General features: G+C 33.6%; 4 protein-coding genes and 1 pseudogene across 4 annotated transcripts in view; 4 read left to right on the top strand and 1 right to left on the bottom strand.

Moving 5' to 3' along the window:
• LOC142635866 (TMV resistance protein N-like) overlaps positions 1-3,460 on the top strand; it is an 11,358-nt gene extending 7,898 nt beyond the window's left edge. The window contains exons 5-10 of the mRNA XM_075809927.1: positions 1-346; positions 465-1,052; positions 1,171-1,760; positions 1,865-2,033; positions 3,045-3,335; positions 3,449-3,460. The exon at positions 1-346 is cut by the window's left edge and continues 209 nt beyond it. Of these exons, the coding sequence (XP_075666042.1) occupies positions 1-346; positions 465-1,052; positions 1,171-1,760; positions 1,865-2,033; positions 3,045-3,335; positions 3,449-3,460 (1,996 nt within the window). The remainder of the gene's footprint in view (positions 347-464; positions 1,053-1,170; positions 1,761-1,864; positions 2,034-3,044; positions 3,336-3,448) is intronic.
• Positions 3,461-3,518: 58 nt separating this feature from the next.
• LOC142636245 (uncharacterized) lies at positions 3,519-8,613 on the top strand. The gene is made up of 5 exons (XM_075810397.1): positions 3,519-3,770; positions 5,722-6,330; positions 6,414-6,998; positions 7,104-7,715; positions 7,820-8,613. Exons 1-5 carry the CDS (start codon positions 3,534-3,536, stop codon positions 8,516-8,518), a joined length of 2,742 nt encoding a protein of 913 aa, XP_075666512.1. The 5' UTR covers positions 3,519-3,533; the 3' UTR covers positions 8,519-8,613.
• Positions 8,614-27,293: 18,680 nt separating this feature from the next.
• On the top strand, positions 27,294-46,975 carry LOC142633270 (uncharacterized). The gene is given in 12 exon segments (XM_075807486.1): positions 27,294-28,055; positions 32,121-33,222; positions 33,322-33,633; positions 33,737-34,723; positions 34,804-35,400; positions 35,502-36,091; positions 36,194-36,365; positions 37,219-37,914; positions 44,121-44,735; positions 44,819-45,409; positions 45,519-46,097; positions 46,208-46,975. Coding segments are annotated over 12 exon segments (7,356 nt in total). The 5' UTR covers positions 27,294-27,537; the 3' UTR covers positions 46,805-46,975.
• Positions 46,976-56,194: 9,219 nt separating this feature from the next.
• Positions 56,195-56,767, bottom strand: LOC142635865 (late embryogenesis abundant protein At1g64065-like). Its single transcript, XM_075809926.1, has one exon. It carries the CDS (start codon positions 56,765-56,767, stop codon positions 56,195-56,197), a length of 573 nt encoding a protein of 190 aa, XP_075666041.1.
• Positions 56,768-64,793: 8,026 nt separating this feature from the next.
• LOC142635864 (putative disease resistance protein At5g66900) lies at positions 64,794-68,935 on the top strand (annotated as a pseudogene).
• The last annotated feature ends 3,154 nt before the right edge of the window (positions 68,936-72,089 follow it).

The raw sequence follows: 72,089 nt of genomic DNA, 5'->3' as shown, positions 1-72,089 counted from the left end.
TATTTCTATCGACTTTAATTGTAGATCAGACATAATTGAAGTTCCACGTATAAATTGTCCCTTAAAAGGATTGCAATTGCGTTTGCATGCTACCAGTTTCCGTGCTAGCTCATTTGGATTGAAGGTAATTATTCCAGCTGGAAAACTTATAGACCATTTAGAGGATTGCAATTGCATTATTGCTTCTATTAGGAGAAAGTGCACTAATATCGAGATCGAAACGTGTGGTGCGCGTGTACTGTACAAGCAAGATTTGGTGAAGTTTCTACGAGTTAGAGGTAGCGGCAAGATGAAGCAAATATTCAAATGTGACCTTGATAAGGTGGAAACTTCTAGATTGTGTCAGGTCTCCCCCTATTCCTTCACTTAACTTCATATTTCTATATCTCTTTTTATTTCTCTCACACACAACCCAAACATGTGCGTTGAACATCATTGTAATTATGTATTTTAATATTTTACAGGATTTAATTCATCAAAATGAAACCTTTTGCGAGTTTTCAAGTCCAACTGGAATTCCAGAGTTGTTCAGCCATCAGAACTTTGGGTCATCTATAAGGATACCACTACCTTTGGATCTGCATGATGATAGTAATTGGATTGGGATTGCTCTGTTTGCTGTTGTTATATTCCATAAAAAATTGAACAGACAAGAATGGAAATTTTCTATCAAATTTAATTGTAGGTCAGACATGGTTGACGGTCCTGTAGATAGATGTCTCTCGATTGTCCTTAACATATGTAACATTCAATATGAACCCTTTTGCCATACTCGTTCACAAAGTTGTAAGTTACTTGTTAAAGCTGGGGAACTTAGAGACTGTCTAAAGGAATGCAGTTCGATTAGCACTTCGCTTACGAGTGACAGCCCTTATATCCAGATCAAGATGTGTGGTGCCCGTGTAGTTTACATGCAAGATCTGGAAAAGTTTGTACAAGCTAAAGGCAAGATCAAGCAAAGATCCAAATGCCAGATGGATAAGGTGGAATCTAATCAGTCCAATGACCAGCTTAAAGCAGAGCTAATGTCATTGCTTTTAAGAGTGTATCAGGTCTCCCCTATTCTTCACTGAACACTATATTCCTATATGTCTCTCTCTCTCTCTCTCTCTCTCTCTCTCTATATATATATATATATATATTTGTCACATAATTCATTTTATTTTACAGGGAGACTTGGCTCGAAACCATAAATATGATTATGTCTTTCCTCATATGACAGTTCCAGACTGGTTCAGTAATCGAAGTTTTTGTTCCGACATAAGAATTAAACTACCCACCAATTTGCAGCGTTATGGGAGATGGATGGGAATCGCTGTGTGTGCTTATTATACTGTCCAAGGGCGACTAGCAATTTCTGGTGACAATAAGGATTTAACAAGTTTTCTCAACTTCTATAATCCTTTAGTTAGTCATCGAGTTTGCCTCACTCGTCACAGGGTCGTTCAAGAATCTAAAGACATTTTTGTTGAGTCATCCCATCGAATTTTGGTATTTTATATACCACAGGTGTTACTTCGACTGGAAGAGTGTCGACACATTGGGGCTTCATTTGAACACAATAAACCAGATGTGCGGGTTAAAGAGTGTGGACTCCGCCTTGTATTCGAGCAAGACGTTGAAACTTTTGTGCAAACATTAGCCCAGTGTATGTTAGAAAGTCCAGATGCCTATCATGAGTGTTTTCATCAAAATTTGTTACATCAAGTTGAGGAAAGGGTGGCGAGCAAAGATTTTGGTTTCTCCTCTTCACTTCAAAGGTATTTCAACTGGAAACAATTTTTAATCAACCTGAATGAGACATTTATCAAAATTTTTATGTCAGTATGTTGAATTTCTAAGATATGTTCTTTGATACCTGCAGGATGCCTCAACCCATGCCCGTCCTTCAACCAAGAAACGAAAATATAGCAGAGGGTTGTACCTTTTCGGCAACAAGTCTGAGCTCTTTTACTGGTTTTCTTGCAACAGCTAGGAAAGAGCAATATGCAAGTATTATGTCAAGTGAATCTTTGATCAAAGCACGTTTAGAGGTTCTCTCTCTCTCTCTCAAGAAAGTTAACCTTAGTATCATAGCATACATTCAGAGGATAAACGAGACACAATTTATGGCCTGTTTGGATGTTTAAAAAAGGAGGGAGAGTAGAGTAGAGGGAAGGGGAGTAATTCAATTACCTTGTTTGGGAGTTTTTTAAGGAAGGAGGGGGAGGGGTTTGGAGGGGTTTGAAGGGATTTCAACTACCTCCAACCCCCTCATTTTTAATTCCCCCAAATTGGAGAGATTTGGAGGGAGAGTAGAGCACATAAAATTATTGATAAAGTAAATTACCTAATTTATCATTATTATATTTATAAAATTACAATGTTAAAAACAAGGGGAAGGGCTAATTACTCCCTTCCCCCTTACTAATTATAAAAACATCCAAACAAGGTGGAGGGTAATCATTCTCCTCTACTCTCCTCCCCACTACTCCCCTCTCCTCTACTCCCCTCTACTCTCCTCCCTCTCTAAACTTCCAAACAGGCCATTAGTCTTTTCTACTTACAACTAAAATTATTATAGTTGCTAATAGTAAAATACATAATAAGCTTAGAATTCATAGATACTTTTAAAACATCGATTGGATAAACTAGTTAAGGTTAATTGTCACCCCCACATGCAGTATATTTCTAGAACCAATTTTTTCTGTCAGCATACTTATAGGATATACAGTACAGTACAAGTTGTATTATTCTCTCTCTAAAATTCTATTATTTTAGAATATCTTATTAGCAAAACGGGAGTTTCAGACTAACAATTAAGTATTATTATAAATAATAAAGACTTTACAATTTGTACACTCATTGAATCAAATTGGTCACAAATATTCTTTTCAATATTTTTCACAATTATTGATATGTTAAGTTGTGATTGAAATAACATCACTGATCATAACATTTCATCTATCAGTCGTGAAAATGATTTTAAGAATTTGTGTTTTTAGACTTTTTGTTAAAATTACCTATATATTAGCAAATTTTAACATTTCCGCCATGTTTTTCAGAAAACCTTTGATGAGGGTGAAATCTTCAATTGCTGTTTTACTGAGCGTGAAATCCCACAGTGGTTTTGTTACGAAGATAAGAAGTCAATGGAAATCCCGCTATCTCCAGAATTTGTTAATGATCCTGATTGGATGGGATTTGCACTATGTGGTCTTTTCTCATTCAATATGAATCCAACTGCTGTTCGTCAGAGCCTGAGTTCAAAAAAAATTGGAATATACCAATTCCGCTCTATTGGAATGGTACAATTCCATTGTCTTTTGCAGACAAGCTCTTCTAATCGGCGTTCAGTATGCTATGGAATATTGACTATCGACAATGAATTAGTTACGTTAAATCAACGTTCATTCATTTGGGTAATGTTCATCCCACGTAATACACATGCACATTTATGGAGTCAAAGCACTTGGGCTGAATTCCAGCTCCGAAGTGCAATGCCACATTTGTTTGCACATAGTTTTGGGATCAACGTTGTATACCGGCAAAACATGGCAGAGTTAACGCAAATACTGGTGCAATGCTCTACCCCATTTGATAGCATTCTTGACTCCGTCGGTCCCCGAGAATTTTGTGAAATATGGGATAATTATCCTGAGTTCTTCATTGGAAGAAAGAACTCTTATGAGTACCTGCACCCCCAAAGGTTATTCATTTCTCAGGAGGAGACTAGTGTAACTGCCCAATATTCTTACGAGGAGGACTCATACCCTCACAATCGTTTCCGGGTAAGAATTCTTACCTATTTGTGCAAATTTAATTAATTCTATGAAATATATATATATATAGTCGACTGTGTTGGAAGTTGGTGGACCTTCACAGATTCTCACTTCCAAACACTAAAGTCAAGGATCCTAGATTTTAAATTTCTATTAAGCATTATATTACTATATATTAATTTATCAAATTTGAAGCTTTTTGTTTAAAAAAAAAAAAAAATCATGCATGGCCTCCCTCCAAAATTGGAAATGAGCTCTTAAACCAAAAAACTCAAAAATTAAAATGATCACCTAAGAGATTAGGTAACATCCTAAAACAAAACAACGACAAAATCCATTTTTACCAACCCAAAAAAATAATAATAAATCTCATATATATATATATATATTTATATATCCACTAAGGAAAAAGTAAATAACTTCACTACAAGAAAAAAAAAAAGAAGCTATTTTGCAACAAAGCTATTGTAACAAAGAAACATTATAGTGGCAATAGACATATATGTGGGTATATTACTTTCTAGTTGCAATAGAGATTTAAAAATACTAATATATTGCAACAAATTTTAATTTGTTGCATTAGAATAATTATCTCCCGTACTTTATATTGAACGAAGTTTAGCTACAAAATTGATTGTAGCTTAAGACTATAAACTTATTTAATAAAATCAATATTATAATATATTTTGAAAATATAATTGTTAAATTGCATGTTCTTTACGCTCTTAATACACATGTCAAATTTTGTGTTAATCAAATATTATTTACTATATAATCTATAAGTTTATATTTTGTGCATAATTTTAAATTACAAAAACTTGTAATTTAAAAAAAAAATTATTGATAACATAGCTATTGATCTTTAATTTTCTTAAAATTTTACAAGTATGGATGCTATAAGAAGAAGATATAATCCAATAGTGAATTTATCAAAATTCAACTCCAATAGAGACATATTGAGTGAGTTTGTAGACTTAAACTACAACTAATTTTGTAACTGAATCTTATCCTTTTATTTTCCCTAGATTTTCAATTACCCACTAGTACATACCCATTTTCCTTCTATCTCACAAAATCCAAAGAATCAAAATTTGAGTTTGCACACTGTGGTTTTCTAAAGGTGGATTGGATTTTGAGGGTTAAAGCTAGGTTTTGCTACTCCGTAGTCCAGGTATTATCTCAATCTATCTCTGCTTCTTTCTCAATCTAATTCTCTTTCTTTTCCAATTGAAAACCCTAATCCCAAATGGCAGTGGCCTCCATGGCTAAGAGCTATAAGCTCTGTCACCATGGCCGAACCTAAGATCTCTTCCTTCTCTCTTAATCTCGCATTATCTCTCAATCTCTCTTTAGCTTAGACCCGAAACTCCATGGCTATAGACCACTACTCCACAGTGGTGATTCTCTCTTGTTTCCCTTCTCTTGGCTCATAACTCCCCTCTCTATCTCGCTTTCTCTCTTTAATCATAGTGGTGAGGTTTTGGGTATGGTTATTTGCAAATTCAAGGTTTGGTTATACACTAATAATTCTTGATTCTGCGTGGAAGTGTATAGTTCCACATTGACAAGATGTGTATATTCTCAATTACATTTATTATATAAACTCCCCACATTTATAAGTATTAGGATCCTCTTCATTTTACAATCAATTTCTTGTTATAATTAAATATTACAAATATAGAGCTAGGTATATCCAATACTACATTTAGGATTTTGCATGACATAATTAACATTTTGTACACTATTGTATTGTATCCAAGAAATAAAATTTTAACTTGAAAATCAACTCTTTGTTCCCATTTATAAACTCTCTCCACGTAACATCAACAAACTTCTCACATGAATTCACTATAATATTGTCAAATATTAATAAGCTTAATTAAACAATTTTAACTTCTAACAGTCTTCTCTCTCTCCCTCTAATTGGACATTGTATTTTTGTTTTGTATCTATTTTGTAGTACTTTCATCCATCCACTTTATATAATTCTTGTTTCCCAACAAGAAGAACTCCAAGGTGGTTTAATCATTATTGTCGTCTTGGGCACTCGGTGACAATTGAGATACCCCCAAATTTGTACGAAGACAACAATTGGTTGGGGCTCTCTCTATATGCTTCTATTTTAATCCCCAGGGGTCAAGAAAATGCAGTTCCAACAAATTCATCCCACTTTCTATATTGTCAATTCCAAACGAGTAAAGCTAGTCTAGACAATCAAATCCTTGTTTGCCGCACCACTAATGAAGAGGACGACTGGTTACGTCAATTCTCGGGACTCATCTGGATATCCTACATACCTGGTGAGGCCTTGAAGGATATGCTGCATCAATGTGGCCACATTAAGGCTTCGTTTGTTAGTGATTGGCCAATCGTGATGGTGCAAAAATGTGGGCTTCGTCTTTTGTACCAGCATGATCTGTCACAGTTTGAGCAACAACTAAAACATTGCAATGCTTCCATTTCTGCAAATCGGGATGGCAAATGTGAATGTAGCCATAGTGGCGGGATACCAATGAAATTACGTTTGCATATTTATAACGAAATCGTGTCTCCACCACCCAATAATTACGTAAGAAATTATGAGTACTTTCTTTGTTTCAAATACACCATTAACTTCCCTCTCTATGTCCTATAATTTTATTTATTTTGCAGGGTGGGCGCGTTGAATATTCATTTTGTTTTCCCCCAGTAGAAATTTTACATTGTTTCTACTACCAGAGTAATGAACCCTCAGTGAAAATTAATATATCCAATTATTTTTTCAATGACAACAAATGGATGGGACTTGTTTTATGTGCTTATTTTTCAAGCGATAAGCATCAAACTGCAATTATTGAAAATCCCAATTCATCGATTTCTCACCACCTTATATGTGTTTTGGAAACGGACGGAGCTGCTCCAGAGCCAGAAATCCATGTCCATCGCACCATTCAAAAAGAATTTACGTGGCTAGATATTGAGGGTGGATTTCTTTGGCTGTGCTATATTCCATGTTGTCCATTTCTAGGTGAGTTCAGTTGCATCAAGGCTTCAATTATAAGCGATTGGCCAGGTATCATTGTGCAAAAATGGGGGCTTAGTTTCTACCATATTCGTGAAGAATGGTTTCATGAAATATCATTTGATCTCATTGCGGGAGAGAAACATGGGTTTGGAGTATTGAACGATCAATTAACAGCTCGTTATAAAGTGAAAATTAGTAGAGCTAAGAATCAGCTCTCCCAAAGCCACTTGCCGGTAATTAATAGATTATGACTTTGCCTTACCTCAAACATAATATTTCCTCTCCCTCTCTTTAACTTCTCACTCTCACTTATTAAACACAATATTTCTGTTTTACAGGGCTTTGATGGATCCTGTGACTATAATTCTTGTCACCCTCCAATTGAAATTCCGCATTGGTTCCGCATTCAAAGTGACATGTCCCACGTGACATTCAGACTAACTCGAAAATTGCTTAATGAAAGTACTTGGCTGGGAGTTGCTCTATGTGCAGTTTTTTTTGTTACAAAGGATGTGGCTAGTCTCATTGACATTATGGATTCAATCTCTTCTTACGAACTTATTTGCCACTTCGAAGCAAGTAATGGGCCTAATGATCTGAGTGTGAAACCTCGCCATATCTATTCTCCAACTAAAGAAGATCTCATGATTTCACTGCTAGGTGGACTCACTTGGCTGACCTATATACCACGTGGGTCGTTTCCTGATTGGCTATATGATTGTGACTACATTAAGGTTTCATTTGAGACAAATTGCTCTTACTTGAAGGTGCAGAATTGTGGCCTTCGTCTATTGTACCAGCGTTCGGTGGAAGAGTTCAAGAACTGCGTGAAGAACTGCATGAAGTCCGAGTCTTATTTTTTGGGCATCCATGATCAAAAGAAAACTGAGAATATAAATAAAAAAACGAGGTCTTGGATTCAGAATGAACTCGGCAAAAATGACCCATTGGTAAGTAATAACTAGGTCTTTTTTCTGTCTCAATCAAGATATTCCATCTCCCTCTCTTTAATTTCTCTCCTCTCAACCATAAACACAATTTTTCTGTTTCACAGGGCTTTGATCGATGCATTTACAATAATCTCCGTTTGCCTCCAAGTGAAATTTTGGACTGGTTCAGTAAACTTAGCGATGAGCCCTGGGTGGCAATCGATCTACCTCCAAATTTGTACAGTGATAGTTCTTGGATGGGTTTGGTTCTATGCGCTTATTTTGCTATAGATGTGAATCGAATTGTCCACTTTGACATTCTGGATTCAGATACTCCTTATGAACTTATTTGTCATTTGGAAACCAATGTTGGTCATGTGATACCTCTTCATGGTTATAGCCTGGCTGAAGAAAATCTCATCCCCAATGATTTTCTTCAGCGAGGTGGATGCATTTTGCTATCCTATAGAGGGCGAAATTGTTTGAATCAAGCCAACTGCGTTAAGGCTTCATTTACGACTGACTGCCCAGGTTTGAAGGTGGAGAAATGTGGCCTTCGTCTCTTGTACCATTATGAGTTGGAAGAGTTTGAGCAAACAATATTAAGCCATAGCATGAACTCCAGCTCGTCTGATGATTGGGATCTCATCCATCAATTGCCCACTGAAGATGGAAATAGGGATACGCAAGAGCATGATTATGGGGAAGGAACCTCCAGCTCTAGGAAGGAGTCTAATTTTGGAAGCCTGAGGAGTCCCATTGATCCAAAAGACAAGGGCAAGCGAGTTCTGGAAGAATTTTCCCTCTTATGGACCCATGACTAAAGAGAAAGTCCATGGACAAAAAAAAAAAAAAACCTTAAAAGCTTACTAACTCATTCTCAACCCATGAATTGCTTGGACTGTTCAACAACTGTGTTTTTTTTACTTATTTCCTTTTTGATTTTGTAATTATGTGAAGATATAATTTTACCATGTTTTAAGTTGGGCTTACCTCAATCTTATCTTTTTTCTTTTCTTTTTTTTTTTTAAATTATATTTCAAACCCTATTGTGTAGGAGTAATTTTATACTAATTCTACACTTTTTCAAAAATTTCAATTTAAACTATGCTTGTTCAAAAGGTTTCAAATAACCCTTCCACTATTTTCATAACACTACAACAAAATGTATTTTCAGTGACGAAAAAATTCGTCACTAAAAGTCCAGTTTTTCGTCACTAAGAACCTTTAGTGACGAAATCAGACTTTTAGTGACGAAATTCATTTCGTCGCTGAAACCCCGTCACTAAAAGTCCCGGTGACGAAAAATTTCGTCGCTAAAAGTCCGATTTGATTTAAAAAAAAAAAAACTTTTAGAGACGAAAACGTTTCGTCACTAAATGTTTTCCTCACTAAAAACACCATTCAGTGACGAAAATATTTCGTCACTAAAAACACTTTAGTTTATTAAATTATATTTAGTGACGAATAATTTCGTCACTAAAACTATTTTCGGGTACATATAGTGACGAAAAAATTCGTCACTAAAACTATTTTTAAGAAAATCCATGCACATATAGTGACGAAAATTTTCGTCACTAAAACCATTTCTTACAAAATTTTGCTACATTTAGTGACGAAATATTTCGTCACTAAAACTTATTTTCTGTTTTTATTTTTTTCATGACTTTGATATTAACCTGTAACCTGTTATTACATTACTAAAACCTCACATTTCAATAATACATTTATTTCAACAACACATTTATAAAAAAAAGATCCATACATTCCACAAGTAAAAAATAAAACAAATATCCAATTCAAACTCCTTCCATCCAATAATTGTTTGCAATACATACAATAACTCAAGATATTTTATAACAATACAAAAATGGTAGCATAATATAATTAAAACTAACGGAAGATGTCTTTATATGTCTTCAAGTAATGCCAAAAGTAAATCCCCTAAAAGCCACCAATAAGAAATCTGCACAAATATAAAAACAATACTACATTAAAATCGTAAAGTAAAAACATTAACAATGTTATAAGAAACATTTCTAACAATGCATTAAGAGTAGCCACACCAATAAATTAAAATCACAACTCCTAATGTATAAGTTGTAGAAAGCAAATATAAACTTTTCAATCAAGATGGAAAGGTCAAATTACACCTATTATGCATCAATTTTAAACTTTTATGTTAAGTACATATATACCAAAATCCTTAGACTTCTACCTTAAAGTGCATTGGCAATATTTAAAATAACATTAAAGTGCTTCTGTTTAAACTAACCAGTGCCATCATGATCCTCATCAATACTAGTGTTAAAGTCTAATTCCACAAAACCATTCACTTCACCTGTAATGTCATTCATATATCTCTATAGTCTATATCCTCATTCTATGCTAATCCCAAAAAATTGAACACTCATTTTGTCATCAAAATGGATGATAGAAAAAACTAGCAATTAGGGAAAAAAATCTTATCATTTGTCTTGCAAGAAATATTAATAGAGTAGCACAACGTATCTAAAACATAATCTAAAGAACAATCCCCCATTAAATCAAGTAAATTAACAATCAGAGAACACAATCTCATTGTGAAATCAGAGTATCATTACCTAAGCAATAATCAACACAAGAAAATTTAGAAGATGGGTAATCTCATTTTGAGTTCATACATTACACCTAATGTACAGGTACTTGTACACTACATATATCTAACAGTGGTATCAATGTGGAAACCAAACCAAGAGAGTGAGGATCCAAAACTAGAATCATCCAAACAATAAGAACCATAGAAATAAAAAAGAATTACAATAATTGATAAGTACGTATATAAGAAACTTTCTTCACAACCATTACACAGTAAATATCAAATACCCAAACTAAACAAAAATGCATATACCCATTACTGTATCAAACAAAGAAAAAACCAAAGGAACTAGAATCATTAAACAAAAAAATTAGCAAGAATTTAGAATCATTAAACAAAAATACCCAAAGGAACTAGAATCATTAAACAAAAATTAACAAAAAAATTAACTCAAAAGGAAAAAAAAAATACCCAGGCTTGTTGGTGGGAGGCGAAGGGTCGCCGGAAGCGTCGCAAAGTGAAGCGTCGTCGGATGAAGCGTCGCCGGATGAAGGATGAAGTGTAGCGAACTGAAGCGTCGCCGGCGAGCTTGAAGCATCGCCAACGATCGGCGACCTGAAGCGTCGCGATCTGCGAGCTGAAGCGTCGCCGATCGCGACCTGAGCGTCGCCGATCGCGGGACCGAAGCGTCGCCGATGGTTGGCGACGCTGAAGCGTCGCGATCTGCGACCTGAAGTGTCGCAGATCGCGACCTGAAGCGTCGCCGATCGCGAACTGAAGCGTCGCCGATCGTTGGCGACGCTGAAGCGTCGCGATCTGCGACCTGAAGTGTCGCAGATCGCGACGCTTTAGGTCACCGATCGCGACGCTTCAGGTCGCCGATTGTTGGCGACGCTGAAGCGTCACGATCTGCGACCTGAAGCGTCGCAGATCGCGACCTGAAGCGTCGCCGATCGCGACCTGAAGCGTCGCCGATCGCGACGCTTCAGCGTCGCCGATCGCGTCGCTGAAGCATCGCCAATCGCCGGCGACCTGAAGCGAAGTGGCTCTGGGTTTTTTTTTTTTTTTTTTGACCGAAATGGCTCTTGGGTATTGAAAATGGTTTGTGGTTTAGCTGAGTTTTGAAATTAGGCTTTTAAGATGTTAGTGACGAATTTCAGTTTCGTCACTAAAGACCGGGCTTTATTAAGATTTTTAGAGACGAAATTCATATTTCGTCACTAAATCATATTTTTAGTGATGAATTGTGATTTCGTCACTAAAAACATATAAGTGCAAAACTATTATTATTTTTAGCGACGAATATTTTTCGTCGCTAATTTTTCTTTATAGCGACGAAAAGATTTTCGTCACTAATACTATCCACAGCAATACCTACAGTGACGAAATGTTTCGTCACTAAAAATTTCAATTTTTAGCGACGAAATATTTCGTCACTATAGACTAATTAAACTCGCGCCAAAGTTTCCCTCCACTGGCGCCCATTTTTCAGATCACAATAGCGAGGAAATTCATTTTTCGTTGCTAAATGTTATAATTTTTTTCATTATTAGTGAGGAAATTTATATTTCGTCACTAAAGCTATATTTTTAGCGACGAAAAATATTTCCTCACTAATTTTCGTCACTAAAAATACATTTTGTTGTAGTGTAACATCATCGATGAAAATGACGTTTTGATATGTAAGTCAGTGAAATGGTGTCGTTTCCTATCAACAGCGTTAGTAGGAAAATAAAGGATGGGCTTATTTGAAACCTTTTAAAAATGATAGAGTTTAATTTTGTCTACTTGTACAGGGTTGAGCTTGGTGTGGAAGGGATTGTCCTAAGGTTAATCTAAACGATCCATCTAACCCGAAGCATGGAGGATTGTTTTCAATGAATGGGTCAGTATCGGGTATGAAGGTTCAAAAAAAATATCTGGGTGGTTTACAGGTGGCGAGTTTAATAGATTTCACTATAAGAAAAATGCCTATTAGTGACCAAGAATTTTTTACGGACCCAAAAAGCCCTCTCAAAAAATCTTACTTGATGGCAAAATAAAGCCCTCGCAAATACTTGGTAAAATGTGAAATATTTGTGACCAACAAAAAAAGTTATTGCAATTATGTGTTATATCTGTCATAAATACTAATATTTTGAAGGGAAATTTTCCCTCCATATTATTTGAGAGGGACAATTAAAAATCTCTCGCAAAAAGTGTATTATTTGTGATGGTAAAAAAAACCGTCACTAATACTAAATTATTTGCGATGGCTAGGATCGACCTTCACAAATAATTATTAAAATGTCAAAAATTTTGGAGGGAAATGTTCCCACCAAATTATTTTTTTCCCTCCAAATTATTTTCTCGAGACAATAAAAATCCCTTGCAAAAAGTTTATTTTTTGTGTGGGTTAAATACTAACACTAAATTATTTGCGAGGGTCATGATTGACCTTCGCAAAAAATCATTAAAATATTAATTTTTTTTGGAGATAACAATTATTCTAAAATTCAAAAAAAAAAAACGTATAAACATATAGCACTTTGTATTCTTTAGATGAACATTTTGTTTACAGTAAAAAAAAAAAAAAAAAAAAAAAAAAAAAAAAAAAAACCTTTTATACACATCCTATATAAAAAAGGTTTGTCCTTATTTTTCTAAACAATTGTACCCATAAAAAAAATGATAGCACTTTCAATTTCAAAATAATAGCCTAAAATTCAAGAATTTCAGCCTTTTGTACTCTCTCTCTCTCAAAAGTGAATAAAAAAAATTTCCATTAAAATAATGCATAAAAGATGAGTTTATAGATCAAATGGTAAATTATATCTGATTGGCATGAAAATTGACATGCATGTTTTATAGAACATGTAATCCAATGGTTGGATTTTCAAAATATGAATTCAATAATAAGTTATTGGATGATGTAACATTTTTTTAGAGTTACATTACATGTAACTTGAACCTAACTTTATATTTCTTAATTCGATGTGAATTTTAACAAATCTACCGTTAGATTACATTATCTTCATAGATTTTTCATGCTTATAAAATTTAAAGGTGATCAAATATTAATTACCACATCATCAATCTATTGTTTAAATTCAAACTTTTGTAATTTAAAATAATGCATAAAAGATGAGATCTATTTTATACAAAATAAAAAAAACCAACATTTGTATATGATGAAGTTAAATTTGTTAGGACATATGTAATTCAATGATTAGGAACATATGTCACTATTTTATGTAATTGGCTAATCCTTTGACAAAACATATTTTACTTATATTTGGGTAGATCTAAGGTGTGTTTAATACTCCAAAGAACAAGAGTTCAAGTCTAGTATTGAAGCCATGCAAATCTATCCAAGAAACAAGTGAAGAAGCGCTAATTCATTAAAGCTCGACAGTTGCTCAACAGATAATTATCTATCGAGGTCTTGACAACTAGCTCGATAGTTGTATCTATTGAGCTTTACCAAATTCAGATTTTCAGATCTAATTTTCGGCCCATGCTAACATGTATGTGTAGGGTTTCTTTCTCACAACCTTAGACATATATAAGACTTATTTTAAAAACCGTCACATAAAAAAATACAAAAAGAACATATGCAAAAGGTGATCGAAACCTTATTCTCTCTAAAAGAAGCTACTGCGTCTTTGCGCCCTAGGATTTTGTAACCAAGTGCTTCTTGATCTTCATTGTTAATGAAGTGAAGAATTTTGCAGCCAACATTCTTCTTTCTCAAGTTGATAAATGAGTCACGTATTGGGATTCGTGCAAAAGAGTAAGTCACGTACTGGGATCCATGCATCAAAAGGTTGGCATTCATATATTGAAGAGTTTAGAGCTTCTGAAGTGGTAGAATGTTTCTACTGTAAGTTCATTTATGGGGATTGTAGAGTTTAGGGACAAAAGTTTTGTACTTGATCTAAAAATTCTCTTTGCTATAGTGGATTGCTTTTCGGGAATGTTTCCCTCCCAGGTTTTTTACTGTGAAACTAGTTTGTTTCATTGGTTTCTCTAGGTAATCATATCTTGTCTTATTTACTTTTCTGCTGTACTTTTATTTGACATGATATTGGTGTTTGTTTGTTTTAACAAGTTTTATTCATAATAAATCTAATTAATAATTTAGGTTTAAAACTTGTTAATTCTATCAACCAGAGTCTAAATTTTCCAACAAGTGGTATCAAAGCGTGTACACTCTGATTGGATTAATTTTCTAAGTGTGATCCTTGACCCCCGTTGTTATGGATTATGGACAATCTCTTTTGATTCCTCCTTTATTTGATGACACTAATTATGCGTACTGAAAAGTTCATATGAAAGTTTTTTTGCAAGCTCTAGGTGAATAGATATGGCAAGTTGTTGAAGTTAGCTGGATTAAGCCAAAGAAAGCGCCAGTGGATTAGGATGATGCAACAATTACAGTAGCAAATTTTAACAGTAGGGCTTTGAATGCTTTGTTTTGTGGGGTGACCAATGAGGAATTCAAAAAAATATCATTCACGGAAGTTGCCAAGGAAGCATGGATCATTCTTGAGACCACCTATGAAGGTACCAAAGCAGTAAAAACTGTGAAATTTCAAAAACTCACTAGTAGTTTTGAAGAAATATGGATGGAGGAGGATGAGACCTTTGATGAGTTCTATGTTAAACTCAAGGATATTGTGAATTTTTCCTTCAACCTTGGAAAATCTATAGCAAAATCTAAAATTGTTAGGAAACTCCTTAGGTCCTTACTTGAAAGATTACATGCCAAAATCACTGTCATTGAAGAAGTGAAGGATATTGATAAACTTCCTTTGACTGAGCTTGTAAGGAACCTTCAAATCTATGAGATGGGATTAGGCTCAATGGGAAAAGGTGGAAAGAGTAAAAGCTTGGCTCTTAAAGGTATAGAGGAAGAGATTGAGGAGTCTGAAGATGAAGATGAAGGTGATGATGAGGATGAGGATGAGGATCTAACCTTCGTAACTGATGAGATTATCAAACTTTTTCAATTAAGGAAAAATGATAAGGGTAAACCTCCTAGGAAATCTAAATCCTCTAGGAATGATAAGAATGAAAAACCCATCATCCAATACCATGAGGGCAAGGGTTTTGGTCATATGAGGATAGAGTGCCCAAACTACCTTATGAGGGAAAAGGTCAAGAAGTCAGAAGATAAAGAGTTGGTTGCTACTTGGAGTGACATTGAGAATGACTCTTCTGATGAGTATGTGGATGAATGTGATCACGTTATGGCCTTTGCTGCCTCAACCGATAAAGTGATTGTGAAGAGTGCTAGTGATAGTGAGGATTCTTTTGATGAGAAAGCACCCAAGAAGTTGACCCTTCAGGAAGCCTATGATAAGCTATGCACTGAATTCATAAAATCTGAAAAGACTTCTCATCTTTGTAGAAAAGAGCTTAATGAGGTAAAATTTGAAAAAGCTGATCTATTAGTCAAACTAGATGAGACTATAAGATTAGTTGAGACTCTTGTTGTAGAGAGCACCTCATTAGAAGAGAATGTCAAGAATCTTGAGATAGAGCTTAGTCAAGTTAGAACTCAAATAGAGAGGATGTCTAGTGCAAAGCTTGATGAGGTATTGAGTGCAAAAAGCCTAGTTCTAATAAGACTGGCTTAGAATATGTTGTTTCCTCCGGCCCCTCATCTTCCACGACTTCTGGATCAAGGACTGTCATTGTGCCTCAATTTAAGAAAGGTAATAAAGGTATGAAATCCAAAACTGATTTGGCTAATTCTAAATCCTTTGTTAGACCTCATGTTTGTCACCATTGTGGTGTTTCTAGACGCATTCGTCCTAATTGCTTTAAGTTGTATGCTAAAAAACAAGTGTCGAAACGGTCACAGATTTTCTCTCAAGGACCTACACCTTTGTTTGGAGAGTTTTTAAAAGTTTTGAGTTTTTTAACTTAATTTCAGGAGAATTTTAATTCTTCTATTTCCTTTAGTAGACATACTAAGACATGTGTCTTTTCATCTTCACGGCCAAAGACTTATGCTGCGTGGATGAGAAAGAAGCCTAAGACTTAATTGTCTTTTCTGTTTGTCCTCTACTTTAAAACTTTCTATCTAAAGTAAGACTTTCTTGCTTAATTTCTTATCTGTTTTTGGAATCATGCTTTCATGCATTTACATTTTTCTATCATGCTTTCATGCATCTGCATCTTTCTTTCATGTCTTCGTGTTATTTGTCTGTTTTTGTTTGGTTGTTTAGTTTTTATTTTGTTTGTTTTCAAAATAAAAATAAAAAAGAAATATCATAAAAATACAAAAATAGTGTATTTGTGTACATTGGTTCTTGTGAACCTTAAAATGGCCATTGAAATAAAGTTCTCTAAATTTTGTATCTCTTGTACCTTAAATGAGCATCTCTGTGCACAACTAAGCAAGTGAGTTTTATGGCTCTTTGTTTGTGATGAATAAGGTTAAGTGATCTCTTGTACTTAACACTTATTTCACTCTTTTTGATAGGAAGGACTAGAAAATCCTAAGAGAAATGCATAAATAACCATCTCACCACTGGTACCTACCTATCATGACATGACATGACATCTGTATGCTTCGGTATAGGAAAAGTACAATGTCAATGACATCTGTGTGCTTCAGCATAGTAAAAGTGTAATGTCAAAAAACTTAACATAATTGGATATTTCTTTTCTCTCTTTTATATACTCATGTATTATATACTTAATAAAAAGGAAAAATATGCAAAAAAAAATAAAAGCAAAAAAAAAAAAAAAAAGCTTTAAAACATGATTGCAAACGTGTATTCTAAGAGATGTGGGAGTTATAGGATATACCTCGAATGTGATAGTCCACATCAAATAGTTATGATCGTGTGTGAGTTAAATTGATTTACTCATACCTCAAATCGTCATAACATAGAGACCTTTATGCAATTTTGCGATGTTTTCACACACACAAAATGCAAAATTCTTTGCAATTTTTGATACATGTGCAGGTACAATGTGATTTGGCCGTCACAAGGTTTACATGCGTTAATGTATGCTCACTAAACTGTCTTGACTTGTTGTTGAAATATAAAATTGTTTAGACTTGTTTAGTGTGTGTGTGTGTGTGTGTGTGTTTTGGATCAAAATGCATGACATTTTTTTTGTTGAGAGATGTTTTTGAGGGCTCAATATGTTGATTGGATCATTGGTTGAGTTGCATGTTTGATTGCATTCATGTCTGTGTTTTTCTCTTCTTTGAAAAACTGTTTTTAAGTAATCTTAACAGCTCCTCGACACCTCTCGACAGCTAGGTTATCTAGCGAGCTCTTTTGTTTTTTCTTATCACAATCTCGATAGCTCCTCGACAGCTTTTCGATCTATCGAGAAAGTTTCTGTCTGCTCAATAGATCCTCGACACCTTCTCAATCCATCGAGGTTGGCTCGATAGTTGTTCGATACCTCTCGATCGATCAAGATTTTCTTGCATGCATTGTTTTTCACATGTTTTGTATATTTCTTGTCACCCAAAGCATCTTGTTTCATTACATTCATGCATTTTTATAGATTCCTTATGCCCCATTGATCATTTTTTATCATTTTTATGTTTCTCGGGTGAGGCTTTATAGCTTCTTATACCATTTGTCAATCATGATAAAAAGGGGGAGAAATTGTGGAGATTTTGTGGTTTCTTCTTAAAATTCTACATGTTAAGGGGTGAAATACATGCCCTTGTAAGGGGGAGATGTGTTTCATCTTGTTAGAAGGAGTGCTTACTTCCTTCTTCTTATACATGGGTCTTGTGACTATTTTTACATACATTTATGCTTGTCTTTGATATATATGTGATGTTGTATGTTTTCTTCATTTACCACTACATGTGTTGTTTCTTTTCTATTTTTATAAACATGTTTCTTATTTGTTATATGTAATCTTTTATTTCTGTCTCACACTAAAATACCTTGATGAGTTTTATTTAAGTGTTTTAGAAATACAAGTTGTCAAAGTCTACTTGCCATGAACTCTCTTTTTGTAAAGTTTTTCAAGAGTTTGTGTTATGATAGATTTTATTGTATTCAACAAGTGAATATGAGTTGAGTGATTTATGACTTCTCTTGTATGTTCATTTGTTTGTTGTGGTTTTGTTATGGATTGCCAAAGGGAGAGATTGTTAGGACATATGTGATTCAATGATTAGGAACATATGTCACTATTTTATGTAATTGGTTAATCCTTTGACAAAACGCACTTTACTTGTATTTGGGTAGATCTAGGATGTGTTTAATACTCTAAAGAACAAGAGTTCAAGTCTATTATTAAGCCATGCAAATCTATCCAAGAAACAAGTGAAGAAGTGTTGATTCATTAAAGCTCAACAGCCGTATCTATTGAGCTTTACGAAATTCAAATTTTCAAATCTGATTTTCGGCCCATGCTAACATGTATGTGTAAGGTTTCCTTTCTCACAACCCTAAACATATATAAGGCTTATTTTAAAGGCCGTCACATAAGAGAATACAAGGAGAACATATGCAAAAGGTGACCGAAACCTTATTCTCTCTAAAAGAAGTTACTGCGTCTTTGCGGCTTAGGATTTTGTAACCAAGTGTTTTTTGATCTTCATTATTAATGAAGTGAATAACTTTGCAGCCAACATTCTTCTTCCTCAAGTTGATGAGTGAGTCATGTACTAGGATTCGTGCAAAGGAGTAAGTCACGTACTGGGATCTGTGCATCAAAAGGGTGGCATTCATATATTGAAGAGTTCTGAAGTGGTAGAAGGTTTCTACTGTAAGTTCATTTACGGGGATTATAGAGTTTAGGGATAAAAGTTTGTACTAGATCTAAAACTTCTCTTCACTATAGTGGATTGCTTTTCAGGAAGGTTTTCCCTCAGATTTTTTACTATGAAATTAGTTTGTTTCATTAGTTTTTTTATGTCATCATTTCTTGTCTTATTTACTTTTCCGCTGCACTTATATTTGACATGATATTGATGTTTGTATGTTTTAACAAGTTTTATTCATAATAAATTTAATTAATAACTTAAGTTTAAAACTTGTTAATTCTATCAACCGGGATCTAAATTTCTTAATAAAATTAATCACAAGAATTGAATATTACATTACACAAGTTAGGGCTAGAATGATAGACCAAAAATCTTTTAATTCAATGACATTATTTGATCTCTTTTAAGAAAATCAAGGATCAAATTTCTTTGTCCAAATGATTGTAAACAATTAATAAAAAAATTAAAAAGAAAAAACGAAAGAATCTCTGGTCTAGAAGACATGACCAGTTAAAACAACACTAAACATACCCTATTCAAGGTCCACTTTTGCAGGAATGGGCTGCATCATACGCTTCTGTAGAGGCCCAAATAAACGGCAGTGAGAGATTCTCTGGTAATATCTGTAGCAACTATAAACAACTGGTCTCCGAGCATAGCTTCATTGAAGTAACGACTAATGGGAAAATCAATTTTCTTTCTTCTTCAATAGCAAAGACTGTAGTAAAAAGAGGCATAAAAAATGGTTCAGAAAATGTTTGTGCATTGATAGTGCTTGGATGGGACTGTTTCTAAGTGCTTCTTTTGCTGTCGACGTGAATCTGATTGCTCACCTTGACATTCTGTATTTGGAATATTCTTATCACCTTGCTTATCGATTGGAAACCAATGTTGCTACTGCATCCCCTCTCGATGGCTATCACCTGACTAAAGAAAATCACAAAAACTGATAATGGAAAAAAATTCTTTGTCATGAATCTCATGATATAGGACTTTTTATTTTTATTGGACATGATATAAGACTTCAATTGGGTGATGAGACTATGAGTTCCTTGGACTGCCAATTATAGCGTAATTTATTTATTTCTTATTGGTTATGTGATTATAATAGCTTAACTTGGACATACCTCAAACTTTAAAAAAAAAAAAAAAAATGATAACAATAAATCGTGTTTTAAACGGTATGGAATAGTAGTAGTTATAAACTAATCATACTCATTTTAAAAATTTCAATTAAAATCCTATATCTTTTCAAAAGGTTTTGAGTAGAACCTTTCAATAATTTCCCTAACATCGTTGACAAAAATGACGTCCGTTTAAATTTGTAGTTCAGCAAAATGGTGCCGTACGTTTTCTATCAACGGCATTACTTCATATCATACAGGAGTTTTCTCCTTTGAATTTTATAATAGGCCAAATATGCAAAAGTGGCATATATTTTCCTTTTTTTTTTTTAATATACTTTTTCGAGTATTGAAATTAATGCAAAAGAGTTGAGGTCAACTGCTGCATTCAATTTTGTGCTTGTAGCCTTGTAAAGTTTTTTATGTTAATATTGTTGTTGTTCATTAAGCCTAGGCACACAAATATACTTGAAACTATCCGACTTGAAGCATGGAGGATGGCTTTGAAAGAGTGGAGAGTTAAATTCCTCTACTCCATTGTAATTATTGAATTATCAAAAAAAAGAAAATATATATAAAACTTAAAAAAAAAATCTAGGTGGTTGAGCTGGTTGTGGGTTTAATAGAATTTCATTTCACTCTTTGTATATGTGAAAGCTCCCTTAATTTTTAAAAAATTTATTTTGGCTGAATGTGTAAGATACCTATTATTTCCTATCAAAAAAAAAAAAAAGATACCTACTATTATCTTTGTGTTCCAGTAGCACCTCATCTATCATCTTTATTAGTTATTTCTCCCCTTTCTCTCACTTCGTAGCTTTGAGTGGCTGAGGATAGGGATGCCATTATCTTGGAGGACCTCAACAATGAAGTCGACTCATGGAGAACGAGATGGAGCTTTCTTCTAGCGCTTGTAGGCAACAATGACAAGATTGACCTCCTCAATTCATCGATAATATGATGATGTCTCATCATGGTTTTCAAACAACCTCAGCAAGGACGACATTGAGCAGACAAGGCATTGAGATTTGTGTAAATTTGTGCATGTTAGTAGATGTGTAAAATTGGTAGTAGATTTGTACTTTTCAGTTGTTGATGTAAAATTGTGTAATTTTTTTTTTTTTTTTTGAGATTTATAAATTTAGATGTCCATTAAAATTTAGGCACTTTCACATTTCCTTAATCCTTCTGTATAGTTGGCAAAATTTTAAACATAAATAAATACCTCTCATCCTACTGTTTAAACTTCAAAAAAAAACAAAAACCTCTCTCTTTCTCTCTAAGAAAGAGTAGTCCTTCCTTTCAAAGTAATTCTCTTAATTCTCTATCTCCTCTTCTTTTTTCTTTTTCTTTTTTTCTCATTTATTGCTCATATGATTTTGATAGTTGTATGAGATTTTGATTTATTTGTTAAGAAAATTGTAGGAAAAATATTTGGAATAAAATGATCAAGGGATGACACCATTTTCTTATCCTATTTCGTTTTGTTTTTATCCTTTTAATTGCCATTAGAAGTTATTATTTGTTGTTTTTATCCATTTTATGAGTAAAGGCACATATGTCAAATCGTTTTTTTTTTTTTTTTTAAATTTCTTTGGCATTCTTTTTATAATTTTTTAACTGTGACCAATAGAATTTCAACTAAAAATAGTGTAATTATTTACTTTATTTTATACAAATTGGTTTGTCCATGAAAGACAAACCAAGGGGGTCAAGTGGGAGGGATTCTCATGAAAAACAAGGTCATTAGTAAGTTTTTATTGTTTGAATCTCTATGATTAATATTTGCTTCAATTTTTATTTACTTACAAATTTTTTTGACCTCAGATGTCCATCCTAATTAAATTGGTAGTTTTTCATTATTGGATATTCTTTGATTCGCAAACCTCTAAAATTTATGACATTAGAAGAGATGGATGAATAAAAAATTATAATACTAAATTTAAAATTAAAAAAAAACTTGTAATGCTGATTTATCTTTTGTGTATATATATACTTTCTTTTTTGTTGTTATTTTGGATTAATAATCATCATGCTGTGCAACATTAAAAAAGACTTTGTATGTGCCAATAAGTGAACTCAGCCTCTCTCTCTCTCTCTCTCTCTCTCTCTTTGCATGTGCCAATGTTAATTTTTTTTTTCTAGATTTTTCTTAATTCCAATTATTTTTTTAAAAACCACATGCAAAACGGCGTCGTTTTAGTGGTTCTAATGACAGCACTAACTGAGTTGTAACGAAATTCTGAATTGACAAAAATTGAAAGTTAGAGGACTGAATTGACAAAACTTAAAGTTAGAGGACTGAAATGAAAAAATGTGAAAATTAGAGAGCCAATTTTGTATTTTTGCCTAAAATAAATCACCGATCATAATTTTCATTTTAATATATTCCCTGGCCTTTTGCTTTGAAGATGCCATGAAAACGAGTTTCATGCAACTCTATCTTTTTGAGCATTTCGTGTCTAATGGGAATTGAAGTGTGAAATGCGGACATTGTTTTGTGCTTATTGTGGGCCGTACGTTGTGGCAAAAGCCTGGCTTGGATTGAGTTTCATAGAAATTTTGAGCCTAGACTCTTAGGGGCTATTTGGTACGGTAGTTTAGGTAACAATTTTCAGTTTTTAAACAATATTAAACGTATTTTCACACACTTTTTCAATCACGTATATTTTTAAAAAATACAAACAACATTACTACAATAACGTTACCAAATAGCCCTTAGAGTGTTGACATAATTTTTCATTCTTAGAGGGCGTCTGGATTGCGCAAACGCGCATCCACGTCCAAGTTTTTTTTTTTTTTTTTTACGCTTGTTTTTAACTGTTTATTGGCCATGAATAGTGATTTTAGGCCAATGAACAATAACTTTTGGCATGAACAGTGTTTTTTACACATTTAAAAATTATTTTGCTACAGTATTTTCAATTTTCAGTAATAAATTCTATCCAAATATACCCTTAATTAATGCTTTAAGTTTTCAAGAGGAAGACCGCTTTGTTGACTGGCTGGTAAAAGAAACTTAAGTTGCAATAAAATATAAAAAAGAAGAAAAAAAGCAATCTGGTTTCAAAAGGAAATGCCTATTTTGAAATTAGAAAAAAAAGGTTATCATCAAGTGAGATACGGAATCTTCAAAACTATTAATTATGACCAGAAATAGAATTTGTGCAATTAAAAAAAAAAAATTATGATGGATACCTTTTGTGCCATAATTTAACAGAGATCATATAAGAGATTGATATTTTTGTTCTTACATTTAATCTTTGTTCTATTCCTAATCAAACTATAAGCGCTGGCAGTCCCAGCTTTCTCTAGAATCTATGATTTCATGCCGACAGACTGGATATATTTTTGTCTGCAAAAGCCAACATCAACTTTTTTTTATGCTGTTTCTAAAAAAAAAAAAAATTCTTTTCAAAACAATGACTTAGACTGGTAACAGAATTGTTCCGTTACAATTATGATTTGACATTTAAAACTTCTGAGAAGGGTCATAAATCGGATATATATATATTTTGCAATTTAACACCATTTTGCTAACAATTTGGTTAATTAGCATGTTTCCGAAATTATTTATGAAATTACCATCTCGAGCCTATTAGACTCAAGTTTATTGTAGCAATTCGAGTCTCATAGACTCGAGTTTTATGTGCTGGCAACACTAGTGTGAAATTTTAATCCACGTAGAACTCGAGTCTTAAAAACTCACATGCTTGCATCTTCTAAAAAGAACACATCACTTAGGTTATTGGTCGCTAATGGCATGTTTGGTACACTGCATGAAAATTATATTAGGAGAATGGAAGATATTGTAATGAAATAACTTGAGAAAATTCAATTTTACCTCATTAAACTATATCTTATGTTACACTTACCTCATAAACTATGAGAATAATACACGCTTAACTCTCCTAAAATATTATCTCCTGCACAGTTTGCACCCCATCTTTAGTTAGCCGTTAATTTACATGAAAAATCATGAAATTTAATTAGAGACATGTAACTTTGCACATGACATCTACAATAATTAAAAAAAGACCGAATTTCCCTCATTTTAATTTCTATAAAAATCACAAGATCTTCACGTGTTCTCTTTAGAAATTCACTCCCCTCAAGTATAATATTTTGTTCATCTCCTTCTTTTGCTTGCTTTGTCCCAAATCAGTTTCTCACCTATAGACGCAGCAAAAAAGTGCCACACGTAACACTATACAACATTCGTCAGAAAACAATTGTCCACATATACGAGCAATATTCGGCAAAAATGAGGATTTGCCCCTTTTTAGCAAACATTCCAGCAGAATGCGCTTATTTTGAAATTATTTAAGTTCATGTTCCTGTTTTGAAACCCAATTTTAATATAATCGAGTTTCAATATGAAAGTTAATTGATATCTATAAAATTGAGTTTCTTAGAAAATTTTTAAGTTGAACTCGAGTTCCACAAACTCAAGTTCCACCTTTTTTTTTTTTTTTTTTTTTTTTTAAAGTTTTTAAAGTTACGTGTAACTCGATTTTTTGAAAATTGAGTTTAAAAAACAGAGACATGGACCTAAATAAATTCAGAAAATGGACATTTTGCTGGAATGTTTGCTAAAAAGGGCCAATCTCCATTTTTGCCAGCAATATTCTTACTCTATCCCAGACCAATTGAACACATTATTACAACCTACAATTAAGTTTGTCAACAGAAGTTAATTATAAATCTACCCAAAAAAAATTCACTACGAAATACAACGTACTAAATTCGTTGCATAGCCTGCTACACCATGCAATGTAAATAGTTATCACTCAATATACTGAAATAACATCATTTTAGATAGATTACAAATGGCTCATGTGTTTCAATTTGGCATAATTTCGGTCTTAGGGATTTTTTGGGGCTAGGATTGAGAGGAGGCGAGAATAGCTATTCTCAATTACAGAATAGATTTTTCTTTCTTGAAGAATACTTATTCTTATTTATTCCTATGGAAATGTAATAACTAATCCATATAATAAAGATGCAACTAAATGACCGAATTACTATTATACATGAATAACTATTTCATTTAGGTGTGTTTATCAAACTATAATAAATGCACGACCACATCCAAACCGATCAAAACTGCCCGTAAAATTGAGTAGCCACACTGCACTACAAGTGGTAGTGAACCGCACCGCACTACACTGTACGGTGCGATGTGCGATTTTATACTAACAAAACTACACAAAACCCACGCACCCACCCAGATATATTTATTTATTTTATATTAAACATATATTAATAATTTAATAATATATGAAATAAATGACCAATTCAACCATAGTGCTCTCTAGTTTCACATTAAAAACAATTTCATTTTGGTTAAATACAAATTTAAAAGTTCAAAACCTGATGCACTTCTCCATTTCATGTTCTCACTCTCACTCTCACAGAGTCAAAAGTTCAATATATATATATATATATATATATATATATATATATATATATATATATATATATATATATATATTCGTTTTAAATATATTTGTATTGTTTTAACTGTGAACTATAGAATTTCAACTCAAATAGTGTAATTATTTTATTTTATCTTTTGCGTGTGTGTGTATATATACTTTTCTTGTAGATGTTATTTTGGATTAATACTCATCATGCTGTGCAACATTAAAAAACTTTGTATGTGCCAAATGAACCATACCAAGCGCACAAAAATAAAAGAAACCACCGACCATTATTTTCTATTTTAATATATTCCCAGCTGGCCTTTTGCTTTGAAGATGCCATGAAAGTATGAAACCGAGTTTCATGCATCTCTTTTTGAGCATTTCGTGTCGAGCGGGAAGTGTGAAATGCGGACATTGTTTTGTGCTTGTGGGCCGTTGTGGCAAAAGCTTGGCTAGACTCTCTAGAGTGTTCACATAATTTTTGATTCTTAGTGCTTTATTAAGTTTTCACGAGGAAGACCGCTTTGTTGACTGTCCGCTAAAAGAAACTTAAGTTGCAAATGAAACATAAGAAAGAATAAAAAACGCAATCTGGTTTCAAAAGGAAATGCCTCTTGGAAATTAAAAAATAAAAAAAAAAAATTATCATCCAGTGAGATACGCAATCTTCAAAACTATTAATTATGACCAGAAACAGAATTTGTGCAATAAAAAAAAATATGATGGACACCTTTCGTGCCATAATTTAACAGAGATCATATAAGAGATTGATATTTTTGTTGTTCCATTAAATCTTTGTTCTATTCCAAGCGCAGTCCCAGCTTTCTCTAGAATCTATGACTTCATGCCGAAAGATTGGATATACTTTTTGTTTGCAAAAGCCAACATAATTTTTTTTAAAGCTGTTTCCATAAATTTAAAAAAAAAAAAAAAAATAAAAGCAATAACTTAGACTAGTAACAGAATTGTTCCATCACAATTATGATTTGACATTTGAAACTTCTGAGAAGGGTCATAAATCGGATTTTTATAAAAAAAAAAATTAAAGCAATAACTTAGGCTAGTAACAGAGTTGTTCCATTATAATTATGATTGGACATTTGAAACTTCTGAGAAGGGTCATAAATCGGATATAAAAAAATAAAATAAAAAATCAAAAGCAATTACTTAGACTAGTAACAGAATTGTTCCATCACAATTATGATTTCACATTTGAAACTTCTGAGAAGGGTCCTAAACCGGATTTTTTTTGCAATTTAACACTATCTTGTTAATAATTTCGTTAGTTTGTATATTTCTAAAATTATCTATGAAACTAGCATTTTGAATCTCTTAGAGTCGAGTTTATTGTAACAACTCGAGTTTCACAAACTCCAATTTTATGTATTGACAACATTAATGTAAAATTTTAATCCACGTGGTCCATTCCGGGAGAGGTGGATGGAGATGTGAAAGTTAGAAAATCATAGGTTCTATTTAATCTTTGCTGCATCCCTCTTTTAACCGAATCAGTACCTCGAGTAGAATGTGAAAAAAAAAAAAAAAAAAACTATAACGTAGCCTGTTTTGGTTGCTTTAAGGGCAAATTCATTAATGAAAATAGACGAAAGGATCACATTAGCAATTACTACAAACTTAAAAGAAGAAATTGATAATAAGTGTGAATATAGGTATCAAATAATAAAAACTGTCTAAAATGAACTTTTAATCTATTTTTAATGTGTTCCCACTTAGGCACCTATAAATGCTTCTCCCACTTCGCCAGGAGTTTAATACCTTGATTCCTTGAATGATAACTGAAACCTCTACAGAAAGTTGAAGTTCTCATAAAGCTTTGCTCAAGTTCCATTCTCTTCCATCCAAAAAAAAAATTTCCATTATCTTTTTTTTTTTTCCTAAAAAAAAAGAAAAAAAAAAATCCATTCTCTTTTAGTACTCCATTTTCCATAAACAAGCTATTGGTTGTGAGTTTCTAATGGCTTCCTTCAGCGCTCAAAAAGCCAGTACATCCTTGTCTTTCTCATCTTCTTCTTCTATGTCTAGATGGAAATACGAAGTTTTTCTCAATTTTTATGGTGAGGACACCCGTAAAAATTTTACAGATCATCTATATGCTACTTTGATACAAAAAGGCATTATTGTTTATAGAGATAATGAAAAACTTGAGGAAGGAAAGCCCATTGCTTCAGGGCTCATGAAAGCAATAGAAGAATCTCAATATGCAATTATTATTCTCTCAAAAAACTATGCTTTTTCAAAGTGGTGTTTGAACGAACTTGTCAAAATTCTTGAATGCATGAAAAAGAAGGGGCTGAAAGTTTGGCCTATTTTCTACCATGTAAATCCCTCTGATGTTGGGAATCAGAGGGAGAGTTTTGAGAAAGCATTTCTCAAGCATGAGGAAGATGGCAAGGTTCGCGAAGAACAGATAAAAGAGTGGAGATCTGCACTGAAAGAAGTGAGCAAGATCCGTGGAAGGCATTTAGTAGATAGGTAATAAGATTCTACCTTTTCTTCTCGTCATATCATCAATGCTTTGGAAAACTTTTGAATTGGTATCTCTCTTGCTCTCTAGTGTATATGTACTGGTATGATTTTTCTATTTGTTTTGTTTGACAGAACTTTGTGTTCTGTGGCTGAGAATTGAGATGTTTCCTTAGCTAACTTTTAACTTTAAGTTGCTTTTTTCCTCACCAAAAAAAAAAAAAAAAAAACCTTTAAGTTGCTTTAATTAACAATGGAAATTACAATTTATTCACGTGTGATTTGACTACAATTTAAGTTGTTTACTTGTAATTTAAAATTTGACATTTTACTTACATGAGGTTAGTTCAGTTAAATTTTCTTAACTCATCTATGTTAAAAACAAGACTAAATATGTGATTTTGCTTTACTTTTATGTTTTTCTCCTCCAAAAACACAAAAAACATAAATATACAAGATCAAATAAAATAAAAAAGAATTTAGGTAGGCAACTTAAATTTTAGTCAACCTTAGAAAGGTACAATGTTAAATTTTAAACTACAAGTAGACAATTTAAATTTTGACCAAACCACATGTATGTAAGTTGTAATTTTCTCAATTAACAAAGAAAGCCATATAGGGTTGTATAAGCTCAAATAGGGCATTTCCATTAGAAATGTCTAGTTTTTATTTTAAATCCCTCATTCCCCATGGTATCTTTTGAATAATTAAAAAAATATAAAAACTTAAGTTGCTTCTTTAACTAAAAGAATATATTACAATAGATGATAAATAATAGTGTGATTGAGTTTAATATCATATAATAATATATAATGCTTATCAAAAGTCAAAAGTCAAAACTCTAAAAAAAATGCTTATAAAAAAAATATTATCTTATAATATACATTAATGTGTTTTTTAAGATAAAGACAATCAATTGTTTAATTTTTTTTTCTTCTTTTTGTTAAATCTAAACAGTAGTTTACACATTTTTTTCACAATTTTCTTTCATATAAATTTGTTATATGATTAATTTATAAAAAAATCTTTACTACTGCAAAATCTCTGTTCCAATTATGTTCGACCCCTAAAAAAGACTTAAAAATTGTGAAAGAGAGAATTAGAAAACTTAGTTCATAATCAGTCATAAATTATCTAAATACAATAAAAGAACATCAGATACAACTTTATGGAGTTATAAGTTAATTCATTCAAGTGGCAAAGCCAAGATATCTGTCACGGAGGGGCCGCGCTAAATATAATATATATATATATAAAACTTATTATATACAATTTAAGTTATGTTCATATAATAAAATTCATTTATTATGTGGGTTCCAGTTAACTCAGCTGGTAAAATCTCTGATGGTTATATAAGAGACTTGGGGTTCAATCTCCGCCTATACCAAAAACTGATTGGTGTCTTGGTCTGATAATAAAGAGCAATTATCAGGAACGGATGCTATAAGTTGAAACTCTCTAAAAAAAATTCATCTATTATAATTCCATAGTGAAACTTCTAAGAAGAAAAAAATTATAGTGAAAATTTTAAAATATTTTAATATTTAAGGGTAGCAAAATCAACCCAAACTCATTTGCCCACCTAAATCTACCCACATACCCAAGCCCACCCATATATTAATTGGGTTAAATGGGTATTAACCCAATTAACACTAATTTTAATTGGGTTTTAACTTGGTATCCGATTAAACCTAATTATGATTCAAGTATTATTTTTACAAATCACTCTACTCTAAAATACCCTAGGACCACTAAAAATTATCAAAATACCCCCTAAACCAAAAAAAAAAACCAAAATACCCCCTAAATCTAAAAAATGACCAAAATACCCCTAAAACCTAAAAAAGACCAAAATACCCAAATAGCTAAAAATTCCCAAATACCCCCTAAATCTAAAAATGACCAACATATCCTCAAAACCTAAAAATTGACCAAAATACCCCTAAACCTATAAAATGACCGATATACCTCTGAAATCGAAAAATTGACCAAAATACCCCCTAAATCGAAAAAATGACCGAAATACTCCCGAAACCAAAAAAACACCAAAATACCCCTAAACCTGATAAAATGACTGACATATCTCTGAAATCCAAAAATTACCAAAATACTCCTTAAACCTAAAAAATGACCGAAATATCCGCGAAACCTAAAATCACCAAATACCCTTTAAACCTAAAAAAACCACCAAAATACCTTCAAAACCTAAAATTACCAAAATACCCCCTAAACCTAAAAAATGACCGAAATACCCCTGAAACCCTAAAAATTATCAAAATAGCCCCTAAACCTAAAAAATGAATTAAATATCCCCGAAATCTAAAAATGACAAAATGACCTTAAAACCTAAAAATTTAACAAAATACCTCCTAAACTTAAAAAAAATGACCGAAACATCCCTTAAACCTAAATATGATCAAATTACCCCATAAACCTAAAAATTGATCAAAAAACCCCCTAAACCTAAAAAATGATTAAAAGACCCTCTAACCTAAATACCCCGAAAACCAAAAAATTGGCCTAAATACCCCTGAAACCAAAAAATTGACTAGAATACCCCTTAAGCCTAAAAGATGACCAAAATACCCCTAATTCCTAAAAATCACCAAAATATTCCCTAAACCTAAAAGAAAATGACTAAAATACCCCCAAATATAAAAATTACCAAAATAACCACAAAACCTTAAAAATGACCAAAATGCCCTTGAAACCTAAATTACCAAAATATCCCCTTAAACCTAAAAAATGACTGAAATATCCCCAAAATCGAAATACCACATAAACCTAAAAAATGAATGAAATACACTGAAACCTAAAAATGACCAAAATAACCCCAAAACCTAAAAATTTACAAAAAAAACACCCCCTAAACCTAGAAAATGACCGAAATACCCCCTAATCCGAAAAATGATCAAATTACTCCCTAAACCTAAAAATTGACCAAAATACCTCCTAAACCTAAAAAAATGTTCGAAAGACCCTCAAAATCTAAAAATTAACCGAAGCACCCAGAAAACCTAAAAAATGACCGAAGTACCCCCGAAACCTAAAAAATGACCGAAATCTCTTTTTATTGGCTGATTGTTACACGGTGCAAAGCTAAAACCCAAAAATGATTTGTGAAATTTTGATGAATTCTATTTAATGCAACAAATACTTCTTTTTGATTGGGTAGCGAAAAGCCAAAAGTGTTCGGATTTAACTTTGTGTAGATATATTCAAATGCACTTGGCAGATTTCCTCATGATAGTCCAGTCCTGTGTTCTTTTTCAATGATTTTAACAATTAGAGGATTAATTCTAGCATTCGTATTCAGAAAATTGCATGTTTTGTATTTCTTCAAACAATTATTCATAACAAAATACATATATGGACTTTTATTTATTCCTTTTTTTTTTGGTGCTAAATCGAAATTTTATTCACAATCCAAGAAAAAAAAAATCACGCACAACATACATTGCTAAATAAGATGAAAACTCCATTAGATATTGCATGATATCCAAAGTGGTTCCTCAAACTCACCTCTCAACTCATCTTCATCCTCACTCCCCAAACACAAATACTCCATAGCTAGCTCCTCATCCCTCGAGTACTACGTTGGAGTTCCATTTTCATAAGCATTACATTTTCTCAGTGCAGAAAAAATGGTTTATTTGGGTCTTTCAAAGGTTTAGGGGTATTTTCGTCAGTATATAAATTTGAGGGAATTTTGGACATCTTAGGCTTCAGGAAGTATTTTGGTCATTTTTTAGGTTTTAGGGGTATTTTGGTCATTTTTAGGTTTCGGGGTTATTTTGGCCAATTTTTAGGCTTTAGGGTATTTGATCATTTTTTAGGTTTCGAAAGTATTTCGATCATTTTTTTAGGTTTAGGTAGTATTTGGGTAAATGAGTTTTATGTACTCAACCCAATTATGCCCACCCAAACCCATAGAAATCCACCCATTTGACAGCCCTAACATAAGGTTTTTTTCTTGGCTTCTGTAATAAGATTTTTAAAAAATTATTATTTGTTTGTGGCTAGCACACTTTTCTCATCAAAATTATTGTTTATATCTTTTTTTTTTTATTACAGTCCCGAATCAATAGATATTGAGGAAATCACAAAAAGCATATTTGATGAATTGAATCGTGAATTATCAGATGATTCTGAGCACCTGGTTGGAATAAACTCACGTGTGAAGGAAATGATGAACTTACTTAGTACAACGTCAGATGATGTGCGCTTCATCGGGAATTGGGGGATGCTTGGGATTGGTAAAACCACTCTAGCATCTGCCATTTATGGCAGAATTTGTCATCAATTTGAAGTTAGCTGCTTTATTCGTGATGTTAGAGAAACAGTTGAAAAAGATAAATAGGGTCTAGTTAATTTACAAAAACAACTTCTTTTTAAGATCTTGAAGGTAAAAGAAGAAAACATATGGGACTATCATGAGGGCATCAAAGTCATAAAGACTAGACTACTAAATAAGAAGGTTCTTATTGTTATTGATGATGTTGACAAAGATGAACAACTAAAGGCATTAGCTGGGAGCCCTGACTGGTTTGGTCTAGGGAGTATGATCATTATCACAAGTAAAGATAAGCACTTGCTAAAAAGGCATCATCGGGATACCATATATAGGGCTAATGGATTAGATAATGATGAAGCCCTAGAGCTCTTCAGTTGGACTGTGTTTAACCAAACCTATCCTAAAAAAGATTTTGAGGATTTGTCCAATGGTTTTGTGAAGTATGCTAAAGGGCTTCCTATAGCTCTTAAAGTTATGAGTTCCTCCTTGATTGATAGACCAAGAGAGGTATGGGAAGATTACCTACATCAATTAGAAGAAATCCCTGAAGGAGAAATTCTAGATAAACTTGAAATAAGTTATAGGGGATTGAATGAAATAGAGCAAAATCTATTTTTGGATATTGCGTGTTTCTTCAAAGGGGAGGATAAAAATCGAGTGGTACATATAGAAGGTTTTGGTTGTGAGAAGAATATAGAAACTCTCAAGGACAAATCTCTCATTGCCATTTTAGGGGGGAAATTACAGATGCATGATTTAATACAAGAGATGGGTTGGAGAATTGTTCGTCGTGAATCACCTCAAGAGCCTGGAAGACGTAGTAGGTTGTGGTTTTGTAAGGATGTGTTTCATGTGCTAAAGGAAAATACAATATGTGGATTAGTATATAGACATAAACTTAGAGAAGTGTGTATTTCTATAATTTTAGTAATTTTTTACTATATCTTTCCCAACACTAATTTCATTGTTCTTGATTACCAGGGAACAGAAGTTGTAGAAGGCATTGTTCTTGATTTCCAGGGAACAGAAGTTGTAGAAGGCATGGTGCTAAACTTGCCTCCACATAAAGAAAACTTGAATGACAAAGCCTTCTCATATATGAAAAGTCTAAGGTTGCTTAAAATTTCTAATGTGCACCTTCCAGCCGGCCTTAATTTTCTTTCTAATAAGTTAAGAATGATGGAGTGGCATGATTATCCTTTGAAATTCATGCCAATCAGTTTTCAACCGGACAATCTTGTTGAACTCATCATGCCTTGTAGCCACATTGAGCAATTACCAAAGGGACTTACTGTAAGTTTTCCATTAATGCATGCTATTGTTGCTTTTTTATTTTTTTTAAAATGCAGATTAAGTTCTTGACTACTTAAATTCTCATATCTATTTATTATCGCAGAACTTGGCCAAGTTAAGACTCCTGGATCTTAGGGACTCTAAAGTCTTAGTCAAGACTCCTAACTTCATCGGATGCCCAAATCTGGAGAGGCTGATTTTTCAAGGATGTACAGGTTTGTATGAGCTTCACCCATCTGTTGGAGCTCTCAATAAGCTTACTTTGTTAAATCTTAAAGATTGTAGAAGTCTTATTGGCCTCCCTTGCGAAATGAACTTGAAATCTCTTAAAATTTTTATTCTATCTGGCTGTTCAAGTCTCAAGAAGGTTTCAGAGATTGGAACAAATATGACAAGCTTGTTAGAGCTGTATTTAGATGGGACTGCTATAGAAGAGTTGCCATCATCACTCGAGCATTTGACTGGCTTGACGGTCTTGAGTCTTCAAGGTTGCAAAAACCTTTCAAGTTTCCCGAGTGTCATTTTGCCGTCTCTACAAACTCTCAATCTATCGGGATTTAAGGTTGAACCACAACCCCCTAAATCCTGGCTTTCGCACAGATTCTCCCTCGTCCGTGCTGTAGATGCTTTTTTCAAAGGTTTCTTCCCTATCAGAGAGGCTCGCAACCTGTTGTTGCCTAGGTTAAGATTTATTGTATCTCTCAATCTATCTGACCGCAATTTATGGGACGGTGGACTCCCCGATGATCTTAGTTGCTTATCCTCGTTGCAGAACCTGAATTTGAGCAAAAACAACTTTACACGCCTGCCTAATAGTATTTCTCAGCTTTCTAAGCTTTACTCTCTTGCAATGAATGATTGTAGCAGGCTCCAATCATTGCCAGACCTTCCGTTAAGTGTAGGAATTGTAACAGCACTAGGATGTCCTTTATTGGAAAAGCATTCAAATCAACGTGTTGCATGGACCTTGGGTGAAACAATATTCACTATGGTTCATTGTGCGAGCAAGACTATTGGCCCATTTGCACTCATCGACTTTCCGATCTTATCAGACTATGACCGCGATCCACTCTTTGAAAGATATTTGATGGTCTCTCTCTCACACGACACAATGTCACAAACATGCGCTTTAAACATCTTTTTTATGCTTATGCATTTTAATTTTTACAGGGTCTATTTAATCAAAACATGTACTTTCTCGACTTGTTACATTCAACTGAAACTCCAGAGTGGTTCAGCCATCAGAGCCCTGGGACATCTTCAACAATCCCGCTTCCTTCTAATCTGCGTGGTGATGGAAATTGGATAGGGATTGCTTTGTTTACTAGTGTTGTAATCCTTGAAAATTTGAACAATGTTTCTTCTGGGCAGGATGATGAACTTTCTATTGACTTTATTTGTAGATCAGACATAATTGAAGGTCCATGCATAACTTGTCCCTTATTCTTTAACGTCTCCAAAAATCTACCTGAACCCTTTCGCCATGCTAGTTCATTTGGATGCAAGATAGTTATGCCAGCCGGGAAACTTAGAGACCATTTAGAGGACTGCAGTTGCATTAGGGCTTTTATTAGGACCAAGTGCACTTATATCAAGATCGAAACGTGTAGTGCGCGTGTACTGTACAAGCAAGATTTGGGAAAGTTTCTACAAGCTAGTGGCAAGATGAAGCAAAGATCCCAATTCCAGATGGATAAGGTGGAATCTAGTCAGTCCAATGACCGACTTAAAGGAAAGCTATTGTCATTGCTTTTAAGAGTGTATCAGGTCTCCCCTATTCACTGAACATTATATTTCTATATATATATATATATATATATATCTGTCTCACTCATTTGAACAATTTTTTAATTCATTTTATTTTACAGGGAGACTTGGCTCGAAACCATAAATATGATTATGTCTTTCCTCATAAGAAAGTCCCAAATTGGTTCAGTAATCGAAATTTTTGTTACGACATAAGAATTAAATTGCCCACCAATTTGCAAAACGATGGGACATGGATGGGAATTGCTGTGTGTGCTTATTATACTGTCCACAAGCAACCAGGAATATCTGGTGACAATATGGATTTAGGAAGTTTTCTCAACTTTTATAATCATTTAGATAGTGATCGAGTTTGCCTTTCTCGACACAGGGTCTTTCAGGAATCTAAAGACATTTTTATTGAGTCACCCTATCGAATTTTGGTATTTTATATACCACAGGTGTTACTTCGGCTGGGAGAGTGTCGACATATCGGGGCTTCCTTTGAACACGATAAACCAGATGTGCAAATTGAAGAGTGTGGACTCCGTCTTGTATACGAGCAAGATGTTGAAAATTTTGTGCAAACATTAGCCCAGTGCATGTTAGAAAGTCCAGATGCCTATCATGAATGTTTTTATCAAAATTTGTTACATCAAGTTGAGGAAAGGGAAGCAAGCAAAGATTTTGGTTTCTCTTCCTCACTGCAAAGGTTGTTTTTAACTGGAAACAGTTTTTTGTTAACCTGAATGGGACATTTATCAAATTTTTATGTTAGCATGTTGAGTTTCTAATTTATGTTCTTTGATACCAGCAGGAGGCCTCAACCCATGCCCATCCTTCAACCAAGTATTGAAAATATAGCACGGGGTTGTACCTCTTCGAAAACAAGTCCGAGCTCTTTTACTGGTTTTCTCACAACAGCTAGGAAAGAGCAATATGCAAGTATTATGTCTAGTGAATCTTTGATCAAAGCATGTTTAGAGGTTCTCTCTCTCTCTCTCTCTCTCTCTCTCTCTCTCTCTCTCTCTCTCTCTCTCTCTCTCTCTCTCTCTCTCAAGAAAGTTAACCTTAGTATCATAGCATACATACAGAGGATAAACAAGACACAATTTAGTCTTTTCTGCTCACAACTAAAATTATTATAGTTGCTAATAGTAAAATACATAATAAGCTTAGAATTCATAGATACATTGAAGACATCGATATGGATAATCTAGTTAAGGTTAATTGTCACGCCCACATGCAGTATATTTCTAGAGCCAATTTTTTATGTCAACATATTTATAGGATATTAGTACAAGTTGTATTATTCTCTCTCTAAAACTCCGTTCTTTCAGAATATCTTTTTAGCTAAACGGGGGTTTTAGACTAACAATTAAGAATTTTTATAAACAATAAAGACTTTGCAACTGTTCACTCGTTGAATCAAAATATTGGTCACAAATATTCTTTTCAATATTTTTCACAATTATTGATGTGCTAAGTTGTGATTAAAATAACATCCTTTTCACATAGGTATAACATCATTAACCATAACATATAATCTTATTAGTCGTGAAAATGATTTTAAGAATTTTTGTGTTTTTAGACTTTTTGTCAAAAATTACCGATATATATATTAGCAGATTTTAATTAGTTCAAACTCCTCAACTAGCTAGTAATATTTCTTCTTGTTAAATAAGGGAAATGAGTTCAAATTCAGCCTATATCAAAAGGGAACTCATTGATGTACGGTCAAAGAATAATAACTATTTACAGAGTTCAAATACTTTTGTATCTAAAAAAACAAAATTTTATTCGCGCCTGATATTCATTTCAACCATGTTTAATTTCCAGAAAAACTTCAATGAGGGTGAAATCTTCAATTGCTGTTTTGCTGAGCGTGAAATCCCACTGTGGTTTTGTTACAAAGATGTGCAGTTAATGAAAATCCCGCTATCTCCAATTTTTGTTAATGATCCTGATTGGATGGGATTTGCACTATGTGGTCTTTTCTCATTTAACATGCATCCAACTGCTGTTCGTCGGAGTTTGAGTTCAAGAGAAGTTGGAATGCTCCCATTCAGTTGTCTTCTGCAGACCAGCTCTTGTTATTCGCGAGTATGCTGTGGAATATTGACTATGAACAACGAATTAGTTACGTTAAATCAACGGGCATTCATTTGGGTAATGTTCATCCCACGGACAACGCATGCACATTTATGGAGTCAAAGCGCTTTGTCTGAATTCGAGCTTCAAAGCAGAAGTCCACATTTGTTTGCACGGAGTTTTGGGTTCAGTCTTGTATACCGGCATAACTTGGAAGAGTTAACACAAATACTGGTGCAATGCTCTACCCCATTTGATAGCTTTCTTGGCTCCTGCAATCCCCAAGCAATCAGCAATGTATGGGATAATTATCCTGAGCACTTCATTGGAACTAAGAACTATTATGAGTACCTGCGCCCCCAAAGGTTATTCATTTCTCAGGAGGAGACTAGTGTAACTGCCCAATATTCTTACGAGGACTCATTCCCTCACAATCATTTTCGGGTAAGAATTCTTACCTATTTGTGCAAATTTAATTAATTCTATGAAATATATATAGTCATCTGTGTTGGAAGTTGGTAGACCTTCATAGAGTCTCACTTCCTAACACTATAGTCAAGGATCCTAGATTTTAAATTTCTATTAAGCAGTATATAACTATATATTAATTTATCAAATTTGAAGCTTTTTATTTTTGTAAAAAAATCATGCATGGCCTCCCTCCAAAATTGGAAATGATCTCTTAAACCAAAAAAGTCAAAAATTAAAGTGATCAACTAAGAAATTAGTAACATTCTAAAACAAAACAACAACAAAATCAATTTTTACTAACCCAAAAAAAAAAATCTTATATATATCCACTAAGAAAAAATTAAATAACTTCACTACAAGAAAAAAGAAAAGAAAAAGAAGAAGCTATTTTGCAACAAAAACTATTTTAACAAAGAGACATTATAGTGGCAATAAACATACATATGTGGGTATATTACTTTTTGTTGCAAATAGAGATTTAAAAATACTAATATATTGCAACAAAATTTTATTTATTGCAATAACTTGCAATAAATTTGTTGCATTAGAATAATTCTCTCCCGCATTTTATTTTCCCCAGATTCTCAATTACCCACTATCACATTCCCCTTTTCCTTCTATCTCACAAAATCAAACGATTCAAAATTTGAGTTTGCACACTATGGGTTTCTAATGGTGGATTGGATTTTGAGGATAAAGCTAGGTTTGGCTATTCCATAGTCCAGGTATTATCTCAATCCACCTCTGCTTCTTTCTCTTTTTTATTCTCTTTCTTTTCCAATTAAAAACCCTAATCCCAAACGGCAGTGACCTCCATGGCTGAGAGCTCTAAGCTTTGTCACCATGGCCGAACCTAAGCTCTCTTTTGTTTCTCTCCATCTTGCATTATCTCTCAATCTCTCTTCAGCTTAGACCCGAAACTCCATGGCTTTGAACCACTACTCCACAGTGGTGATTCTCTCTTTTTTCCCTTCTCTTGGCCCTTAAAACCTCTCTCTATCTCGATTTCTTTCTTTAATCACGGTGGTGAGGTTTTGGGTATGGTTATTTGCAAATTCAAGGTTTGGTTATAGACTTATAGTTGTTGATTATGCATGGGACTGTATAGTCCCCCATTGACAAGATGTGTATATGGAAGTTTTTTGGTACATATCGATATTACTTAAGACTAACTACTCATATGAATTTTTACATTTTTTTTTCGTATTGATTGTGATGTGGGCTCTCTGAACTGTTTATATGGGATGTATATAATCACCTTTTGATTTTTGAAAAAATCCTATTTCATTTCCTTCTAATGATGTTTTTGAAAAGTTAGTAAGACTTCACAAATCATGAAAAAATACTCTAAAAAATGAAAATTCACCATTATGAGCATAATTGTCAAGCCCCAAACCCAAAAGGGTATAAAGCATGAGAAATACATCTCAAAAGTACCTGTAAATTTTTTCTTTTTGACAATTTAAACTGTAGGAGATCTTTCTTTTCCTTTCTTCTCCATAGGATAAGAATATATAACTATACTAAAATTTTCACATTACAAGTCAAAGTTTTATATAACATTTACAAACAATAACTAAAAATTGTGTCTCCACATAATACATGAATATATTACAAAAACTCCAAATGATTTAAACAGAAAGTTCCAATGTTCTTTAATATATGCAACCCCAACAAAATTCTTGGGCTAACAAACCTCAAGAGCCCAACTTCCAATAAAATTTACTATTGCTGGCTCCCTTGAAAACCACTAGATCGAATCACCAACCATTAGTAATGTAAGTCTCCAAATTCAACGTAAAACTCCAATCACTACTGATTAGGCAAGCTCGATTATCGTGGTATAGCTAAATAATCTGTAAGACTGTGAAAGATTGGAATGAGCTAAAGCACAGTAAGTAACATAATTAATGGAGGTGGAGGAAATGCAAGTTTCATGATGAAAACAGTTTACAAATAATGTTTTAGTTTGAGAAATTTCTAGTTGAATACTACAAGATCATTTTCAATAATAATAGGACAAGAATGATTAAGTGATGAAACATAAAGTTTCTCAAAATAATACAATGAAACTATATACTATCTGTGAGCACTATCAATATAATTTCGAAAGCCATAAAAATCTTACATAAGGTAAATTATCACAAATATACCACACTAGCTATCACATAGACTGGTTAGGGGATCCATCCATTCACAATTGGTATGCAGTCTCTTGGCCCTATGGGCAACAGCCTCACTCATACCCTCAAGGTTTTGTCTCTCCCCCCTTGGGCAATAGGGAGAACGTATCAAATAGGACCTCTTTTGCATGTGGTCTCTTGGCCCCATGGGCAGAAGCCTCACCCACATATAATCAAAAAACCTCTTCCCCCCATGGGCAACAGGGAGAAAGCGTCAAATATGACATCTTTTGCATGTGGTCTCTTGGTCCCATGGGCAGAAGCCTCACCCACACACAATTAAAGAACCTCTTCTATTATATAGTGTACAAGAATATAATGTTATTCTATTATATATCATGGCTTGGATAATTTGGTATTTGACTTATGACTATGATTTTTTATTTTGAATTTTCTCATATTATTCTCTCTCTCTCTCTCTCTCTCTCTCTCTCTATCTCTCTATGTGTGTGTATATACATATAATTCTTTTTGATAAATCATTGTATTTTTGTATATAATACTATTTTGGATTGATATGATTAGGTAGAGTGTTTGATTTTTTAAGTTGTTAGTTACAAGTCTTCTCTCTCCATCTTTTAGCTTTTGTTTGATTTTTTTAAAAATTTTTTTTGACATAATACTTAATTATTTTGGAAGTGAGATTTTGAATTTATATCAAAATTAAATATTGGCAATGTATTTCAATGTGTCTATCAACTATTAAATTAAACCGCACAAGATGAATATATGTAGAAAATGTTTTAATTTTAACTTTTCATTGATTTATTATTTAGTTATAATAGCAAAATTAAAATAAATGAATATGTAAAGGTAAAACAGCCTAAGATGAATTTGTAAAACCAATATACTTATATATTTAATATTGTCAAAAAATTAAAAGTAAAAAATAAATAATAAAAAGAATGATGATGTGGCCAATGATGTGACAGATGAGAAGACTCAACAAAAACGTAGTAACAAAAATGCGATATGAAGATCCAGTTAGAGATAATTAAATCTTAATAAATAAAAGTGTATGTAGTCAAAAAAATAATTTTAATCATGTTCTCTTTATATTTTTATACAGATAATTATTTTCATTTCAACAGGTGAAGTGTTCAATTTTATAAATAATGTCTACATTTTTCATACATATTATTTTAAATATTAAATTTATAATATAGTATAGTCTCTTAGAAATGTATAAGAAATATGTTGTTCTAATCTCATGTATTTATATTAGTAAACAAAACTCAATCAATAGTTCAAAACTACTCCTACAATAAGAAAAATTAAAAATATAATAATATTTTTTTAAGAGAATCAAAATTTTGATATTTGAAACTCAAACAGTTTAGCTGTACAAGAAAAACAAATTAGGAAAATATAACGCATGATAACATAATTTATCAAAATATAGACTGCCTAAAAAATAAATAATATCAATCAAATAAATCCAAATAATAAAATGATGGTATGTTTTTTAAGATAGATAAATGAAGAAATTGTTTAAGTTTTTGGGGGAGCAAATTATTTTCCCCAAAATTTATAGAAAAAATTATATAATATACCATAATTAAAATAAAATTATCTATTTCCACACATCGCGTGGATTTGCGACTAATAATCAATAAAAATTATATTCACCATCTACCAAATGTTATAAATCAAAACCCCTAAATTTTTACCATAACAAGCCTTAGATAGCCACCATTGTAAAAATAAAAAAAATACACTCATCAAATACATTCACCGAGACCAAAACCCATACATATAAACACATGAATATCACTTCCAAAACTCATAAATCACATAAATATCATTATCAAAACTTAGATAAAGAGAACTTCTAGCAAAAGCTTAATACCCATAAAAAAGATTAAAAATCTTTACTTCAAATAAAAGGGATGAAGATGTTTAGAGGATTCTAAGGATTTTCCAGTGATTTTGTCAGGAAAATGATAGTGGATATGTTGGATTGGAGTGGCACCGGTGTGAGAGTGTGAGGGAGTGAAGAGAGGAGTTTGTTGTGTTGGGAAAAATGAATAGAAAGAAAAGATAGCAAATGAGTGAGCCATTAGAGTGTAAGATGAGTGGTGGGGTTAGTTGGGGTTGGTGGGGCACATGGAATCCAAATAAAAATCTGACAATCCCCCCCCCCCCCCCTCTTTTATTTAATTTAAAGCTTGAGCGTTACAATAATGTAGTTCGACATTTAAATTTCAAAAAATTAGTTAATTTTTTAAATTATGTCAATGACTAGTATGGACTATAAATTAATAGCCTAATAATTTGCTTATAAAGTGGGTATACTTACACCATCTCTTTTAGTTTCTTTGCAATTTTGGAGTTGTAGATCCCGTATAGGAGGAGAAATTATAAAGTTCTCATGGTGGACCACGTCATTTGTCCACCATTGCAGTAAAAGACTTCCATTTATTTAAAATTGCTGAGTCAGTATTCAGTTTTTATTTAAAACTCCACAATTTTAAACAAGTGGGAGTTTTTTACTGAAATGGTAGACCACATCACTTGCCGACCATGAAAACCTTATAATTTCTCGTATAGGAGCATGTATAATAATAATAATAATAATAATTCTCGTAGTAGTAATAATAGAGTCTAATTTTGCGCCACGTGTCTCATCTAATCTAAACTTTAGAATTTTTTGCCAAGTGAGTTAATTTAGTGTAAAAATTGAATTTCAATTAAAATTTAATTTTACGACACATGTTTTATTTAATCTAAATTTTAAAATTTTTGTGCCAAATTAGTTAATTTAGTGTAGAAAACAAGGAGTCCAATATATTAAACTATAAAAACATAATCATATAACTAAAAAAAAAATCAAATTTATAAGTTTATATATATATATATATATATTAATAGCTACAGCAGAGATAAAATCTAATTAAATTCAATTTTGCATCATGTGTTCTATCTAATTTGTTACTTTTTGTAGTAAGTAAATTATTGGGGGGGAAAATCAAAGAGTATAGATCCAATTAGATTTCAAATAATATATATATATATATATATATATATATATATATATATATATATGTATGCATGTAAGTAATTGTGATCTTTTTAAATGTACACGTGCATATGCACGAGGTCATACTCTAGTTTCAATAATGAATAATATTTTTGCTACTAAATGGAATATAACTTTCTAATAATTTCTTTGATTTAGTATATTAAAAGAGAAATTGGTACAAAATTTAGTAAAAACTAATATCAAACATGCTTTTTGGGATATAAAATACATTGAGTTCCATTTTAATGGATCATATATGATTGAGTTGAAATATTAAAAAACACTTATTTTATATCTTTTATTTTGTTAATGCTTGATAAATGATAGTTTATTTTTCATTAATTAATTTAGCTTGGAATTTTAGTGTATTTTTTATTCTTAAGTGGTCAAAAAAATTATTCATGTTTGGCCCACACATATAAAATCTCGGTTTTGTCCTTATTCACATAACACTAAATGGAAGAAACTCACATTCACATGAACAGGAAGAAAACTTTTAACCACTTTTTTTCCCCCTCTTATTTCACTCTTGGTTCGGAATGAAGTAATGCATGGGACATATATAGTTATATACTACACCATGCAAACTTTATCCCAATTACATTTATTATATAAACTCCCCATGTATATATAAGTATTAGGATCCTCTTCATTTTACGATCAATTTTTTGTTATAATTAAATATTACAAATATAGAGGTATATCCAATACTACATTTAGGATTTTGCATGATATATCAAATTGTACACTATTGTATTGTATTCAAGAAATAAAATTTCAACTTGAAAATCAACTCTTTGTTCCCATTTATAAACTCTTCACGTAACATAAACAAACTTGTCATATGAATTCACTATAATATTGTCGAATATTAAAAAAGCTTAATTAAACAATTTTAACTTCTAATAGTCTTCTCTCTCTCTCTCTCTCTCTCTAATTGGACACTGTATTTCTGTTTTGTATATATATTGTAGTACTTTCATCCTTCCACTTTATATATTTCTTGTTTCCCAACAAGAAGAACTCCAAGTTGGTTTAATCATCATTGTCGTCTTGGGCACTCGCTGACAATTGAGATATCCCCAAATTTGTGTGAAGACAACAATTGGTTGGGGCTCACTCTATATGCTTCTATTTTAATCCCATGGGGTCAACAAAATGCAGTTTCAGTAAATTCATCCCACTTTCTATATTGTCAATTCCAAACGAGTAAAGCTAGTCTAGACAATCAAATCCTTGTTTGCCGCACCACTAATGAAGAGGACGACTGGTTACGTCAATTCTCTGGACTCATCTGGATATCCTACATACCTGGTGAGGCCTTGAAGGATATGCTGCATCAATGTGGCCACATTAAGGCTTCGTTTGTCAGTGATTGGCCAAGCGTGATGGTGCAAAAATGTGGGCTTCGTCTTTTGTACCAGCATGATTTGTCACAGTTTGAGCAACAACTAAAACATTGCAATGCTTCCATTTCTGCACATCGGGATTTCAAATGTGAACTTAGCCGTGGTGGCGACATAGAAATGAGATTACGTAGGCATATTCCTAACGAAGTTGTATTTCCACTCAATAAATATGACCAGCTGGTAAGAAAGTATGAGTAGTTTCTTTGTTTCAAATACACCATTAACTTCCCCCTCTATGTCCTATAATTTTATTTATTTTGCAGGGTGTGCGCTCTGAATATTCATTTTGTTTCCCCCCAGTGGAAATTTTACATCTTTTCAACTATCGTAGTAATGAGCCATCAGTGAAAATTGATATATCCAATGTTTTTTTCAATGACAACAATTGGGAGGGACTTGTTTTATGTGCTTATTTTTCAAGCGATAAGCATCAAGCTGCAATTATTGAAAATCCTTCATCGATCTCTCACCACCTTATTTGTATTTTGGGAACGGACCTAGCCGATGCAGAGCTAGGAATCCATGTCCACCGCACCAGTAAAAAAGATTTTACGTGGCTAGATATTGAGGGTGGATTTCTCTGGCTGTGCTATATTCCGTGTTGGATGTTTCTAGATAGGTTCAATCAATGCAGTTGCATCAAGGCTTCAATTATGAGCAATTGGCCAGGTATCATTGTGAAAAAATGTGGGCTTAGTTTCTACCATATGGGTGACATTTGGTTTGAGAAAATTATAGATCGTTGGAATACGGAAAGGCAACATAGATTTCAAGATTTGAACGATCAATTAACAGCTCGTTATAAAGTGAAAATTAGTAGAGCCAAGAATCAGCTTTCCCAAAGCCACTTGCCGGTAATTAATAAATTATGACTTTGCTTTACCTCAAGCATAATATTTCCTTGGATTAACCCTCTTTACCTTCTCACTCTCACTTATTAAACACAATATTTCTGTTTTACAGGGCTTTGATGGATCCTGTGACTATAATTCTTGTTGCCATCCAATTGAAATTCCGCTTTGGTTCGACATGCAAAGTGATGAGTCCCACGTGACATTCAGACTACCTCGAAAATTTCTTAATAGAAGTGCTTGTCTGGGATTTGCTCTATGTGCAGTTTTTTTAGTTACAGAGGATGTGGGTAGTCTCATTGACATTATGGATTCAATATCTTCTTACAAACTTATTTGTCACTTGGAAGCAAGTAATGGGCCTAATGATCTGAGTGTGAAACCTCTTCATATCTATTGGCCAACTAAAGAAGATCTAATGATTTCACTGCTAGGTGGACTCACTTGGCTGACCTATATACCACGTGGGTCGTTTCCTGATTGGCTATATGATTGTGACTACATTAAGGTTTCATTTGAGACAAATTGCTCTTACTTGAAGGTGAAGAATTGTGGCGTTCGTCTATTGCACCCGGATTCGGTGAAAGAGTTCAAGAACTGCGTGAAGAACTGCATGAAGTACGAGCCTGAGAGTATAAATAAAAAAATGAGGTCTTGGATTCAGAATGAAATCCGCAAAACTGACGCACTGGTAATTAATAATTATGTTGTTTTTTCTGTCTCAAATTAACATGATATTCCATCTACGCTATTTAATTTTTCTCACTCTCACCCATAAAACACAATATTTCTGTTTCACAGGGCTTTGATCGATGCATTTTATATAATCCCCGTTTGCCTCCATGTGAAATTTTGGAGTGGTTCGGTAAACTGAGAGATGAGTTCTGCGTGACAATCGACCTACCTCCAAATTTGTACAATGATAGTACTTGGATGGGTTTGGTTCTATGTGCTTATTTTGATATAGATGTGAATCCAACTGCCCACTTTGACATTTTTAATCCAGATACTAGCCTTTTTTGTCATATGGAAACCAATGTTGGTGTGAGACCTCTTCTTGCTTATCGCCTGACTAGAGAAAATCTCGTGATGCTACTGCAAGATGGATGCATTTTGCTATCCTATAGAGAGCGAAATTGTCTGAATCAAGTCAATTGCATTAAGGCTTCATTTACAACTGACTGCCCTGGTTTGAAGGTGGAGAAATGTGGCTTTCGTCTCTTGTACCATTATGAGTTCGAAGAGTTTGAGCAAAGAATAAGTCATAGGGATAAGCAAAAGCATGATGGTGAAGGAACATCTAGTGGAACCTCCAGTTCTAGGAAGGAGTCTAATTTTGGAAGTCCGAGGAGACCCATTGATCCAAAAGTCAAGGGCAAGCGAGTTCTGGAAGAATAATCTCTCTTATGGGGCTCTTTCTTCCTTTTGAAAGAACTGATCATCTTTACCACGCAGAAAGATAAGATAGAAAGCATTCTTTGAGACAATGGGTGGTTGTTTTTTCTACTTATTTACGTTTGATTATGTAATTATGTGAAGATATAATGTTGCCATGTTTTAAGTTGGACTTATCTCAACCTTATCTTCTTCTTCTTCTTCTTCTTCTTCTTTTTTTACCCTTTATATTTCAAAAGGGCTAAACAACCCTTCCATTATTTCGTTACATCATCGATGAAAAGGATCTTTTGATATATAAGTCAGTAAAATGGTGTCGTTTCCTATCATAAGCGTTAGTAGGAAAATAATTGATGAGCTTATTTGAAACCTTTAAAAAATGATAGAGTTTAATTTTGTCGGATCAGGTTTAGATTCAGTGTCTAGTGCTATTGGACTTATTGAGATGATTACATGTATCTACTTTTGGACACATGTCACCATCTGGCCGGGTCCAGTGCACTGGATGCACTAGACCTAAACCAAGTCCAATTTTGTTTACTTGTACCGGGTTAAGCTTGGTGTGGAAGAGGCTGTCCTAAGGCTAATCTAAACGATCCATCTAACCCGAAGCATGGATGACTGTTTTCAATGAATGGTTCAATATTGGGTATGAAGGTTCAAAAAAAAAATCTGGGTGGTTGAGGCAGGTGGCGAGTTTAATAGAATTTTTGGGTTCTTGATTATGTAAATTTGTCAGTAGATGTGTAACATTGGTAGTGTATTTATGTTTTCAGTTGTTGATGTAAATTTGTGTAATTTTTTGGCTTTTTGATTAGATTTATAAATTAAATTTTTTTTTTTTTGTTAAGAGTAAATTTGCAGAGAAGTGAAGGTGAGCATACTAGAAGCATTGATATTAAATAGACCTGTTAATTAATATCATAAAAAGCATCAATCTTTATGTTGTTAATGCAATTATTTATTTATTTTTTTAATCCTTCTATTCAATTTGAATTTCTATTATATAACATTTGGGTTTTATTTCTGTTCAATCAATTTCAAATTGTGTTTTAAGAATTTCAGAGAGGAAATTTTATATAAGCTGATATTGAGCATTTCCCACTGCAATCAGGATTACTTGTCCACCCTGTCTTGGTTAGTGATCAATCCTCCATGTCTTGGTTAGAGATTTTAATTTTATAGATACTGTTGATTTCAATGAGCTTAGTATTTATGCTTTGCAGTTTCTATAGTAATTATTATAATTGGTTTTCCTTCCCAATTTTGAGTAGTGCCATCAATACTTAGATAAAGAGAATTATTAGATATGGCTTCTTCCATATTCATTGAGCTTATTTGAAACCTGCTCTCTTGCAGATTTTCCCAATTCATGTGAAAGGGACTGCTAGTAGCTTGATGGTTCTGGGGAACTAGTTTTGCGCTTGGGCAGTTTCCTTTACAAAACTTTCTTATAAATGGAGTTCCTCATGTAAGGAAAAATTTTCCCTTAGCACAAAACAAGTGCATTGTCAGTTTGCATTTTTTAGCAACTGACACTGTCACTCCTATGTTTGATTTTCTTTATTTCCGAACTTTTTTCATCTACTCTGCATAGAATCCTAGAGGGGGAGAAGGCTACAAATAATTGAACCGACAATAGCTAGAGATACTAGACCATTGGATTTGATTTTGGCTCAAGTATCATCTTCATTGGGTGCTGAGAATTCAAGTTCAATTTTTACTATCTCTATCCAATTTTTGCAGAGTTTTCTGTTATACTTTCGCATTGCAAGCCAGAAATAAATTTTTAATCTAAGTTATTTCTAAATGCTAATGCCATTGATTCAAAAACTCATGCAACAGTAAAAGGCTTTTATCAAAAGCCTAAGGGCTATTCATTTGTACAACCTTTTTATCAAGGGGGGGGTCCTAAAAATAGAATATGAACACATTCTCTCCCAAATCTCAAGCCTGTACAGAGACACAATAGGCTTCCATCTATTTATCATGGCAATCTTGAATGCCCCCAGTTAAAAGATTTGTTTGTGAATAGCTTTGCTACTAATAATTTAAGTTTCCTCCAACTCTCAACCCATCCTCGATAGCTAGTTCAAATCCTCAAAAGAGAGTGGGTCTGTAAGACCTCACCTCAGGAGATGTTAGGTTTTTAACTAAGTATATGGTTACTATATATTCTAGAAAAATGTAAACAAAGGAAAATGCCAAAAAGGACATGAAAAATGTCTCATAGTATAGTTTTTTCTTTTCTTTTTTTTTTTAGGAAAATTTTTTTTGCTATATCAAAAATGTTTTGTTTGGACTTTGGATTAGATAATTTTTAAAAGGAAAAAATACAAAACTAACCCTCTATATTTCTTTAGATTTCATTTCAGTCCTCTAATTTTCTAGTTTATTCAATTAAAGCTTTTCTATCAATTTTTGTTATATGTTGTAGTTAATTTTTCAATTTTTTTAAATTTTTCTTCAAATTTTTTAAATTAAAAAAAATTTCAATTAATGATTGAAAATATTTTCCACATTTAAAAAAAAAATTTAACAAAAGTTATTGGAAAGACTTTAATTGAATAAATCTCAAACTTAAATGACTGAAATGAATGAAAGCAAAATTAGAAGACTGAAATGAAATCTGAAGAAAATTAGAGTGTTAGGTTTTCATTTTAGCCTTTTAAAAAAAATCAAGGGATTTTGAAGAATAACTATTAGTATAAATCACTTTATATAAATTTAACAACACATTTTATCCACAAAAAAAAAAAAAAAAAAAAAAACCAATATATGTATATGATGAAGTGAATTTTGGAGATTTACTCAAATTAAAAATTAAAAAAAAAAACATTATACTTATGTGCGAAGGACTGGCAATCAGCTAGCCCATATTCTAGCTAGACAAGCTCAAAGTCTTGTCATTAATGTAATTTAGATTGAACAGACTCCTTGCTGTATTTAGCAAGCTCTTATCTAAGATGTATTTGGATCTTGATGTTGTTTTAATAATATTTTAGTTTGCTTATCAAAAACAAAAAATTATAATTAGTTAATTCATTGCTACATTTTAATAAAGCTCAAATATTTGCATAAATTTTTATCAATTAAAATAATTGACATTTCATTCTCTATTCAAATTATTTAATCTAAATTTAAAATCTAAAATTTTCTAATTTATTTAAACCAACCACATGAATTGAATATTATATTACACAAGTTTGGACTAGAATGACAGACCAAAAATCTTTTAATTCAACATCATTGTCTGATCTCTTTAAAAAAATCAAGGCTCGAATTTCTTTGTCCAAATTATTGTAACAATTATTAAAAATTAAAAATTAAAAAGGATAGAGGGGCTAGATCCTAGAGGACATGACCGGTTAAAACAACACTAAACACACCCGGCCCACTTCCTGCAGGAATGGGCTGCATCATACGCTTCTGTAGAGGCCCAACTAAAATTGCAGTGAGAGAATCTCTGCTAATATCTGTAGCAATTTTTTTTTTTTTGGATAAATTATTACAACATACTATTGACTCCGCAATTCGAACTTTTTTTCCCTAAACTTTCAAGCACTTTGTACATAAAAAGGTGTCAATTCAACTACAAAACTTTTGGCATATCTGTAGCAACTATTCATCAAAGGAAGGACTAATGGGAAAATTAATTTTCTTTCTTTTCTTTCTTCTTTTCAATAGCAACGGAAGGTAATAAACAGAGACATAAAAGAATGCTTCAGAAAATGTTTTCTTAATATATATCTGCTATATAATAAACCATAATAGAAACGTGCAATTCAGTACTTTCTATGATCAGAAACATAAAATAAAACTTTTTCCTTATTGGTTTTTCTATAAAGATTTTAGCTGAAATATATGATGTTAAAAGCTTACTTAAACAGAAAATTGAGAGAGAGTTTAATCTCTGTATACTGATGAGAGAACAGAGAGATTATATTAAGGACGGAAACTAATCTATAAAACTTTTAGGCTAGCCGTTAGAAAATGAAAACAGAAATAACTAACTGATTTACACTTTAATCTAAGCACCTAATGACGCGTGGATCACACCTGGAAAACACGTGCATGTTTCGTGCTCCGTTAATAAACTCTCTTATAACTTTGTCGTTTAGTAGCTTGCACGACCGGTAGTTTATGCAGCGATTGAGGCAAGCTCATCTTGAGCTTTCCTGTTAACAATTGAAAATGAATTCCTTAGGTGAATGAGAATGAATTCCTTGTCTTGGCTAGAGGGCGTAGCTATGTGTAAGGGTGCCCCAAAATTTTGAAATTTATATATATATATATATATATATAATTATTTTAAATTTTTCAAAATTTAGTCTACAAAAATAAGAGTTCCCCCTTCCACAAATATTTGATTTATTCCAATGATACTCTTAAAATAAATAATTTGTCTAATAGTTATAGAAACGTAACATTATTTTGCACAATTTTATTTTTTATTGTAAAGTGTGCTCTTATATCTATTAAATATTTGATAAAGTTTGGCACCAAACCTATTTTAATCGATATTTTTTTCAACCAGTTATGTGGCAATTAACAAGTCATTGACTCATTAAAAAAATAATTTCACTAAAACTACACATAAAATGTCTCTTTAGTTGCCACATAATGGGTTAGATTAAGATAGTTTCAAATATGTTTGGAGCCTAACTTATTCCTTTAAATTTTGGATCATTCATGTTTTTGAAAATTTCATTAGTTCAATTGAAAGATTTTTTACTTACTTTAGTATAAAATTAGATAATTTGTATCGAAAATGAATTTTTTTTAAGAATTGCACTATAAAAAATGGTAATCAAACATAATTTTGATTGAAAATACTAAATTCTTATTTTTTGTTGGGTGTATGTGTGTGTGTGTGTGTGTGTATATATAACTTATCAAATAAAAAAGTGTATATAATAAAAAATCATGTGTATATGTGTATTGGGGGGTTGTCTTAATATATATATTAATGCTGCAACTTGGCCCCTCCAAACAAAAATTCATGGCTCCGCTAGCTAATTCCATGTGCATTAAAATTGTAAATGTTTGCATCAATAATTATTCTTCTCAAATTGTTTTACAATGTCATAGATTCAATGAGCTTGGTATTTCATACTATGCAATTTTTATAATGGGGAAATTACAGTAAACTCACCTGTGATTTGGCTCGTTTTCACTTTGCGTACCTCTAGTTTAAAACTTAACACTTTGCCCACTGAGCTTCAATTCGTTCGAAAAACACCTTTTTAATAGAAATCACAACATAAGAAGGATCAAAACCACGAAACCTAGAATCACAAAAATCCCCATCTATATCTGATATAGATATTGTGCTACAAGAATAAACCGAGACGAGCAACGAGTTGTTCGAGGGACCCAAATCCAGGTAAGAAATTAGTCATTGTTTGGGTTTTCAAACTATTTTTATTTGGGTTTGTTTGGGTTTTATAATTTTTTGAGTAAGAAGTCAATGGTACACGTAGGTTTATGTCCAAGCTCATCATTATTGAGAATATTGGTTGAATTTGTTGATGTTTATGAAAAATGTGATTGCCTGTGGTTTGGATTTGTTGTTGTTTATGGGCATTTTGTCTGTCATGGTCATTGTGTCTCACTGTGGACCCTACGAATCTGTTGGGTTTTAATTTTAGTGTTTGCTTGTGCTTATTAGTAAAACAGAAACATGTGGTCCCTTTGATATGTGTATTGCCTCCCAATAGCAAAACAGAAACATACAAGTGTTTATTCTTTACAATTCTTTAATTGCATATATATAAAATGGTCATTTGTTATTGTAGTTGGATGATGAGGAAGTGAAATTCGAGGTTCATTATGGGGGTACTTTTTTGTGGAACCCAAGTTTAGAATATTTTGGTGGGAAAGTTGAAATAGTGTATTAGGACCTCATAGACTAAATTATTTTGAAATAAAAGGCATATGTGAGGATTTGGGGATTGCTAAATCGTATAGGTTTCATTATCTAGCTCCTTGGGGCAACTTGGAGCAAGGCTTGAGGCTCATACATGATGATGCAGATGTGGTGTCTATGTGTAAGCTTACTGCAGGAGGGCCAAGAGACACCATCATACTGTATGTTGAAAGTGGACATGCTCCCCTTGCAGTTAAAGTTCTTAGAGGGGTTGGTGGAAGGGTTGGAGGAGGGAGTGATGATAGTGTGGTGGTAGAAAAGGAGTTTGATTGGTTAAATGAAGGTTTAGAAAGAGAAAACTTTGATGATGATGTATTTGGTGAGTCTTCTCCACTTTATAGTGTTCCACCTGAGCCTAACACTGTTTTACTTGAGCCTAACAATGATCCACCTCAACCAACCATTGATACACCTCAGTCAAACACTAATACACCTCCTACAAACATAGATACACCTCAGCCAAACACTATTCCACCTCCAAATAAAGATGTAAATGAGGAGTGGGCTGAACCAGCTCTAGAAGATGATATTGCAAGCATGGATGGTTCTAATGATGAGCAAAGACCTGGCAACCCAGAATTCAATGAGAAGATTGATATGACAAATGTTAAGTTGGTAAAAATGATAAAGTTTCCAAACTCCAAGGTTTGTAGGAAGGCTTTGAGGGAGTATGTCATTCAGAATCACATTGATGTCAAGTGAAAGTTAAATGAGAAGAAGAAGATTTTTGTACATTGTAAGAATAATTGTGGATGGAGGTGTTATGCTTCAACGGTTACTGGAGAGTGCACATTTGAGATCAAGACACTTAATCCTGAGTGTACCTGTCTCCTAACGTTTCAAAATGGTCAAGTTAGATCAACATATGTGACAAACAAGCACTTGGAAGACTTTAGTAAAAATCCTAATTGGGAGGTCCCAAGTGTTAGACACCATGTTATGCAGCAGATTTCTTTTGATTTAAGTCTTAGTCAAGTGTATAAATCAAGAAAGGCAGCTAAGGGTTTGATCACTAGAAATGAAGAGTAGCAGTATGGCCTACTTAGAGATTATGTAGAAATGATAAGAAGGAAAAATGTAGGAAGTAAGGTGATATTGCAAACAAAGATGGAAGATGAGAATGCATAACCCAAGTTCAAAATGTACATTAGGTACAATGCTCAGAAACTTGGGTTTCTAGGTGATTGTAGACCATTTGTTGGGCTAGATGGATGCCACTTGAAGGGTAGGTTTGGTAGGAAATTACTATTTGCCACTGCCAATGATGGAAATGACAATATATTCCTAGTGGTAATGGCTGTGGTTAAGCAAGAGAACAAGGACAACTGGATCTGGGTCTTCTTAGCAGTTTGCAGATGACATTGGCAGGCTAGATGATCTTAATCTGGTATTCATTAGTGACAGGCAAAAGGTATTATCATAGTGCTCATGTTTATTACTTACCTGCGATTTCATATTGATCATACTTCCTACTTGCTTACTTGCTTGCAATACTCAAGGCCTTATACCTACAATGGAGACTATTCCCAACTGTAGAGCATAGGTATTATGTAAAGCACATATACAACAACTTCAAGGTTAATCACAAGGGTATGTGGTTAAAGAGTGTATTGTGGAGGTGTGCTGGCACAACATCACTTAGGGAATTTAAGAGGCGGATGCAATATCTTAAGACTTTGGATGACGAAGCTTGGAAATATCTTGCAGATATAGATCCTGCACAATGGACCAAATATCACTTTTCTCCTAAGGCTTTGACAAATTGTTTGGTAAACAATTTGAGTAAGAGTTTTAACTCAATGATTGTGAAGGCTAAAGATAAGCTAATATTATCAATGCTGAAATGGATTAGGGTTAGGTTTATGAGCAGACTTTACATAAAAAGGATTGGCATAGAAAAGTATGGTGGCAAGTTGTTTCCAAACATATAAGATAGGCTAGAGAAGTTGAAAGTAGAGTCTAAGGGCTTCTATGCAATGCCATCTAGGAGGTTTGTGTATGAAGTTGACAATGAGAGGTATAGGCATGTGGTGGACTTGGTAAGGAAGACATGCAGTTGTAGAGTCTGGGACTTGACAAGAATCCCCTACATGCATGGAGTTGCAGCCATTTTTATGAATTGTGAGAAATTAGAGAATTACACCCATCCATGCTACTACAAAGATGCTTATGTGGAGGCATACATGACACCCATACCTCCCATGCTTGGCCAGTCTAAGTGGATTTCAAGTGGCCAAAACCTGCTCCTGTTGCACCTACTATCTATAAGCCACTAGGCAGGCCACCCATAAAAGGGAAGGGGGATGATATGAGCCAAGGAACTCTTATAGAGTGTCTAGAGCAAACATGCCCATCAAGTGTGGGAGATGTCAAAGGGAAGGGCACAATGCAAGAGGATGCAAAGCCAATGTCAATGGTGAGATACCATCAGAGAGGAGGAAGAGAGTGTAGAAAGATAAGTCAGTAAGTTTTTTGTTACCAGCAATATACCAATAACTGCTTTAACATGCTCATATTTGGTCCCTATTATTTTCCTTTCAAAAAAGAATGACACATGGTGCTAATTTATAATTACAAGAGGGGTGGAAGGTTAAATAAATGAATTCTTTAAAAACGTGCTATATGGTAGAATCTTAGGCTCCACACTACAAAAAACTGGGGCTATCTAGGTATTTTTAAACCACTAGGATAGCCCCAAAAAGTACTGGTATAGTCCAAATGCCCTATCCTGTCACTTTTTTTTCCTGCCGCTTTGTAGCGCTGTGCAATGAGTGTGACAATAGGTTTGAAAGACCTACACCGGTGTTTTTAAAATTGCCAGTATAAGTACCGACGGTTTTGAAACCCTATCCTAGCACTTTTTAAACCACTGTTATAGGGTATTTTTTCTAAACAAATACAGGCTATAGCAATGGTTTAAAAATGCTAATGTAGGACAAGTTTTTTGTATTGCCAAAACATGAGGTTCTTCCTTTTATATATACAATGATAATGATTTTTTTTTTGAGCAAACAATGATAATGATTTTAAGTTCATAAAAGAGAATTCATATTAAAAAAAATAAAAATGAAAAACTCATAATCTTTGGCAAAATTTGCCAAATAGTATGTTTTTAGAAAAAATTTAGGAAAGCAATACATGAAAGAAGTTATATAGTTGGTTAGACTGCTTTTGGAAGTCGAGTTTGCGAAACTCGACTTTCAAAAACAGTCTAACAAATTAAATGACTTCAAACGTATGCTATTCACCCAATTTGTTTTTTTAAAAGTACTATTAAGCAAATTTTTCCCATAATCTTTCATGCTTGGATAAGTCAGATGGGAAACTTTCTTTTAGATGATGTAGGAGTTTGATTGAGAGAGACCATGATGAGTTCCTTGGATTTCCATTTTATTTACTTATTTTTTATGTGATTACACGATGATAAGGAAATATGCAGGGAAATGAACGAATAACAACAAAAATTATAACTTGAGTTTGGTCTTGCACATGGACTCTACTTTCTGAGGACTAATAAAAACAGATATATTACAACTGTTATAAACGGTGGCATGGAACTTGAAGATGTTTAGCACTATCACTTTCCCAGGAAACACAGCTGTTGAAGTCAAATTCAAGCTCCCACCAAAAAAATCAGATAATAAATGGGGATTGATTAGCAATTTACCAGCCATAAGCTCCACAGAAGTTGTAATGTTAAGCTTGCGGCGTGCAGGCACATATCTTTGCTCAATTGGAGCTTCACCCACAATGTCCCCATGATATGTAACATAAGATGTGGTGTTTTTGTACTTGAAGCTTCCATAGTTTGGGTTCTCAATTGCAAGAACAGTGCCTAATGACAATGTGACATTAGGTGTTAAGGACGAGAAGTCAATGTTTTTTATGCCTTCAGGGTAGAGGGAAATTTTGGGGTCTTTAGGCTTGAAGATGGTAAAGAACAAGGTTATGATAACAATGACAATGATAACAAAGAAAATTGCTATTACAGCATAGCATAGTTTATGACTTCTACGGGAAGGTTTGTCAGTAGCCATGTTCTCAGATTAACAATAGGCTTTAAGAGATTTTTCCGAAGAGGAATTCTATAAACTAAAATACTACTAACATATTATCTAATGTAAAGTGAATAGCAAATATAATGAGAAAAATCCCAAAATAGTACAAACAGAACACGAGCCTCAAAGTTCTTTCAATTCACACCATTACAGTGAAATTCAACTGAACTAAGATCAAAACAAGAATGAAAGAAAAGGGTTGATAAACATGCATGTGGGGTGGTTCCAATTTGTCAAAAAGTAATCAAAATCAAGGTCATTCACTTTCGGTGGAGCCGATATTTATTACAGAAATTCTGACCAAACAGTGTCCTGGGTGACTTACTTCGGTTAATGGTTATAATTGAGCCACACCATCATTAGCTTAGACAAGATTGTTGACTCAAGTCCACACTCTGTATGAATTTCGGTTTGAACAATCCAAGAAAAAGGGGGCCGAGTCTGTCTAAGCTTTTGTTTTTCAAAAGGGCTGGTGTGAATGAGACAACTTTTATCTAGAAGTGTTGCCAGTGGATGAAAGTGTGGTTGTGTGGGCTGGTTTCAGTTCAAACTACAAAGAAAGAGAGAGAGAGAGCGAGATATTTAGAAAGGAGATAATTCAAGTAGATGTAGTTCAAATCCATATTTAGACGGATGTAATTTTGTTTTGCACATTTGAAGTTTTAAACTATAATTTTCTATATCATACTTATGAATTTTCTTATTAGCATAAAAATTTGTCTTAAAAATATACAATAAAATTAATATTGACAGAAAAAATAAATAAATAAAAAGAATGAGGATTCACTCCTGTGATGAGACTAGTCACGTATTAACCAAAAAAAAAAAAAAAGAGGAGGAAATTTAACTGTACATTTATGAACCATTTAGTCCCCCAGCTATTAAAGTCAAAGCATCAGTTTTGGTAAGATGGGCTATTTCTTCCTCCTCTTCACTTTGGCCTTCTTTTCCACTTTAAAAGGACATTCAAACCTCTATTATTCACCAAATAAAAGAATTTGATTTGGACTAGTTGACTAGGTTTAGAAATAAAGATTGTTCTCTAGAAAATTCATCAAAAGCTTATATGCGTGTCCCACGAGTGGCATACATATTCAAAGAAGTGAAAAATGGCAGAGACCCCCTGAATTGTAATACTATGATGGAGAAAGTGAACGTTGAGATTGGATTTAAATTCTTGACTATACATGCGTGATATGTTATATGTCGTTTTACTTATGTCTTTGATAAACGCAAAGCTCCAGGTCGTTTAACTGAAGTTTGTTAAATAGCCATTAATGCTATTACTTTTTTTTATCCTTTTTTTTCTGTATAAAAAAAATTAAAAAAGGATATTCAGTGTGGACTTATCGACCTCACATCATGTAACGGTAATGGATAATATCATGTGTAACACACAGGCTTTATTAAAGTTATTGCTCAAACCGCTCCTCTCTAGGTGCTTGGATAAGAACTACTATCAAACCACGTTCGGTGCAGTGTTCAGTTTTTACTTTAGCGCTGACCTTTGTTTTCATTATATAAAGAGTCTGTAACAGTAAGCTTAAAATTTATTTTGTACTAGCTTGGTTCGGGTGCTTGCCACCTCGAAGGATGCTCGATCTTGGAGGGCTTAACTGAACAGGCTGATTTTTCTTGAACTCTTCTAAACTATCTGCTGCAAGGTTTTCCAGCGAAGAAGGGTCTGATTGCCTCTAACATTGTGAATGATAAATCCACCCAACTTTGCCTCCTTGAGGATTCATTCAACAATAATGCAAAGAATTCAACCTCCTTTGGTTTCTCATCCAACCAGGGGCAATGCATTTTTGCTAGATCTCATAGGAAATAATTCAGCCTCCCAAATCCCATGCCAGAGCTGCTTTGAACTCCCTCTGTTTGAACTACTAGCTCTTCGCCTTTCGTCATTCTCCAAGAGTTTCTGTAACCAGATTAACTGTATACTACTGTCTTGTGTCCATTGAAATTTCTTGGCCTAATCAGTATATCCTCTTGGGCTTGTTCAAATGAGAATCATTAATGATGTGGTTTATGACTTGCTTCACTGCATAAAGACAAGGGCAAGCGAGTTCTAGAATAACCTCTCCTTTCATTAGTCTGCTGGTCTTCTTTGAATGCTCTTTTTTAAGATATCCTGTGCAATTGCTTATGCTTTTGAAAACATTTTGTAATAAATTATCTCATGCAAGAAATTATGTTATCTATACTGTGGGGAGTAAAAGGACCCAAGCAGGCATTTGGGCCTTTGGGCTCTAGTAAGGAGGGCCGATCTGTTCTTGAGCTAAGGATTTATTGGTACTGCGAATCGGCTCATACGCCGAGGGTCCGAGGACATGTCCGAGAGTAAGTTGCTCCTCGGACGGACCCAAGAGAACTCGGAGCTTCCCTATGAAGGTCAAGGCACAACTCTGGAAAGGCTATTGGTTAAAAGGGGGAACTCCTGAATGTTGTAGACATACCAGTTGTTAGGAAAATATCATGAGCAAAGGCTGCCTCCTCCACATTAAAGACTCTGCACCTACCTCCCTGGCCGCATTAATGGGGAAGTGACCCCTGAACAGTAGAACTAAAACTTCTGGTTACTATTCAAAGGCACTAAGGGAGAGGGAATTTGAGCAACACGTGGATAAAGCATTAGAAAAAGAAGTATTTAAAGGGGCGTGAAGGCCAAAAGAAGGGAGTAGTAACTGAGAAAAAGATGAGGAATTGTAATCTTTAAGAAAGAAGAGAAATAATACTGAGGTAGTCCTCGGCTTGTGTCCGAGGAGGTCTATTTGCGATTATCATTTGTTATTGACAAGTGTTTGCACACTCTAGCCTGCTATTCAATTCTCAGTACCTCTAACTTAGATTTCAAGCCCACACTCTACAAATTTCATTGTTTAAGGCTCATTGGGCCTGAGCCCGTAAGTGTCTTTGGGTCCAGGTGCAAGTGTGCACTTACATATACTATTATTTAAGAGGCTTTCCCTGTCTGAATTCCTCTTTTTTTAGTTCAAAAATGCCTCTACACTCCTATGTTTAAGTAGAGATAAAATTAAAAGATAATCTTGTAAAACTGCAACTCTAATTCCCACTAAAATATAACCTAAGAAATAGGATCACTCTCTTGTTAATTTTCAAATTACTTTATCTACTTTATCTACTTATTTATAAAATAAAAAAATAAAATTTTTTGTTTTGCTAAAAGAAAGCATCATCGCACGCGCGAAGCGCGTGTGATGATGCTAGTGACTTATGACCTATGTTTACTGTTTAGTACTCATTACTATATGTTATAATATTTTGAGAATTAACTTTAATTACATGACATCTCATTAGAAAAAGATAAACTACAAATTAATAAAAATAATATAGTTATGAATATGAGCTTATTATGCAAGTAAATTGAAAAATATTTAATTATTTTCACTGAATTAAACATTCAATTTCTGTGGGTTACAATTAGCTCAACATATGGTATCTTAAGATTAGGGTCTTAATTTGATGATAAAGAGCAATTATCTGTTAGGATTAGTGCTCTTAAATCCTATTGTATGATGCTATATGCATGACTTAATATTATATTAATAAAGTTGTTTTATTATAATCTAAAATAATGGTAACATTATGTGAAAAGTCACAGAAGATATAAATCACAAGTTCTTTGTAAACTCAGAATTGTAGTTCGTAATTGGTGATGAAATTGGGCATTTCATCTGCGAAGACTATAACATATCAACTAAGATGATTTGTCTTGATCATGAAAGTGAAGACTTCTAGTTGGTATGCTGATATGTTTTAAGAGTTAAGACATATTGAACTGGACCGTTGTGAGATTTATTATTCTCTTAACGACTGTCAATTGAATAATAAATCTCACGACTTATATTTACATGAATTCTTAATCCTAAGAGAATAATAGACGTGATTATGAAATGTAGATTATTTTGATATATCAAGAGTGAGATCTAAAGTTACGGTCAAAACCTCAGTATGTTGGGCAACCACATTTAGTGTTGATAGAACATATATTCTCAAGATGAAATTCATAGTCTCTTAACAAATATACAAAATATTCCCTTGAGATAAGTTTAATGGGTTTGTTATTTGGAATGTTAGGCCTAACTACTTTAGTAAATAGTTACTAAAGTATATATTTATGAAATTGGATTTCATAAATATATGATAAATAACTTAACGGATTAAACCGGGTACTCAAGGATTAAGATGTAGTAATCTACAAAGTGGCAGTCTACATTTATAACTTTGTATTACTATGAATATTTTATAAATGGGTTGCATGTATAATAAAGTCTTGGAATATAATTTATAAACAAAGTGGACCAAGCATCTTGTATAAGAATCAATTTTTAGCAAATACTGTAGTATATATATGAACACTATTTGGTATTTCTTTTAGTAAATCACCAGCTACGATAAAAAAAAACATATTTCAGGGACCAAAATATATATTTATAGTAACTTTTAGCAAATCTTATGGTTTATGCTATGTATAATTGTCTATAGTAGTGTTTTCAATACAAAAATAAAGAACTTAAATTAGGGAGGTAGAATGGAAATGAGTTTAACAAATTGGGGAAAGGATTAAAGGAATTTTAAGCTCATTTCAATTTTAAGCTTAAGCTGAAATATGATTTTTTTTCTTCTCCTTTTTTTGTGATTTTGACAATTTAATTTACCAAACTAACGGAATACTACATGGGAGCGTTGATATGTTAGTTGATAGGGTAGTGGTTATATTCTATAAAGCAAATTCCTGCCATAACCTTATGTATATAAGCAATTGTAATTGTAATTGTATTTCTATTTGTAGGTTTTTTTAATTTATTTATTTATTTTTTTTTTAGAGAGTTTCAACTTATGATGTCTGCTCTTGATGATAGTTCTTTATCATTAGTGTTTTAATTTTAATGAGTTTAAAACTTTAAATATCAAAAGTAACTGAATAGTTGTATGTATATGTAAAGGTAAAGTAACTGACATGGATTTTAAGAATTGTAATTTTAGCTGTTTTAATATTAATAATTTGTTTATTTAATTGTGTAAAAAAATTAGAGGAAAAATTGGAAAAAAAGATGATGACATATGGCCGTTGATATAGCTCAACAATAACGTAGCAACAATAAAAATGTTAAGCTTCAATTAGTCTTTAAGGTATGGATATAAATTATTGAATTAGTATATAACTTTTGTCAATTTAGGTCCTTACTTTGTCAAAATGAGTAAATCTAATCCTTCCCCTCCAAATCTGTAAACAAATCTAGAATTTGTAATTTTCATGACGTGCTAATTGTGCTGGATAGAGGTCACAAGTTCTTATCCAAAGCAGTTGGAATAACCATATAAAGTGTTGACTGGTGAAGATAGAGGCCCATCTGGTGCAGTTGTTGTTCGTGTAAATGAGGTTTTTTATTTGTGAGCTATCACAACATGGTTTTGAGAAACATTGGCCCAGAGAATAATGAAAGAAGAAAGGCGAGACTGGGAAATTATCCACTAGGGTTTGTGGGTTTTTTAATTACTTAGGCTACGATGGTGTCAGTATTTTCCGTAGAAACTGAACCAATCTATTGAAGGAGTGGATGTTAAAAAAAATCACATGGAAATTTCAATATTCAAATGCTTATTTTAAAACCTTCAAGTTGATGTATGTAGTGTTGTTTGGGTAGTGCATCTGAGGCCACGTTTTGTGTTTTGTGTTTTTTTTTTTAGCTGAGTGCCTTTTGCATTGTTCATTGTCCATGAACAGTGCATTTAGGAATCTGAATAGTAAAAATTTTGTGAAAAGTAACTTTTTAATTATTATTTTTTTATTGTTTTTAATTTTCAACAAAAATAAACGGTATCTAAACAGACTCGTAATATCCTGAAAAAATTACACTTTACCACCTCAACTATGCACTAGATTATACTTTGCACCCTAAATTATCTGATTGCACACTTTGCACTAGGAATGGCAACAGGTCGGGTTCGGGCCGAGTTTTTGCATACCCGGACCCGACCCGTGGGCCAAGACCCGGAACCCGGACCTGGCCCGATTATTAATCGGGTTTTTTTCCCGGGGCCCATACACGCCCGCTGGCGCCCCACGGGCCCCGCGGGCTCCGTTTATCTTCTTGGGCCCAAATTTAGCCCAACAATTTTTTTTTTTAAGCCCATTAAATTTTTTCCCTAGATTCAAGCCTATTTAAGCCATTTAACATGGCCCAAATGCCAAAATTTGGCATTTAGGCCACATTATAGGGCAACCAAATCAAACCAAATTATAAGTTAATCATAAATCAATAAATCACAACTAAGATTTTAAATCAACAAATCACTTAAAAAGCTACAAAATAAATCCCACAAGTCTAAGAAATTACAAAATGTCTTATCCTCCAACTAACAAATGAAAAGACTAAGAAATTCTTACAAAATGTCTTATCCTCCATAACCGGGTTTTTATCCGGCGCGGGTTTCGAGTCGGGTTTCAGATTTTTTTATAAAACCCGGACCCGACCCGAACCCGCTTCGGGTTTTTTTTTAAAAACCCATACCCGACCCTATTCTTTATCGGGCCGGGTAAAATCCGGCCCATTAGGGTTGGGCCGGGCCGGGTATCTGCGGGCCGGATCTAAATTGTCATCCCTACTTTGCACTTTAAACTATAACACTTATCACACTTTACACCCCGGTGTTATTTTTGCTGTTATATTTAACAGAATCTTGCTGCATGTGACAACTACATACTAATTGCTTAGGTGGAATAAAGTTAAAAGACTCCTTCCTCAAAATAATTAAAACAAAACCCAAAATTTTCAACATCTTCCTCTATCTCATGTGGGGCCATCCTCTTCCCCAGATTCCACACAGCTTCATTTGCATTGTCTCTAAAAAAAAAAAAAAACACACACACACACAAACACACAAATCTCAGAGTTTCTTTCATATCATCCTTGGCCATTGACAAAGCTTCAAATCTTCTATTACAGGTTAGCAAAATCAAAATACACGTGATTTTGAGAAACACAAAGTTCAAAATGCCCAGATGTAATTCTTGACTGGTTTTTTTTCTTTTCTTTTTATCGTTCTCTCCTTAGAACGATTTTGATGAATATTTAAGATGAATTCATCAAATTCTTCTTCTTAAAGTGGAAATGAAATGAGAAACACTATTTTAATACCCATGATTCCTTTACCATAATTCTCCTCCACCAGGGCCACCACCACCAAATAAATAATATTAAAAAAACATAATAATAAAAAATAAAATTTGCTTAATGGGAGGGTCTGTCAACTATGCTTGTAACAAAATGTAATAGAGATATAGAGTGGCAACTCAGTTGCCAGACTGGGCTGGTAGAGTAAATGAGTTTCATGTTTGGCTAGAGGAGGGTGCCTCTAACTTCTATTTTCCCTAATATCCCAAGAATGGGCTCATCATATTTGCATTATATTTGACTAGTCATTTTGAGGTATAGTATAGATTGTGAGAAAAACTTTAGCCATATCTGCATTATCTCTCCAAAGAACTAATCAAGTTACAATTAAGACCCTTCTCCAAAAAAAAAAAAAAAAAAACGTTACAATTAAGACATTATAATCGTTTATAGCCCTCTTCGACCTAGTGGCCAGTACATACCTAATATCAGACTGAACATACGCCCACACACTTTAATTTAATCCAAATAGACTAGGGTATCATAGGAGGAATTGCCATTGTAGTTAGAACTCATTAGCTGGTCTAGGACTTAGTTTGTTAGACTTAGAAGCTCTTTTGAGCTTCTGTGTGCAGGAGCTTTCTCAAAGCTCTTTTGATTGTTTTCCAGGATTGAAACGTATATATTCTCCTTTCATCTCAAATGGCTTTACGTTAATTCTCTGTCTCGTTTCCTTATCAGCATAAGGAAACTGATCAGGAGAGAGAAAGAGAAGAGTCAGACATCTAAATTGTTGTGTCATCTTTGGTTTCTTTTCTTTGATCGTATCCAGAGTCCTTGGTTTTTGTTTTTTCTTTTATCATATGGCAGGCTTGGCAGCAGCAATTGTTGGACGGGCTGCTCTAGGAGCAGTGTTGAGCAGTGTTTGGAAAGACATTTGCAGCGTTGTATGACACAGTTAAATAATGTGGGAAGCAAAGTCATTATGTTCAAATCTATTCTTATAAGTTTCAAATCCAATCTAGATCTTTTAGCACCAGTGGTTGAAGAGATAAGACGATTAAACCTAGAACTTAATCGACCAGAAGAGGAAACAAAGAGCTTGATCAAAGATATGGAGGATGCTGAGAATCTCATTCGCACTTGCTCAGAAATCCAAGATTGGAACTTCCCTTTCCAAGCCTTTTATGTGGAAAAACACTTACCGATTTGGATAAGGCCATCGTCAGGTTCTGTAAAGTTCATATGCAAGCACAGAACAGAAGGGATCTTTTGCAGATTTTGGAGGAGTTGAAAACTATTCGGGAGGAAAAGAAGTCATCCATCATGAAGATACATGGGTTGTCTTGCTCTGTTCCTGGAACCCCGGATTTTACTGTTGGGCTGGGTGAGCCTCTGAATGTGTTGAAGATGCAGCTGTTGAAGGAGAAGCAGCAGCAGCAGCTTGTACTGACTGCTCCTGGTGAATGTGGGAAGACCACAGTGGTGGAAATGCTTTGCCAGGATGAGCAAATTAAATGTCTGTAATCTCTCCTTTGTGTGTGTGAAATTTTAATTTATTATTGGCAAGTGCATTAGGAAATATTGTTTGAATACTCTTTTAAGTTATATATGGTTCTAGTATGTGCATCCTTTATATCAAAAGTAAACCCTTAGGTACCATAAGAATAGAGCAAAACTGAATTGAATAATTTCACTGCCAAATTGTACAAAAAGCATATTTATAGAGAGGCAACCCTAACCCTATTCTTATACTAGTAGGACTATCAACTATGTTGCTTGAACTGAAAGTACAGGTTTGGTCTTTGTAAAATGGTGGGGCCCACAAACAAAGTACATAGAGAAGTTCGTTGTTGAATAGAATTGAAATTTTGCTTGAATATTATATGCATGATTGTATATGGAATGAATGGGATTGCATTGTTTAAATTTCTGAAAGTGAAATTGAACTGCAGTTCGAAATATATCTGTCTCCTCAGATAAAATATGACAGGCGGATACTACTTTTGTTCATTATTTGTTTTAGCCATTTCAACAGTGAAGCATTGTTTTTGGCACATTTCATCTTTTGGATTTATTGCCCTAAAAGAGTGGTAACAAAGACAGTAACCAAAAAAAAAAAAACTCTTTTCTTGATACTTGGTGGCACTTCTCAAAGAACTTTGTTTTTGCCTGGTTCTAAAAAAGGTAAGATATGATAGGCAGTTGCTAATTATCTTCGTTATATTGTTTTAGCTCTTTTAACAATCTAGCAGTGTTTTTGGCATATTTCATCCTTTGGATTTATTACCATAGAATAGTAGTAACAAAGACAATGTATATTTAAAATAAATAAAAATTCTCATTTCTAAATAATTGGAGGTTTTTCTCAAGGAATACTCTTTCGCACGATTCTCAACCTTTGCAAAGATTGAAATTTGTGTATTCCCTCATATGACTTCACCATGATTATCTATGTCTTCTGTTTCCAGTGTTATAACAAATGTAATGTGCCTAGCTTGTTGGCTATTTTCTAACTAGATTGCTTTTGGATAGGCAAATTTAAGGACAAAATTTTTTTTGTCACCATTTCCAAAACTCTCAATCTGATGATCATTGTGCAAAGACTATTTCATCATATAAGTGGTCAGGCTCCTGAGTTCCAACGTGATGAAATGCAATCAACCAGCTACGGGAACTGATGACACAAATTGGATCAATTCCTATATTATTGATCTTGGATGATGTGTGTTCTGGATTGAATTCCGTCTTGACAAATTAAAGTTAAATGTGCCAAATTTCAATATTCTGGTGACCTCAAGAACTACATTTCCAGGATTTAGCTTTACGTATAACTTAAAACCATTAACTGATGAAGATGCAATGACTCTGCTTCGTCACTCTGCATAACTGCAAGATGGGAGTTCTCACATTCCAGTTGAAGTTATCGAAAAGGTGCTTCGTCAATCTGTGATATATATATATATATATATATATATATATGGATGCTTAATTTTGTTTATAATTTTCTCCATTGGGCAAGTACTAATGTATATTACATATAAAACAATTTCTAGTTTTGGTCCTGCTTATTACATAATACCATATGTATGTGCCAAAATCACGCTTTCATGCTTATACTTAAATTTGAGCTTGCTTGTTTTGTTTTAAATCCATTGTCCCCAAAGTCCTACAACTTCGTTATCATATTTTCAAACAATTAATGTGGCTTTAAACTTTTAATAACTTTAGCATTGGCTTATATTGACCCTGTACCCTCCAAAATAAAACGGATTTTATTTGCTTCCTTAAATTGCAGATAGTGAGAGGCTCTGGGGGGTTCCCACTAGCCCTCAGAGTGAATGGCAGATCACTCTGTGGGATGCCTGTAGAGGCTTGGTAAAGTACAGCTAGGAAATTTTCTAACGGTCATTCTATTTTTCAATTATAGTTCTGATCTGCTTGAATGTCTCCACAAAAGCCTAGAATTTTCAGATCATGAAGTCGTTCTCAAAGAGTGTTTCATGGATCTTGGTGCATTTCATGAAGACCAAAGGATACCTATTCTTGCTCCCATTGATATGTGGGCAGAATTATATAAACTTGATGAAGATGGCATTGATGCCATTGCCAATTTATATGAACTCACCACCAGGAATTTGGCTAAACTTGTGATGATAAGGATGCTGACTCTTAATTTTGATGGTCTAATATTATTGTAGCGTGCACGGCCTAAGGCACAACTTATTTTAATGTCTTATTACTTAATTTGCTTCTTATGGAAATAATAGTTTATTGTAGATTAGTTGAGATAAACTTTTTGCATTTGAAGAAAGAATTTGAATCTTCTAACTCCTAATTTTTGGCCATTCACCAGGAAAGATGCCAGTGAGATCAACAATTATTATAATGAAGACTATGTCTCACAGCATGATCTTCTTAGAGAGCTAGCTATATTTGAAAGCCGCAGGGGCCAGAAGGACAAAGGCAAAGATTGATTATGGACATAAGTGGAAACTCTCTACCAAGTTGGTGCACAGAACAGGATCAGCAACCCATCAATGCCCGCTTGTTATCAATCTCATCTGGCTTGTTCATGTTTCCCTCTATCACTCACACGCATAAACACGAGTGCAGACAATAAATGTTGAGTGCCATCTCACATCGTATATAATACTTTTTTGCAGATGAATCGTTCTTGACAACTTGGTGCAACATTCAAGCACCCAAAGTTGAGGTTCTAGTTCTGAACTTCTAGATAGAGAATTACAGTTTACCTGAGTTTGTGGATAAAATGGATAATCTCAAGGTTTTGATAGCCACTAATTATGGTTTCTTTCCTACTGAATTAAGAAATTTTCAACCACTCATGTCTCTACCCAATTTAAAGACAATCAGATTGGAGAAGGTTTCAATCCCTTCCCTTTGCAAGGCCCCTGTACTGTTGAAGAGTTTGAAGAAAATATCCTTGTTCATGTGTAATATTGGTCAGGCTTTTGAAAATTGTACCATCCAAGCTTCATATGCATTGCCAAATCTAATGGAGATAAACATTGACTATTGCAAAGATCTTGTGGAATTGCCTGCAGTGCTGTGTGATGTTATCCTCCTAAAAAAACTCATTATCACCAATTGCCATCAATTATCTACACTTCCCAAAGAGATTGGAAAGCTAGTGAATTTAGAAGTGCTCAGGCTTAAGTCCTGTACTGATTTATCTGAGTTGCCAGAATCTATCTGAAGCCTTAAAAAGTTAAGACTTCTTGACATATCTAATTGCCTAAGCATTAAACACTTGCCAAAAGAGATTGGTGAGTAATGTAAATTAGGGGAGATCCACATGAAAGGGTGCTTGAGCTTGCGTAATGAGTTGCCACCATCAACTACAAATCTTCAGCAATTGAAGCTTGTGATATGTGATAAAGAGAGGGCTAAGTTTTGGGAACCTATCAAGGAAATTCTTACCAATCTAGAGGTCAAGGTGCCTGAAAAAGATATCGACTTGACTTGGCTTTTCAAACCATGATTTTCTGAGAATTGTTTCTTTTTGGATTATTTTGTAGGCTTTGTCAAACTTATTATCATTATCTTCCACTCTGTTTCTTTTTTCTTACATTTCGGTCATATTGAACACATGAAAAATATGTATCAATAGAAATTATGATTGTGCATAGAGATATGAGTGATACGAGTGTTAAGTAAAAGAGATAATTTAATCTTACTCATCACAAATACGAGCCACAAGCTCACTTGCTTAGTTGTGCATAGAAATGTTCATCTAAGCAACAAGAGATACAAAGTTTAGAAAACTTTGTTTCGTTGGCCATTCAAGGTACATAAGTACCAATGTACACAAAAACACATTGTTTTTGTATTTTTCTGATTTTTTTTTTTATTTAAAGAATAAAAAACAAAACTGAAAAACAACCAAACAAAAACATGTCAAATAAAGCAATGCATAAAAACTATACTGTCTTAATATAAGAAAGCAAAACACACAAGTAATGCAAAAACAAAAACAAGAGGGAGAGAGAGAGAGAAAATTGATTGAATCACTTAAAGCATTTTTCCTTCCACACCTTGGAAGAACTTTTCCTTTTGGTGAACCTTTGAACTGGTGGAGAAGGAGAAGAATTGCAACCATTCAAGTTCGTAAGGAACATGAGGGCTTTGAGGAGATCTCTAAGAGGTGCAAGAGAGAATGGAAACTGACTCAAGTTTCCTAAACAGACCATGCTGTTACTCTGTTGAGTGGCTTGCCACTTGTAGTAATTTGGTCGAGTATGTCCAGTTACTCCATAGTGATGACAGAGATGCTACTTCTTCTCTTTGGACTTTTGAGCATTACTCTTCTTAGCTCTAAGGTTTTTGGTTTCTTTCTTAACAAGCTTAGGAGGTGCTCCTAAGATAGATTTACCCTTATCTATGTTCTCATTAACTATCATAGTTTTAGCATCATTATTCTCAGAATCAATATTGTTAGCAGGAGAAACAAAAATAGTAGTATTAGAAGAAGAAATATTAGAAGAAGCAATATTAGAAGAAGAAAAATCATACCCTAAACCGGTTCGATCAAAGGCAGATTTCTACATACTTGGCATTCCATCAAGTTTGGCACTTGAAGTCCTCTCCAACTGAGCTCTAACTTGAAACAACTTCGCTTCAAGCTTCTTGACCTTCTTAGCCAAGAAATTATTCTCAAACCTTAGTGCTCTAATAGTCTGATTGGCTTCATCAAACTTTGTGAAGAGTTGTTCTCATTCAAACTCCACACCACTGAGCTTCTTGGTGGCCAACTTATACAACTTCTCATGCTTTTCAGGGACCTTATATAACTTTGCATAGGTAGTGTGGATGTCATATTGTTCATCCATCTTCTCAAATTTTGATTCTACCAAGTTTTCTTCTTCATTCATATCTTCTACAATACCTTCAGCAGGATTGACAATGGCGGTAAAGGCATTTAGGATTTCGTCATCCTCAGGTTCGGTGTCACTCAAGGTAGCAGCAAGTGCCTTACTTTTCTCAATGGACTTGAGATAAGTAGGGCACTCTTACTTCATGTGATCGAATCCTTGACACTTGAAAAACTTGGGTCCTAAGGGAACAGTGTACTGACCACCATTCTTAGCATCCTTATTCCCTTTGTCTTGGCTCAGAAGAACTTGATTGCTTACGGTCCTTGTTGAAGCCCTTTGCATTGGCATTTTTCATGAATTTCTTGAACTGTCGGGTGATGTAGGACTTCATTTTAGAATCTTTATCGTCGGAAGACTCATCCGTGTCACTGCTCTTAGCCTTCAATGTCATGCTTTTGCTCTTGCTTAACTTCCCAATTCTAGACAAACCCAACTAATAGGTCTGTAGATTACCAACGAGCTCTGTCAAAGGAATCTTGTCAATATCCTTTGACTTCTCAATCGCAGTAATCTTAGCATGGAATCTTTCGGGTAGAGATCTAAACACTTTTCTCATAATCTTAGGTTCGGGAATGGTTTTCCCAAGATTGAAAACTAAGTTCACTATGTCCTTAAGCCTGGCATAGAACTCATCAAATAACTCATCCTCCTCCATCTTGATTTCTTCGAAACTAGTAGTGAGCCTTTGAAGTTTTGAATCCTTGACAGCCTTAGTTCCTTCATAGGTTGTCTAAAGAATGGTTCATGCTTCTTTTGCGGATTCAGTGGAAGATATCTTCTTGAACTCCTCATTTGTGACTGTATTGAATACAACATTCAATGCTTTGTTGTTGAAATTTGCCGCCTTGATCTTTGCATCATCCCAGTCAGCCGGCACTTCCTTTAGCTTGGTCTAGCCTATCTCCACAACTTGCCACACCTTCTCATCTAAAGACTACAAGAAAACTCTCATGTGTATTTTCCAATATGCATAGTTAGTACCATCAAATAAAGGAGATACAATGAGTGACTGTCCTCTATCCATGACAAACATGGGCCAATAGATCTCATAGCAAAGATTAAACCCTAATCAGAGTGTGCCCGCTCTAATACTACTTAATAGGCCAAGAATGTATTAACCCCTTGCGATGAATTAATTGATTAAGTATCCAAGTTTAATTAATTAATCAAATTAACATGTAATGTACATGGCAGCACAAACAAATCACCAACTAAATAAATATATAGCGGAAAATAAATTGACACGGTGATTTGTTTACAAATAAGGAAATCCTTCAAGTCAAAAAACCTCACCGGGTAATTTTAAGGTCACCACTCCCAAGAATTCACTATTATCACAAAAAGTGGTTACAAGTAAAGGAATCCTAGTGCCTTATACCAACCTACAGTTGAATCCTTAGTCCAATACCTAATTAGACTAGTTCTGTAGTGACAATCTCTCCTTTTAAATTTAATACACGGCTTCCAGTACGTGACTAACCATTTGATGTGTGGATCCTAGTACGTGACTTGATCACCAACTTAAGAAGGATGTTGGCTGCAAAGTTCTTCTGTTCATCGCATGATGAAGATCATGAAGTTGCTTGGTCACAAAACCCTATGGTGTACAAACACAATAGCTTCTTCAAGACGAACTAGGGCAAACTAGGTTTCTGGTCACACTTTGCATGAACGAGACTTTGCTCAATACTCGCACACTGTGTAACCCTAGACAGCCCTTAAAATAATCCTTATATATGTTCAGGGTTGTGAGAAAAGAAT

The sequence above is a fragment of the Castanea sativa genome, chromosome 5, assembly GCF_040712315.1.
Source record: "Castanea sativa cultivar Marrone di Chiusa Pesio chromosome 5, ASM4071231v1".
Classification (NCBI taxonomy): Eukaryota; Viridiplantae; Streptophyta; class Magnoliopsida; order Fagales; family Fagaceae; genus Castanea; species Castanea sativa.
The sequence above is the reverse complement of the archived record's forward strand: the minus strand, read 5'-3'. Positions and strand labels throughout refer to the sequence as shown.

Coding starts and splice junctions, on each gene's coding strand:
- LOC142636245 (XM_075810397.1), top strand. CDS start 3,534: ATGGCAGAGTTAACGCAAATACTGGTGCAATGCTCTACCCCATTTGAT. Junction 6,999..7,103: donor TCTCCCAAAGCCACTTGCCG/GTAATTAATAGA, acceptor TCTGTTTTACAG/GGCTTTGATGGATCCTGTGA. Junction 7,716..7,819: donor TCGGCAAAAATGACCCATTG/GTAAGTAATAAC, acceptor TCTGTTTCACAG/GGCTTTGATCGATGCATTTA.
- LOC142635865 (XM_075809926.1), bottom strand. CDS start 56,767: ATGGCTACTGACAAACCTTCCCGTAGAAGTCATAAACTATGCTATGCT.